At 58.3% G+C, this 68,970-nt stretch overlaps 2 protein-coding genes across 2 annotated transcripts; one reads left to right on the top strand and one right to left on the bottom strand.

Moving 5' to 3' along the window:
• Positions 1-32,768: 32,768 nt before the first annotated feature.
• Positions 32,769-46,909, top strand: Nubp1 (NUBP iron-sulfur cluster assembly factor 1, cytosolic). The gene is made up of 11 exons (XM_026380019.2): positions 32,769-33,312; positions 33,391-33,495; positions 34,826-34,959; positions 37,944-38,012; positions 39,847-39,879; positions 40,461-40,551; positions 41,283-41,437; positions 42,685-42,795; positions 43,022-43,124; positions 45,775-45,858; positions 46,661-46,909. The coding sequence occupies exons 1-11, from the start codon at positions 33,249-33,251 to the stop codon at positions 46,717-46,719; spliced, it is 1,008 nt and encodes a 335-aa protein (XP_026235804.1). The 5' UTR covers positions 32,769-33,248; the 3' UTR covers positions 46,720-46,909.
• Positions 46,910-49,245: 2,336 nt separating this feature from the next.
• Positions 49,246-64,073, bottom strand: Tvp23a (trans-golgi network vesicle protein 23 homolog A). Its single transcript, XM_026380020.2, has 5 exons — positions 64,041-64,073; positions 63,703-63,782; positions 50,365-50,509; positions 49,802-49,891; positions 49,246-49,658 (listed from the first exon to the last, which is right to left on the bottom strand). The coding sequence occupies exons 1-5, from the start codon at positions 64,047-64,049 to the stop codon at positions 49,431-49,433; spliced, it is 552 nt and encodes a 183-aa protein (XP_026235805.2). The 5' UTR covers positions 64,050-64,073; the 3' UTR covers positions 49,246-49,430.
• Positions 64,074-68,970: the final 4,897 nt, after the last annotated feature.

The raw sequence follows: 68,970 nt of genomic DNA, 5'->3' as shown, positions 1-68,970 counted from the left end.
CACTCAGTCAGCATTCACTTAGAACCCACCAGAACACGCCCCAGGCAGCGTGCCGGGCGCTGGGGTCGCAGAGGTGAGGGCCGTGGAGGGACTCTCCTGAGAGCCTGGCAAGTGCTGGTGTGGCCAAGGTCCAGCGAGGCCTGCAGGACTGGTAGGTATTACCCAAAGAGCCTGTCCTCTGCTCTCCTGATCCCGAAGAGTCAGAAGCGACTGAACTGTTTCCTATCACTCTATCGCCTCTCAAGGATGGAATGTTCTAAACTAGCAGCCAGTTCACCAGTCGACCCCCAGATGGAAAAGCTCAGAGATGGGCCGTCTCAGAAGCGGACAGAGACCACCGCTATCATCCAGAGACCGGGAGGCTCTGGGCGAGGCTGAGGTGGGTAGAGCCAGAGGCTCACCAGGTTGGCTGATGGAGCGGGGGTGGCTGGGACAGAGAGGGGCATCCAGGGGACCCTGAAGTTCCGGGATGAGCCCCGAGGAGCCCCTGGAAGCCCTGGCAGCATCTGGAACTTGGAGCTGCCGAGTGGGACAGGGGAGGAGGAGTCCACTCGGAGCAGCTGGGACGGTGGAGTCCTGGGCTGGGCTCCAGCCTGGGGTTCAGATGCCTCCTGAGAGCCCACGGGAGGCCCATCAGGGGCTAGTAACTACCTGCTGACCGCTGTGGCCAGAAGCGCCCACATAGACTAACTATCCAGTCCCTTCCCGGGCTGCCACACGCTTCTCCTCAGTGGCTGTCACCACCCCATCCCGCCTCCCAGCTCCATTCTGCTGCCTCTGACTACAGGAAACCCAACAGCATGTGCCGGGCCGCAGCCATCAAGAGGCATCAGGGAAATGGACGTATGATCCTAGGACCTCAAGACGGGTTCCTGTGTGTCTGGCTCAGCATGGCCCCAGCTCCTCAGGTCCTGGCTGTGACCCGTGTAACAGGAAAATGAGGTTTTGACTTAAGGGCTGTGCTGTCCACCCAGGGGTGACAGTGCACAAATTGGATGATGACGGGACGGGATGACCTGACCTGACCCCTCCCGGGAGGAGGGACTGCGCCTGGTTTGTGAGCCTGGAACAAAGTGCAATCAAAGAAAATCTGATTAGGATTAAAACAGCCGAGGCCAGCCTTTGGGGAAGACTTGGTTCCTCCAAGATTCTGAGTCTGGGAAAGAGGAGAAGAGAGGGAGGGAGGGGGGGGGGAACTGGGGAGGGAGGGGGAGGGGAGGAGGGAGAGAGGGGGAAAGGGGAGGGAGGGAGGGAGGGAGGGGGAGGGGGAAGGGGGGAAGGAGGGGGAGGGGGAAGGGAGGGAGGGGAGGGGGAAAGGGGGAGGGAGGGGGAGGGGAGGAGGAGAGGGGAAAGGGGAGGGAGGGAGGGAGGGAGAGGGGGAAGGGGGGAAGGGAGGGGGAGGGGAAGGGAGGGAGGGGAGGGGGAAAGGGGAGGGAGGGGGAGGGAGGAAGGAGGGAGGGGGAGGGAAAGGGAAGGAGGGAGGGGAGGGGGAAAGGTGGAGGGAAGGGAGGGGGAAAGGGGAGGGGGAAGGGGAGGGAGGGGGAGGGAGGAGGGAGGGGAGGGAAGGGAAGGAGGAGGGGGAGGGGAAGGGGGAGGGGAAAGGGGGAAGGGGGAGGGAGGAAGGGAAAGGGGAAAGGGGGCGGGAGGGGGAGGGAGGGGGAGGGAGGGGGAGGGGAAGGGAAGGAGGGAGGGGGAGGGAACGGCTGCTGACCCAGATGCTGTCAAAGCCAACACTTCTCACCACCTACGCTCTTGATGCTGCCTACGGGAGCTTTGGTGTCCCCAGGGAACGTGCTCAGAATGCAGATTCTCAGGCCGGCTGTGACCCGCTCAGCCAGACTGCCTTTAACAAAGTCCCCAGGTGACCTGAGGATCACCGCACTCGCAGTGACAGTGGAAGCAGAGGGGCCACTCACTCTCTGGCCCGAGTCCTGCTTTGCCTACGGTTCCCACCCTCTCTGCCATATCCCCACGCCACAGTGGCTCAAACCAATTCATTTTAAAAAGAAAAGAAAAACAGATCTTAACCATGTGTATTTTGAAATGAAACTTTATATCACTATTATCCATGGAAAAAAATCAAGCATCATTTGCTATAAGTGGAAAAAAATCATTAAAAAATGCATGAAATAAGACATAAGTAAAAACATGTTATTTAAGCCCTGGCTGGATACTGACTCCGCCCCAAGTTCTCAGCTCAAGGCTGCCCGATGTGCAAGGGGGACGGGATGTTCCAGAGGTGAGAAGCCATCCTAGACCTGGAGGGCCTCAAAAGGACTGGAGGAGGAGGACTTTGTCACTGTACGACTCGGTGCCATTAGTCTCCACGTGTGTGATGCATTCCATGTCATTTTACCTGCCAGGACGAGGTGTCCGCGCGCGCGCGTGTGTGTGTGTGTGTGTGTGTGTGTGTGTGTGTGCACTAGGGATTGAACCCAAGGGCGCTTTACCACGGAACTTTACAGCCCATTCATGTATATTTTATTTTTTATTTTTTGCTAAGTTGCTGAGGGTCTCCCTAAGCTGCCAAGTCTGGCCTCCAATTTGCAATCCTCTTTCCTCAGCCTCCCGAGTCACTGGGGTGACAAGCATATGCACCGTGACAGGTGTGCACCACTGTGCCCAGCCGGTCCCCACACCTATGGGCACTTTCTACAGCATTGTCCCCCAAACAGCCTCCCTGCAAGAGGCACTTTCCCCCACATGACGAGTTCCCCCCAAACACACTCAACCGGTAACTGGACGTAAGCGGGGCTTGCTTATCTCAGGGTTCCAATGGCCCTGGCTGGCCGAGGACTCAGTCCCCCAAGGCAGCAGCCTGCTCCCACTCTGGCCAGCAGCCACTTCAGTCCAGAGCCATCTCCAGCCCCTCTTTGAGTGGGAGCCAGATGACCAGGAGCTGCCCCAGAGCCTTGCTGTGCTCCTGCAAGGGTGAGACCCCAGGGCAAGTGGCAGAGTTTGGGGTGTGACCTCAGGGATGGAATTCCAGGATCCCAGTGAACAAATGAGCCTGTCTACACTGCCCCAGACCACTGTCTGCATGGGGAGCTGTGTAGACCTTAACAAAGTGCATTCCAATGATCCCTGGGAAAATAATTACTTTGCATCGTACACGAGGCTGGAATTTTCCATAGGAGCCTCTTGCCAAGGGGAACCAGGCTGAGCTCAATCAATAACAGTCAATTTTATTTTATTTTTTTGGTGGTGCTGGGGATTGAGCCCAGGGCCTTGTGCCTCGGAGGGAGGCACTCCACCAACGGAGCCATATCCCCCGCCCAAGAGTTAAAGCTTCAAAGGAGCATTTCGAATCCTCTAGCTGAGCAGACTATTGAAAGTTGAAATGGTTGCTATATATTTTTCTTCATCGCATCAATCTCTTCTTTTATCGTCTTAGAAAACCACCCCATGAACTAGTCACCCACCGGAAGACAGATCTTTGCTCAGGCAAATGTCACCAGTGTCATACTGCAGTCTGGGATGTTCCATATGGTGCTGGCTGGTGACTAAATAATGACTGTTAATAAAAATCTACGAGGTTGCAAAATCTCTCTGATCCGCAGTGGTGGAGTTGTTAGCTGTAAAGCTTCCCCGCACCCAAAGGTTCTTCTCCTCTCCGTCAGTACTACTAGTAATACAGTCCCCTCCGACGGATCACTCACCGCGAACCAAGGGCTGTCCTAAGAGGGCCACAGAAACCACTCATCCATTCCCCAGAAACAGAAGGCTGTAACCAGGTAGGGACCCTTACTCTGGACCCTTCCCAAGCCCTCCTCAGACTGCCAAGTCCAGGAGGTGAACCGTGACAGGGAGCAGGGTTTGTCCCACCCTGAAGAATGCCTCAGCAGAAAAGCACTTGCTTGGGAGCCGCAAGACAGAAGAATCTAGGTGTCCACAGAAGGACGAATGGATAAACAAAATGTGGTCTCCAAAGAGAGGGGAAGGTCACTGTGCCTTAAAAAGGAAGAAAGTCTGGCACTTGTGCATGAACCTTGAAACCATGAAGCTAAGTGAAATAAGCCAGTCGCAGAAAGATAAATACCCGTGATCCCACTAAGCGAGGGACCTAGAGTCGACTGATTCACTGACAAAGGGAAGAGAGGAATCACTGTGAGATGGGTACGGAATTTCAGTTTGAGAAGAGGAAAATTTCCCGAGGCGGACGGTGGCCACGGCTGTACAACAGGTATGTACCTCTGACCGCTGAACGGCACGCTTAAAAATGGTTAGAAGGGTACATTTTAGGCTGTACATATTTTGTCAAATAAAGGTTCTTTTTGCACAAAAGAAACTTGATATTAAAAGCATGCCGTCATGCAAGCACTATTCAAGTACACACACACACACACACACAACCTAATGTCGCGGTCCCTCTTCATTCATTGCACAAAGACCTCAGGAGACCCAGGCAGACACTAGCAGGGAGGGACAAGGCTGAAGCAGGACGCCTGAATGAGATCACCTGAGCTCATGACCATGCCCAGCCCCAGGTGCACCAGGTGTAGGGCAAGCAGTTACCTGCTTGAACTCAAACCCCCCAAGGTTGGCATCAACCTTACCCCATGGTACAGGTAAGGGACTGAGGCACAGAAAGGCTCGGGAAGTCGTCCAAGGTTGCAGAGGACTGACACCCAAGCGGCAGGGCTCAGAGGGCTCACTTCTAACCACGTGGAACAGGGTGAAGCGATGATCGACAGGGTCCCAGGACACAGAGACGGTGAGTACAAAATCTGAGGGGATGTGGTGGATTCCCAAAAAGGAAGTGACTTGAAACTAAGGTCCGGAGCAGGGCTTGACTACGTTACAACCGTGGCCTGGCTGTGTTTTATCAGAACGCGGACACACTTGTCTGTGCACATATGGTACGTGGCTACTTTTCGGTTCGTCAGCAGAACTGAGGGGTCGTGACGGCCACCAGGTGGCCTGCGGAGCTGAAAAGGGTCACCACGGTGGCCAGTCTCTCCAGATGAACTCCCCACCCTCCAGCAGGACCTACCAGCCCCTGCCCCGGCTTCGTCCCCGACGCCTGGCCCTGGGTCTCTCCCTCCAGAGCTCTCTGCCCCCCACCCCGGGCTCTGGATCTGTTCTCCAGGTGAACATCACTTGCCCTTCTGCGCCCCTCCTTGCACAGCCCCCAGCCTCTCTGACTCACCCCTCGCTGCTTCCTCCTCACACAGCTCGCACCTTAATCAGCAGCTTCTGTTTTGCCTGCCTCCTGCACCCGGCCCAGCGGTGGCAGATGTGGGTGGGCGAACACTGCCCCAGCATTTCCATGGAACCCGCCGGCGCCCACAGAACCTCCCCCAACAATCAATCAAAAGGACGAGGCCAGCCCCTGGGCTCCCACCCCTCCAGACACACTGCTGTCCCCAAGTCCCTCCTGTGTAAATTTCACAGCCACCACCGCTCTCCAACCAGGACGGAGGTCGCCCGCGGACAGGGACCAGGCTGGCGAGGTCCTCCTTCATGGCCACTGTCCACGGTGGCCTCTGTCAGCCGGAGGCTCTCTGCCCTGAGGCTGAGTAGGGTGGCTGAAGGCCCTGCCGTGAGACTCCCTGGGTGACCCCAGAGGTGCAAAGGGCATGACACAGACCCATAAGAGAGTGGCGGGGGTGCGTGTTGACAGGGGGACAGAAGGAGGGGGAGGGCAGAACTTGGCAGTCCCCAGCCAGGATCGTCACGCTGTCGCGGACGCTTAAAGGCAAAGCCGACATTTCCAAGATGCTGAGGTGGGCAGAGACGGGCTGGGACCAGCCAGGATGACGAGTTCCAGGCCCCTGGTCACGCTGAGTCCCGTGGTCCTCCCGTGGAGGGGGAAGGGCACTGGGAGCCATCAGCAGCCTCTGGGGGCGTGGTGACAGCCAGGCCCAGCTCCGTGACCCGTGACCAAGGGGTGCTCACGCTCCCCAGGAAGCTCACAGCCCCTGCCCCCGTTTGGGGCGGACGAGACTACAGGCCGTGGGGGACCATTTCAAACTAGGGTGGGCTCAGCTCCCAGGGCAGCCCAGACCCAGTGGAGGACGGCAGAGGCCCAGCAGGGGACCGAGCTCCGGACGCACCAGCCCACCTTGGCCAGCTGTGTCTGCAGCTTGTTCTTGGCCTCTGTCTCCTCGGCGATGCGGGCGCTGAAGGCCAGGTTGGTGTCCGTGAACTGCTTCCACAGCTGGTCCGACAGGCTCTCCAGGAGGTGCTCCGCCTCCTCCCGCAGCCGGATGGAGTTGGCCCGCATGTTCTGAGAGTGCCTGATGTTGTCGTTGCTGAACTTGGCCCAGGTGTCAGGCACGGAGATCCTGCAAAAGGCACAGGGCAAGTTTGGCACAGGGGTGACAGGGTGACCCTGGACCCTGGGTTCTCAACCTTGTCCTTGAGGTCAAGAGTCTGTTGTAGAAGGTCCGGCAGCACCCCTGGCCCCACCAACGGGACGCCAGCAGCCCCTCCACACACCAGTTATGAGAACCACAGACGTCCCCTAGGGGAGAGGACACGATCGCCCCCTTGAGGACCAGTGTCCTGATCCAATCCCTCCTTTAACAAAGGCTGCAACGGCAGCCGGCAGGAGGGCGCTCAGCCCACTGGTAGGAGGAGAGAGGCCCCTTACAGAGGCCTCCTTGTCCCCTCAGTACCATCCCAAACAGAGCCAGGCCCAGAAGGTGACTCTGTCCCTCCGGCTGCGACCGTGCTACTCTCCATGGCTTCCCCCCCCCCCCATGGGTGTTTTGATGGGGGGGGGTGGCCTGGTTCTGGAGTCCTGGGGTCACACCTCGGGCCTCCAGCGTGCTAAGGCGTCTCCGCCACCCTCCCGCCCCGCCCCGCTGAGGGTCTGGAACGCCCGCCATGTCCCAACACTGCCGAGGCACTAGAGATGGAGCCGTGAGCAAGAAGAGCTGAGCAAGAAGAGCGGCGTCCGCGTCCTCAGAGGACAGCATGACACACAGGGGAGGTCCTTCCACAGAGTCGCGGGGAGGCCGGGACCAGGAGCAGGAAGGGGAAGCCATGGCGTGTCCTCGCGTGTCGGTGGTGAAGGGTGCAGGGCACAGCAGCCTCCCACCCCTAGCCACCGATTGCTCTCTGCTGGGGTAGCTACCTGACAACCGAGGTCTCAGAGTATCCCATGGAACACTCCAGAAATGAATGATCTGGAACTTTCAAATGCCTTTGGTCACACGATACGATTGTCCTATGATGCTATTGGCTACTGTGGTCAATAGCTTCCGGGGCCTGATTTATACACTAACTCGTCCCAGGGATGGGTGTCTAGGAAGAGACTAATCCACACGGGGCCCGGTGCTATCCATGGCTTCAGGCATCCACCGGGGGTCTCAGAATGTACCCCTGAGGACGGGGGCCACCACCATACTCAGCCAGAAGTTGAGGTGCCATGGATTCCCAAATGCACCCCAGCTGTGAGGGGCGAGAGGGGAGCAGTAGGTGTCCAAGAACCAGGGAGAGGAGCGGCCCTGGAGGTGCACAGTCCCTGGGGACGAGGGAGGATCACAGCCCCTCTCCTCTGGGGGGGGGTGTCTTCCACTCCAGAGGTGCCCCTCCTCCTGGATGAGCCCAGCAGAAAGTGAAGGGCCGAGAGCCCAGGAAAGGTGACCGCAGAGGGCAGCCCAGCAGGGCAACTGGGGAACGGATCTAGGGAGCGAGTGGGGACCGTCACAGAGAGGGCAGGCTTCACGGAGGTGGTGCCGCCCGCCCGAGGACGCACGTGGTTTAGTCAAAGTTCTTCTGCAACAAGCAACCCCAGGACCATTTGGGGTTCCCTGCTCTGGGGGGCCCCCAGGGGGGACATGCACTTTTTGAGCTGGCTTCACGGTGGCTACACCAGACCAGATAACGTTCTCAAGTCCTGTCTGGCCTGGGAGGACGCCAGTTCTTGCAGGAAGCAGACTTTTATTCTCAGGGAGCAGGAGAAAAGGAGTCTACTTCTCTGAAATGGGCACGCTGAGGTGTGGGGAACAGAGTTCCTAGAAGTCCCACGTGTGTGCGATGGCTCTGCGGCTCTCCTTTCCTTTCTTTTTTCTGGGGTGGTGGGGGTGTGGTCACAGGGATTGAACCAGGGCCCTGCACCTGGCACGCTCTCACCTCTGAGCTACATCTCCAGCCCATTCTATTTCTAATTCTGAGACAAGGCCTCACTTAAGTTGCTGAGGCTGGCCTTGAACTTGCAACCCTCCAGCCTCTCCCTCCCAGGTCTCTGGGGTCACAGGTGAGTGCCACCACACGGGGTTCCTCTGCCTGGCCCAGAGCCCAGCCACAAGCAGAGGCTCAGAGAGGAGTGTCTTCTCCAAGGTCATCTGTAATCACCATCCCCAAGACACCACCCAAGGAGAGGAGGCTGCGGACAGCAGATGAGACCTGAGTGGCCCCACCACTGCTGAGTGGGACTGTCAGTGACACCAACAGCAACCTCTAAGCCCTGCCCTCCCCTGGAGCAGACGGCTGAGCTCCCCAGAGAAAATAGCCGCTGAATCACAATCTCCCCAGGGGCATCCACCAAAGGCAGCCTGCATCCTTGGCAAGCCGTGAGCCTTGGTGGGGAGGATGCACTCTCCCAGAGCCCGTGCCCTCTGGAGACTGGAGGACAGCAACCTTGCTGCAGAGGCAGGAAGATCCATTGATCAAACACCCACGCGATGTGCAGTGTGGGCTGAGGTCAACAGCTCTGCCACTAGCTGTGCAAGCTTATGACAGTCACTTCACCTCTCTGAGCCTTTGTTTACCCATTGTGAAATGGGGATAATAACGGTACCTATCCCCCCAGGGTTGTTGAGTGACTAAATGTGAAAAACTTATCAGGGCACCGTACACAAAATAAGTGACTCTTCATGACTCACAAGAGCTGCAAGTAAACTCTGTGCACCATCTACACATGGCTGACATCAGAAAGAGGCCATCACCACCATATTCATGAGTTAACCCACGGCAATGAACAGGGACACTGTGATCCAGACAGTCACCACACCTCCTCAGTCTGCCCAGATGTGGCCCTGCTTAAGAAAACTCCAATGCAAAGCCCCGAGCCAGCACATCTGGGAAGCAATTAGTCATCCAAACAGCAGCCCCCGCTTTCCAGCTGGATGAGGGATTTCAACAGCGGCCCCTCCTGGGCTTGGAGGCCAGACGCCCCTCCAGCCAGCTGCCGCCAGGTTTGGGGGGAGGCATCAGTTTGCAAAGAGGGACCCTTTGGACTCCCTGTGCAGATGGGCAGCTGTGGCCAAGGGTGGCCGAGCCCCCAAGTCCTGCTCAGCCTTCCAGTGCCTGGGGGACCCCCCCTTGTCGGGAAGAGGAGGCGGCTTCAGCGGGAGCTGCAGCTGCTATGAATCCAGAGTCACCTCCACACCGCCATGTTTGCAAAGATCCAGAAAGCCAGCCCAGACCTGGGCCAGAGATGGTTTACAATTCTTCTCCCCTTTCCTGCTCTCCCCTCCCCCTTCCTCCTTGCATTCAACACATGCTTACCACGTACCTGCACCCTGCATGTGCCAAGAGCAAGCCTGTGCGCTAGAGGTGAAGAGAAGGAGTGCGGGCGAGACCAAGAGAGCGCCCGCCCTCCGCCAGAGCATCTCTGCCAGCCCTCATGGCCCCGGCGCTCAGACAGAGCGGGGAAATTCTACAGGACCCTCCACCAGGCGGTGACCTGCCCCCGATAGTGCCAGGCATACGAAAGGCACCACCTCATGGCTGCCAGGACAAGAAAATGAGGATACAAAGCAAGCTCTGATAACGGTCGCCATTATTATCCACCCCAGTCTCTGTGCGTACGAGGTCCCATGCCCCCCTTTCAGAACACACAGCAGCCCTGGGGAGCGGGTACCCTGGGTGATAGAGGGGCAGAAATGGAGTCCAAAGACACTGAGTGGCTCGTCCAAAGTGTCAGCCTGGAAGCTGGGACTTAAAGCCGGCAGCCTTGTCCTAGAATCCACCCTCCAGGCGTCATTGACCCTCCCCACCAAGCGGGGATGCCTGCTCCTGCCGGTGACAGCCCTTTTGTTTTGGAATTTGTCTGGTGGGATGGCCAGGAGAGGCACCCCAGGGTGCCCTGGCAGAGCATCAGAGGCTGTGTGACCCTCACTAAGTCAACCACATGTTCTTTCTTTCTGAAATTTGGATCTTGGACAAGGTGGGCCAGGGGTGGAAAGATGGCCGCCCTCTGACCATCCAACCGAATAGCTCCCCCACTTCTGTCAAACGGCCAGAAACCTCCCCTTGTCTCTGTGGCCCTGCTGCAGGTTCCAGTTAACTCTATTTCATCCTAAGTTGATTCTGCTGCTTGCAACAGAGGGTTCCCATTCAATCTTACTGTCCCTCCTTGGCTGGCACACGATACCCCTCTATGGTGCCATGGCAGAAGCCCAGGCCCTTGGTCCCACAGACGGCCCAGAATGGCGGCAGAGAGTCCAGTACTTACGTGCCGTCACACTTCTCCACGCCGTGGAAGAAGGAGATGCAGTCCGACGTGTTCCTCAGGTTAAAGCACTGCTCGTCGATACACTCGGCAGAGTTTTTATCCTCTATGTCTCTCTCCAGGGCGTGCTGAGCATCTCGGTTATCCCTGCAGGGAGGAAGGATGTGTCCCTGGGCCAGGCACTTACCCAGAGTCCCCACCCAAGGTCACACAGCAGGGGAAGACAGAGAACAGGCAGCAAGCCAAGTCCCTGGACTCCTGGGAAGGGTCTGTGCACACTCAGTGGCTTCTCAGCCTTCTTCCCACCTTGAGGTTCCCACCATGTACCCAAAGCCACCCCTACTTGCAAGCCCCCTGAATCCAATCAGAGCTGCTGTCCTTTAGAATGGAAAGGGAAGGCATGAACTATAAGAGGTTAGACCGCCAACATTTTAGGCTTAGGGTGTCATATGGTCCCTGTGACAACCATGCCCAAAGCAGTCACAGGTTATATGTCAATGAACGGGCATGGATTCCTTTCAATAAAACTTTATTTATAAGAACAGATGGTGGGTTGGATTTGTCCCTCCAGCTGTAGTTTGTGGAACTAATTTAGAAGATACTAATTTATACTTTGGACAAAACCTGAATCAAGTCAAACTACTTGTAGATTATTGTGAATGACGGCTGAGCACAAAGGGATAGGACATAAGTAAGACTTGGTCACTGCCTTCAAGTGGCTGAGATTTGTATAAACAAATAGAGCAAAAAATACACTACAGATTGGTCAGAGCAATGGTGAGAGTTTTAAAAGGATACAAAGTAACCCAAAGGAGGAAACCATTAATTCTAGGATAAGGGAAGGGCTGCCTGAGAAGGGTCTGAATAGGGTTTCCATAACAAATAGAAGACATCATGAACAAAGTGACACAGGGGAACGAGGACTCGCTGCCGAGGAGACCACATGGGGGAAAGCAGGGACGCTAGAAATGCCCAGGTTTGAGGGACTAGTGAGGCTCATTAAGTCAGTGCCAGTTAGGAGTGGGAGGAGTTAGGGAACGGGGTGGAGTCAAGGACTGGTAGCTGTCAGGAATTGGATGAGGTCATGGACTGGGTGGAGCCAGGAACTGGGAGGAGTCAGGGTACAGTCAGGACTCGGTGAGGCAATGTGCTGGGCAGAGTCAGAGGTGCAGTCTGGGAATGGGTGAGGTAATGGCTTGGGTGGAGTTAGGAATGGGGCGGAGTTAGGAACTGGGTGGAGTCAGGAACAGGGCAGAGTTGGGAACTGGGTGGAGTCAGGAACTGGGCGGAGTCAGGAACTGGGTGGAGTCGGGAACTGGGCGGAGTCGGGAACTGGGCGGAGTCGGGAACTGGGCGGAGTCGGGATCTGGGCGGAGTCGGGAACTGGGCGGAGTCGGGATCTGGGCGGAGTCGGGAACTGGGCGGAGTCGGGAACTGGGCGGAGTCGGGAGCTGGGTGGAGTCAGGAACTGGGTGGAGTCAGGAACTGGGTGGAGTCAGAAACTGGGGAGTTTGGGGAACTGGGCGGAGTCGGGAACTGGGCGGAGTCGGGAACTGGGCGGAGTTGGGAGCTGGGTGGAGTTAGGAACTGGGTGGAGTCAGGAACTGGGGGGAGTTTGGGGAACTGGGCGGAGTCGGGAACTGGGCGGAGTCGGGAGCTGGGTGGAGTCAGAAACTGGGGGGAGTTTGGGGAACTGGGCGGAGTCGGGAACTGGGCGGAGTCGGGAACTGGGTGGAGTTAGGAACTGGGTGGAGTCGGGAACTGGGTGGAGTCGGGAACTGGGTGGAGTCGGGAACTGGGTGGAGTTAGGAACTGGGTGGAGTCGGGAACTGGGTGGAGTCGGGAACTGGGTGGAGTCGGGAACTGGGTGGAGTTAGGAACTGGGTGGAGTCGGGAACTGGGCGGAGTCGGGAACTGGGCGGAGTCGGGAACTGGGCGGAGTCGGGAACTGGGCGGAGTCGGGAGCTGGGTGGAGTTAGGAACTGGGGGGAGTTTGGGGAACTGGGCGGAGTCGGGAACGGGGCGGAGTCGGGAACTGGGCGGAGTCGGGAACTGGGCGGAGTCGGGAACTGGGCGGAGTCGGGAACTGGGCGGAGTCGGGAGCTGGGTGGAGTTAGGAACTGGGTGGAGTTAGGAACTGGGGGGAGTTTGGGGAACTGGGCGGAGTCGGGAACGGGGCGGAGTCGGGAACTGGGCGGAGTCGGGAACTGGGCGGAGTTGGGAGCTGGGTGGAGTTAGGAACTGGGTGGAGTTAGGAACTGGGTGGAGTCAGAAACTGGGGGGAGTTTGGGGAACGGGGCGGAGTCGGGAACTGGGCGGAGTCGGGAACTGGGCAGAGTTAGGAACTGGGTGGAGTTAGGAACTGGGTGGAGTCAGAAACTGGGGGGAGTTTGGGGAACTGGGCGGAGTCGGGAACTGGGCGGAGTCGGGAACTGGGTGGGTGGGTTTAAAAACCGTGCGCTCCGGGATTGGCCAAGGTGAGCAGGGGTCAGCACTGGATTCCGGAGAGCTGGTGTCTCAGCTAGGCCTAGACAAGGCCGCTGTTGACCAAACTCCAGACCTTGACTACCACATTCATGACTCTTACCAAACAGCAAGCACCTGTACTGTTATTTACTTAGTATTCTCCTCCTTTTGAAATCGTTTAAAAAATATAAATGAATGTATTTTAAAAGGGAAGTTTACGTTCCTGTCTTTAAAGGAAAAACAATAATGGAATCTGCTAACAGAAGGCCCCCTCTGCCCTGAAGACTAAGTAAACACTCACTACATCCCAGCTAGAATCTTTTGTCTCCAGAAGCTTCTAGGCTCAACCCTTTTTGTGTCTCTGTTGACTGAAAAAGAATCAGTCTTCTTTAAAGACACCAGAACATGGAGCGGAGCCTTGGTCCTGAAGCACTTGGAGGACTTCGACAATGGACAGAAACCACCTTCCCGGAGACAGGCTGTCAGACCCCGCTGGGTGGTCTCCCTGGGGCCTCTCTCCCACCTTTGGTGTGAGCCCCTCCCCAGGACTTGTCTCTCTCGGCCTCTGTCCACCTCTACAATGTCTCTTCCCCCTGGGCTTCTCTGTCTCGGCCTCCGTGGGCCCTGTCTCCCATCCTCTCCTCTGTCTGCCTCTCGTCACAGACACTGGTTTCAGGCAACCCAGGAGCAAGGAAGCTAAATCCCGATGGTGAGTCCCCACCTGTCAGGATACAGAGGTCTTGTCAGGCGGGAGGAACCATCCCGGGACCTTTGGGCCTTGCGAATTGGCAGAGTCAGGAGAACTGGGCCCTGCCACCCCACCCAGTGAACAGGAACCTAATGTGAAAGTGCACCTCAGAGCGTGACCGGGAGGCTGGGGCCTCCGACTCCAGCTGCTCCAGCTGCTCCAGCTGCTCCAGCTGCCTGGCCCTGCCAGTGAGGTCCAGGAAAGGAGGGGCAGACCCGTCCAGCCTTCTGGCACAGGGCCCAGGGCCAGGCTGGTGCCAGAGCTCAGGAGAGGCCAAGTCTGGCCCTTCCCCAACAGGAAGAGACTTCTCTGCTCCTGGTGGGGCGAGGTGCCGGGCAGCTGTGGGCCACAGGCCTTCCTTGCCCAGAAACCACCAGTCAACAGCGGGCGCAGGAAGCCATCCCATCAGGTCAGCAGCGGGGCCTCCCCCAGGGAGTGAGGATGTACCCCATGGCCTCAGCCCTGAGCCTCTGAGGTTCCAAGTGAATTAGGACAATTCCAGTCCCTCCAGGTGCTAAGCTGCTTCCCCTAGGTGACAGGCCTCCCTCAATCAATAAGCCGCTGCCCAAAGCAAACTGCCTGTGTTGAGTTCCCTGGTCATTTCCATCTCTCTCTCCCAGCGTCCCCTCCCTCTCCCTCTCCTCCTCCATGTCTGTCCCTCTCCAGCTCTTGGGTTTTCTCTGTCCTTGTCCACCTCTTGGTGTCTCTGTCTGGCACATCTGTCTGTCTCTGTCCCTCTGTCTCCCTACTCCCTTCCTCTGTGTCTCTCTCTCTTTATGTCCCTCTCCTCCTCGCTCTCATTTTCCAGTACTGGGATGGAACCCAGCCGCACTTTATCAATGAGCTACATCCCTAGCCCTTTATATTTTTGGAAAGAGTCTGGCTAAGTTGCCCCGGCTGGCCTTGAACTTGTGACCCTCCTGCCTCAGCTCCCGAGTTGCTGGGATCACAGGTGTGCCTGACTGCACCAGCTTCTCTGTCTCTTGTAGTGGTGCCGGTCCTGGCTCTCCTTGTCTGTTTCCGCCTGTGTGTCTGTCTCAACCTCTCTGGTCTCCAGCCCCCCACTTCTGGTTTCACCGTCGGGGGTGGTGCCTGACCCTCCCCACCCATCGCAGCAGTGCTCTTTGGAGTTCCGCTCCCCAAATTCCTGTCTGGGCTTTCATCCACTCCGCCAGCTCTAACTGTCCCCTGTTCTGAACCTCAGCCTCCTGCCACCCTGGGCCCTGTTTTGCCACGTCCCTATGCCAACCATGAGTGGAAAATCGGTCTCTTAACATAAGTTGGAGATCACAGAAATACGTGCAGAAAAAGAACAGAAGAGGGCCCAGAAGGAAAAAATGGTCTACGGTCGGTTGATTCTCAACAAAGGTACCAAGAACACACAATAGGGAGGGACGGTCTCTTCAATAACTGATTAGGGGACAACTGGGTATCCACATTTAAAAGAATGAAGTCAGACCCTTACCTCACACGTGTACAAAAATCAACTCAAAACGGTCTGAGATGTAAGATCAGAGGCTGTAGAACTACTGGGAGAAAACCGGCAAAGCCCGCAACTTGGGTCTGGGACTGCAACAGCTCAGGTAACAAAACCCAACACAGACAGACAGATGGGATCGTATCTAACTGTAAAGTCTCTGCCCAGCAAAGAAACCGATCAACTGAGCAAAGAGAAAAGTGTTTGTAAACCACACGCCTGATAAATGGTTAATATCCAAAAATACATAAGGAACTCAACAAGGGAACAGCAAGAAAGCACACTGATTTAAAAATTGGCAAAGGATTTGAGGAAGCTTTTCTCCAAAGAAGGCATGTAAATAAGCAATAGGGTCTTAAAAGATATCCAACATCACAAGTCATCAGAGAAATGCGTATTAGAACCTCTCGAGGTCTCACCTCCTCCCTGTTAGAGTAGCTGTTCTCATAAAGAGAGGACCCGGGCTGGGAGGCTGGGGGAAAGGGAACCCTCACACACCGCGGCTGGGAGTGGAAACTAGAACGGCCAGTGCTGTCATCCCAGCAGCTCGGGAGGCTGAGGCAGGAGGACTGTGAGTGCAAAGCCAGCCTCAGCAAAAGCAAGGCACTGAGCAACCCAGGGAGACCCTGTCTCTAAGTTAAATCGGCTGGGGACGTGGCTCAGTGGTCAGTGCCCCTGAGTTCAGGCCCCAGTACCGCCACCCCCCAAAAACAAAGTCAGTGAAGAGGGAAAGCCAGCTGACCAGCAGTCCTGGGAGGGTCAGAGGTGAGCGCCCACCCAGGGCCAGGTGGGGAGCAGAGGCCTTGGCTCTGGGCCCCAAGCCCCGTAAATCTCAGTCTCCCTTTAATCAGGAGAGGGGCCCTGGCCTTTCATGACACTGGTTACGTCATCTTCCAAGAACAAAAAGCTGACTCCTTTTGAAGGCCTCCAGAGGGCCCGTCCCTCACCTAGCTGCCCATGCCACCCACACTGCTGGCTCCCCGCGTGGCTTGGGAGGTGACAGGACGGGCCTCGGGGAGGCTGCTGCCCTCCACCAGGGCCTCACTGCAAACAGGCCACTCACGAGATGGTCTGAGCCTGCGCACCTCAGGACCATCACGCCCAGATCTTAAAACCAGCCTGTGCACCACGGGAATTGGTGACCTGGAAGTCACAGAGCCCACGGGGCGCGGCGGCGGGCAGAGTGGGGCCTACCGCATCTGGATGTCGATCCGTTGAGCTAATTGTCTCATCCGTTCTTGGCAACATTTTAGCAAATCTACTTCCTGAAATAAAAAAGGTCAGAAAGAGTGGACCCAGGTCAGAAACTCCCCCGGTCAGAGCGCCCCTCCGGTACCCCGCCCTCCCCGCCCCCAGGTGAGAGCCAGGGGAGGCGCCCACAGCCAGGGGCCAGCTGCAGAACACCACCTGCCCTGCCCTACTTTCATGTCTCTCTATTTGCTTCTGGATTAAAGTAAAATCCAGCACGTACTGTGTGACAGCAGCTCACATATATATGATCATTCAATAATGCCGAAGAAGAAGGCTGAAGTCTGATGTGCACATGCAGCAGGTGTTCCAGAAACACTAGCTTTGGTTTTTGCTCTTGGTGGAATTATTATTGTACCCAACTTGGAAATGCCGAGACTGGGGGCCAAGGAGCTCCACGTTGTGGTTTGGATACGGAATATCACCCCAAAGCTCTGGTGCAGAGGGCTTGGTCCCCAGGGCAGCGGTGTTCAGAGGCGGGAGGTGACGGGTCATGAGGGCTCCTGCCTCTTCCATGACTGCTCACCGAGGGGCTCATAACTTAACGAGATGGTGGGAACTTGGGGGACGGGCCTTGCGGGGGAAGGAGGTCAGTGGGGGCGAGTCGCTGGAAGGTGGACCCCCCACATCTCGTCCCCAGTACCTTTCTGCCTCGCCCCCTTCCCCCTCCTCCTCCTGCTGGCCACCATAGCTGGGGGCCAAGCCCTGCTGGGCCCCTCCGCATGATGTCTGCTCTCCACAGGCCTGGCAGCTAGGGAGCAGGCAGGTGGACAGCAGCCTCTGAGACCACAGTCTTTCCTCCTAGAAGTGGACCGACCGGCTGCCCTGCCCACTCCCGGGGGGTGGTGGTAGCCCGGGAGACACCTCACCCGGATAAGGTTCTTCTCCACGCCGTCATGGACCAAATCAATCCCGATCCTTTTCTCTCGATGGTAGAGACACTCCAGGGCCACCTGTAGGGAGATCAGGACAGAGTGTCTTCTTCCCGGGGCTGGACATTGACCCTGAGCTCGGGTGACTCACAGGACTTTGCTGGAATCCCATCGTTCCTCTGAGAGACCTGGTATTTCATAGGGCCTCAGAGGGGCCTCTGGAGGGCTCCGCCTCCCTCAGTGGGCACCGTGGGATGCCGAGGCCAGCGAGGGGCGCCGTGGGATGCCGAGGCCAGCGCGTGAGGAGATGCAGGCCCATGTAGAGAAAGCAGGATAAGGCAGTGTCCCAGGAACCAGTGGTGACTGAGATATAATCTCCACAAGCTGTCCCCAGCCTTCCCAACTACAATGATAGATATGGCAGCTGTCACTATGATCTCAGATAAGATGGTATCAGCTGCTGTCCTCCACGTGTGCTCTCTCATAAGTTTAAATCCAGGCTTAGTCCCTTCCTGTCATGTGCACTTGGGCAAGTCACTCAGCCTCTCTGACCCTCGGTCTCCTCATCTGCCGATAAGCGTGAGATGGGTGCATCTTTCCCAGGCTGGTTGTGCATTTCAACCCAGCTGAAAGGACACAGCTGAAGGAATGTGATCATCTCCACCTGGGATAAGGGCGGTGATGCGGACGGGCAGGGCTCTGGGAGGACTTCTCTAGAGATGAGTGGAGACATGGGGCAAGAAACAGGAGCTGCAGGTGCAAGAGGCCAGAGAATGCACAGACAGGAAGCCGTGGGAACTGGAGTGGAGAAAGTGAGGCTGGAGCAGGAGCAGGGCAAGGTCACGGGGGAGGGGAAGAGGAATTCAGGAATTGGGTGTTAGACCCTGGGACTCCATCCAGGGAGCCAGTGGAGGAATGTTAAGACTCGTCACCCCCTGCTGCTGGGGGGAGGGAAGGACAGGTTGGACGGGAGCAGGAGGTGGAAGGCCAGGAAGGAAGCAGTTATGTCCATGTCCAGTGAGAGGCTGCCCGGCTGAAGGCAGCCAGGGGACGGAGAGAAGTGGAGAGACCGAGACGCTTCCCATCCCTGGGCCTCCCTATGGCTGATCAAAGGTGGCACATGGGACCAGGCAGAGCTGGGCTTTGCAGACATGCTGGGGAGTGGGAGCAGGAGAGGGGGGCAGTAGGCCATGGACGCTGCTGTGGGGCTCTGAGGAGAGCCCTACCCACCCCTCTCCTGAGGGGCCAGCTAGCGGATGAAGGCAACGTTGGACGCCTTCCCCTAATGGGGTTGGGAGTCCCAGAGACATGCTGCCGTGTCTCTTCGGGCATCTCAAGGCAGGACCTCTCCTACCACGTTCCCGCACAGAACAGGGCAGGAACGGCGGTAGGAGGCTTCCAGGCAGGAGGCCCTGGGTCTCTGGAATGTCCAGGGAAAGCAGATCCTCGTCCAGTGTAGCCAAGATGGTTTCCACAGCATGAGGCAGAGCTACGGTTCCCCACCCAATGTCCACTCCACCCCTTCCATGCCTTTCTCCAGGAGCAGAGAAAAGCAGTCATTTCCCCAGACTCTTCTGCAGCCAGGGAGCCCCTGCAAATGGGCTGAGGAGGCAAACCCACGAGGGCCTCCTGGGAACCTCCTCCTGATGTCAAGGGACACAGCTGCACGGTCGCCTTCTCCCTACCCCGTTTCCGGCCTCCAGGAGAGGACCAGAGGGCTCCTCTCAGGCGGGAGCCTGCAATAGGAAGTGGTAGAGCTCCATTTGCCATTGACGGCAGAGTGTTAAGATAGGAGCCGGGTCCCACCCGCACCAGGTGGAGGGCTGCAGGCTGATCTGTCTCCCTCTGCAGTCCCTGCGGGGCTGGGCCACGCCCCGGAGCACCTGCTGCTGCAGCCCAGAGCAACCGGAACCCGCCCAGGATGGGACCTAGGCCAAGGAGGAGTCGGGCATGCCCACCATGGGTCACCTCGTCACTTATTCAACCGATGTCTACCGAGTGCCTAGTGGGTGCCACTCTCCGCCCTCGGCTGGGCGTGCGTTCAGAATGTTGACCAGGACCACAGCTGGCAGGGACCCGGGTCACTGAGGCCTGCAGGACACACGGGGGCTGCACAGATGGTGGGTCTGGGGTAGGTGCGCACGGGGGACCCACCCTGCCTGGTGGAGCCTATGCGCCCTGCAGGCAGAAAACCACCCACGAGAAGTGTAGGGCGTGGCACGAGCCGTCTGCAGGGAGGAAGCGCAAGCACGATTTCAGGCGTGTCCTCGGAAGCCCTTCGCCAGGTGGAACCACCTACGCACCTGCGCAGGGGCGCGCCGGCGCGCACGGGTCTCCACGGAACCCCGCCACCCGGATGGAACCCCGTTCGGCCGGAGGAGTCTTCCCTAGGCTTATCCTGAACCGACGATTTCACCTTGAAGGTGCGGTCATCAGCAGCGCACACCCCCTGGCGGTGCCTGTCACCTGGACCCGCGGTCCAGGGGGAGGAGGGTGCGGTGCCCGACGGGGCGGGCCCTGGCGCTCGCACTCACCTGCAGCGGACAGTTGAGCTCCTCGGCGCCGCACTCCAGCCGCCTCTTGAGGGTGTCCAGGCTGCGGTTCTCCGTCAGAAGCCTGTCCAGCTCGTAGCACAGCTCCGACTTCCAGAAGCCGATGTCCGTCAGTCTCTGGCCCAGGTTCCGGGACGTCCCCTCCTGCATCTGGCGCGTCAGCTGGTCCTTGTCCTGCATGAGCCTCATGGTGTCGCCGGTCAGCCGGCCAGCCCACAGCCGCGAGGCCTCGGCGCCCCGCAGCTGCAGCTGGGTGGCCTGGTCCCAGTCCTGGGCACTGTAGCGACAGAAGAGCGCGGAGCGGAGCGCGGGCAGGATGGTGGGCGGGCGCAGGGGGCTGCGGCGACACTCATCCGGGCAGGCCTGGCCGTCGGAGACCTTGTAGAAGAGGCTGGGTCTCCACGAGTTGAGGTAGCGGTACCCCGGCAGGTGGTAGGGCTGGTAGCACTCGTGGACGCCCGGGCTCTGCACCGCCTCGGGCGGCGCCATCAGGACGCAGGGCTTCTTGGGGCCACAGTAGCTGGCCGTCTGGGAGGTTCCGAGAAACTCCATCCTCCCCCATGGGCACCAGGCGGCCAAACTGCCCAAGGGGCTCCAGCATCAGCGGAACCGCGAGAGGGCTTCTCTGGGCTGGCAGGGCCTCTATGACCCAGCAGTGGTGTCATAAAGCCCGGGGACAGGGGCTGTGAGCCAGGCCCGTGCTCGCTTTCAGGTCAGCGGGGTCCGTATTGTCCAAATCTAAACGCATCCATCAGTCACCAAAGCGATTGCGAGTCTCACCATCCACAGATTGGGGCATGCAAGAGGGGGCACGTCTCTCCTTCTGTCACCACTACATCTGTCTCTCCAGACCTAACTGCGCCCAGGGAGAGAATTTAATGTCCTTCGCTCCAGTCAGGGACCCACTCAAGGTCAGTTTGGTCAAAGTTCTTTTCTTTCTTTCTTTGTCCCCAAGATGACATCAAAATGGTCCACCCAGATGTAGGATACCACTTAGCAACAGTACTCACAACAAAAATCGACCCTAACCAGTTCTGCTAAGTAGCTAGTTTGAACACGACAGCCCGTGTGGTTTCGTTGGTGATACTCTGCAAAAGACAGATCCATATGGACAGGAGACCAGTCAGTCATTGCTGGGGGCAAGGTGGCAGGAGGGTGGGTCACCAGGGGAATGAGAAAATTGGGGGCAGGACTGATAAAGTGTTCTATATCCTGATGACGGAGGAGATGATATAACCCTATAAGTCAAAACTCATAGAACCCATAGAGCTTCCCACTAGTAAGTTTTGTTGTTCATGAACTATATGATGGGGCATCGGCTTGAGCACCATGAGGCAGAAACTATGCCCATCACTAAATCCCTGGCATCCAGCACACTATTGAATGAATGGATGGGAAACTGAGAAGCTTTAATGTTCCAGAAAAAGTACTCAATTCCTCACTTTATAACAGCATTTTCCCCCAACCAAGAATCTCTCTCCACTCTTGACTCTGGGTACAGCAACACAATGTGCAGGTATGGGACAGGAGGACTGCTGACTTGTGGGGCTTTTCCACCTTGGGAAATGCAGCAGAGGGGACTCTGACCCTCAAATGCTCCTTCTTAGTAGATGAATTTAGTCAGTTTTCCTTTGCTATAACAAAATACCTGAGATCATGAACTTCTAAGAGAGAAGGTTTATTTGGGCTCATGGTCTGGGGAATTCCAGTCCATGACTGGATGCCCATTTTTTGGGTCTCTATGAGCAGTGGGCCACTGAGGAGGCAGAGCACCGTGGCAGGAACACGGGGTGGCGCAATTCCACTGACACCATGAGCCAGGAATAGAGAGGAAGAGAAAGGACTCGGCCCCCCAGTGACCTAGGTACCTCCCACGAGGCCCCAACTCCTAATGGTTTCTCCACCTCCCAACAGTGACCTGCTAGGGACCAAGCTCTTGGCCCGTGGGCTTGGGGGACATTCAGCATGGAGTGGGTATGACAGAAGGTGAGAGGGTGAGGAGAAAAAGCATCTATTAAGCACCTGCTGGGTACTGATGCTTTACACATGCCAATCTGTTTTCTTTCCTCAGTGAACCTACAACACTGCTAACATATAGGGTGGGTTAAGGAAAGCCAGCAGACTCCGGAGTCCCCAATGCCTACAGCACTTATTTGCAGGATATTTTAAGGCAGGACATCCCACAGAGGGAGCCAAGAAGTGGGCCAAAAGGTTTGGGGGTATTTTGTAAGTGTGAAACTGTTACAGTAAAAATTTCTGTGTGCAACATCAAGTGTAAAGTTGGGCTGGGGTTGTGACTCAGTGGTAGAGCGCTTGCCTAGCATGTGTGAGGCACCGGATTCAATTTTCAGCACCTCATATAAATAAACAAAATAAAGATCCATTGACAACAACAACAACAAAATTTTAAGAGTCTAAAGTGAAATTTAGGTTTTCTTATCATCCTTGACTACTCGCAGTCTCCCCAGATGTGAGTACAGATTTTTTTAGAAATAGTCTATACATGTATAAGTGTGTGTACACATAGCACCACCACTACCACACATGCTTTTCCCATATAACAGTAGCTCCTGGGGGGGCTGGGGATGTGGCTCAAGCGGTAGCGCGATCGCCTGGCATGCATGCGGCCCGGGTTCGATTCTCAGCACCACATACAAACAAAGATGTTGTGTCCGCCGAGAACTAAAAAATAAATATTAAAATTCTCTCTTTCTCTCTCTCACTCTCTGTTTAAAAAAAAAAAAAAACAGTAGCTCCTGGGGATGGACTATGCAATTTCAGGATATAAATATCCACCTCTTCCTTTTTAGTGGCCGTGTAGTGCTCCATTGTACAGATTATTTGTACTGTTATTTATTTGGCCATTCCCCACAGCTAGGCATCCCAGATGTTTCCTGACTTTTGTTCTCACCAACATTGCACTAATAAATTCCAAGTGCAATCTCTCTAAGCCAGATTCGTGGAGGTATAATTTGCACACTGTGAAATCCACCCTCCTCCTGCCACAACCACAACCAAGATTAGAACATTCCTGTCACCCAAGGAAGTCCCCTGTGCCCTTCCCTCGCCACCAGGGGGCCCCTGCCCCACGAATGCCATATACACAGTCAGATGGTGTGCAGTCCTGGGGCCCAGACCCTTTCCCTGAGTGCAGGGTTACATGCCACCAAGGCCCTTCCCTGCACTCTGTGGGCAGGCGTGACCTCGGCAGCCGGAAGACCAACCCTGGGAAGGCACAAGTTGTTCGTCCTTGGAGGTGGGATGTCATGCAGGGCTGCCCTCCGAGGACCTTCCTACCTGCCCCAGGGCTTTCCCAGGTCCCAGGGTCTCTGTGGGGAGCAGCTAAGCCCTGGCAGAGGGTCCTGCTCAGGTGGGGCTGATGGGCCAGTGGGACTTGGCCTGAGCCCATGGTCACATGGAGAGAAGGTCAGTGAACAGCAGGGCCAGGAGGGGCGTCCTGAGACCTCCCCACCAGGTGCCAGGTCAAGGCTGCCGGGGGAGGGGAGGAGAGTCGGCACAGCCTGAGCAGGGGACAGAGAACGTCCCTTTGTGCCTTCCAGGGGGGACAACTTTCTGCAGGCCAGAAGCATCTTGCTCACCTGGGCTCCGGGTCACTTACTCGAACAAGTTGGGGAGTTGTGTGGGAACAGACCCCTTTGAACCTGTCCCCCATGAATGGAAGCTAAGTCACCAGAGAACTGAGCCCTCTGCCTGCTGGGCCACCGGAAGTCCTGGCTCCATCTTCCTGAGCGGGTGGGGTTCCTGGAAGGACAGACTGAAGCTGGAGGCTGAGGTCTGACTCTGCCTGTGTCATATGTGTGTTTGACAAGCTATAGTATTCGTACCTGTGTGCTGTGTGTTGACCTGTGTGCACTTTCTTTCCTGCTCTAAAGAAAAGAATCTATGTCCAGGGTCAAACAGGGAAGCGAGAAAAACCTGTGAGGTGTGCTATTTTTGTTTGGAAACTGAAAATCTTGGTTCTTATCATGGAATTTTGTACTGAGAACAATATCTTTAAAATTGAAATGCATTCTTCTTTTTACTTGTTAATTGTATTAAAACTAACTGAAAACACAATAATTACTGAAAATACTATTGTGTAAAGCAGGAGGGGTTAAAAAAAAACATATGGCCCCTGGGTGTCAAGTACCCCAGGCACACTGCTGCGTGCAGACCCCGCCCCCGCGTCCACCACACAAGATGATCTCCAATCTCTCTTAAACCTCGTTGCCGGAAAACTCATTCTTTCTGAAATGCCGGGTGGCAGCAGAACCCAAGTCTCAGTGGGAGATGGGAGAGGTGATGGCACTGGAGAGGGGCCTCTCTGTCTCCAGGAGCGGGGTTCCCAATCCTCCACTCCTACTTGGCCCCCACCCCTGGCCAGGGAGACTCCAGGCCAGGGTGGCCTGGGCAGTATTTCACTTCAGCCCCTGCCTGGGACCTGCCCAGGTGTCTGGAGCTCCCTGGGCCACACAGGGATTGCTCCCTGTCTGTGAACTTGATGCACAACCATCTGTCCGCAGGAGTGTTTGGGAACAGTTGAGGTGAGGGCCGGAGCAGCGGTAGCCAGGAGAACTTGCTGCAGACATGGAAGTGGGTGGCTTGTGGTACCAGTGTGGTGGACACAAGCCACGTGTGGTACCAGTATGGTGGACACAAGCCACATGTGGCTGCTGAGCACTTGAAACATGACTGGACCTCAGAGAAGCAGAATTTATGGCCATTTGGGACCAGTGACTGTCATACAGGACGCTGCAGGGCCAGCAAAACAGGCGATTTTGTGGAATCACCTTGAGTTCAGTGGACAGGTGGGGCGGCCAGGCTCAAACCCGTGCAGGGAGAGTCAGTGTCCTCCTACTCGTCCTTGGGTGAAACGGTGGAGGATGGCGCAGGTCTGAGGAGCCCTGGAAGGACTGGGGTGGGTGGGGCACTGCTGGCCCCCAGGGCAGGAAGAGGACCTGCCAGTGCTCTTGTACACTTCTGTTTGAATCCTGACGATGTCCTAGGAGTCCCCAACGCTGGTCAGCTTGGGGATGTGGCTCCAGCGGTAGCGCGCTCGCCTGGCATGCGTGCGGCCCGGGTTCGATCCTCAGCACCACATACCAACAAAGATGTTGTGTCCGCCGAGAACTAAATAAATTAAATATATAAAAAAAAAAAAAAAGAAGTTGTAGAAGGCTGCAGTGGGGAGGGGAAGGGGGAGAAGGGTGGGGAGAGGGGAGAGGGGTGGGGAGAGGGGAGAGGGGTGGGGAGAGGGGAGAGGGGTGGGGAGAGGGGAGAGGGGAGGGGAGGGGAGAGGGGTGGGGAGAGGGGAGAGGGGAGGGGAGGGGAGAGGGGTGGGGAGAGGGGAGAGGGGAGGGGAGGGGAGAGGGGTGGGGAGAGGGGAGGGGAGAGGGGTGGGGAGGAGAAGGGGGAGAAGAGTAGGGAGAGGGGTGGGGAGGAGAGAAGGGTGGGGAGAGGGGAGAGGGGTGGGGAGGGGAGAAGGGTGGGGAGAGGGGAGAGGGGAGGGGAGGGGAGAGGGGTGGGGAGGAGAAGGGGGAGAAGAGTGGGGAGAGGGGTGGGGAGGGGAGAGGGGTGGGGAGAGGAGAGTTAGGAGAGGGGAGAGGGGAGGGGAGAGGGGAGAGGGGAGAGGGTGGAGGGGGAGGGGTGGTGGGGGGAGTGGGGTGAGGAGAGGGCAGGGGCAGGCCAGGGTCAGACTCTTCTCATCCTCACATTCACTGTGGCCTGAATGGGGCCAGGGGACACACCAGCGGTGTGTGTGTGTGACAGATGGGAGTGTGCACTGCATGAGCGTGTAAGGAACATGTGGAGGAGAGAATGGGTGGGTGTGGGTTTATAAGCGGGTGTGAGTGGGGGGGTGTGAGTGGGGGTGAGCAGTGAGGTCCAGGTTGGTGGAGAGGGCAGTGTGTGCGGGTGTGTGCGGGTGCCATGGTGTGTTGCCAGGCGTGTGAGGGGGCAGGGGTGAGCGAGTCAAGATGAGTGTGCCCACGCGTGTGGCTGGGGTATGAGTGTGAGTGTGAACCGAGATGGTGGCCAGTGGGAACGCAGGGGGGGGCGTGCGGGTGTGTCGGGCTGGGGGACCCAGGACACGGAGTCCGGGCGCCCCCTGGAGAGGGGCGAGGCCGAGTGCATGGGGACAGCGCCTCCCGGGAGGCCCTGGACACCGCGCTGACCACGGGCCAGGCTGGGCTGGGTACAGGACGGAGCCCTTTCCGGGGCGCGGGGAGCCCCCGCAGACGACCGCGGGCCTCCCTGGACGTGCGCTCAGCCCCTCCGGGCACCGGCCACAGCCTCCTGCCCCTGCAGGGCGAGCGCGGACACTGCCATCTGTCGGCGAGCGGACGGTGGGAGCGAGGGGCCGAGCAGAGTCTCCCGGGCCACCCACCTCCGCGTGGGCGCCCCCTGCAGCAGGCGGGGACCTCCCGAGGCGCTGTCCTGCAGGCATCCAAGCGGTGAGCTAGGAACACACACACTCACACTCACACTCACACTCACCTCGCTCAAACAGGAAAGCCGGGAAATCCAGAAGGAAGCTGCTGGCCTTCAATTCGGCATCCCTGTCACTTCGTGTCACCCAGAAACTACATTGCACCCCACCCACGGCAGAGCTCTGGTTCTGCTCAGGCTCAGGTGTGTTTTTGGTGCTTCGAGCCCAGGCCTTGGCTGGCGTCCAGCGATGCAGCCATCTCAGGAATCTACCTGCAGATCCATGAGCACATGCGTGCTCACACAGACGCGAGCACACAGGCACACTCGCCTGCTCACACACACATACATGCACACCTGTGCCCCTCGCTGCTTTGATCGCAACAGTGAAGACAAATGGAACTGACCAGCTGTCCCTGGCATCTAAGGACACAGTGCAGCATAAAAAGACGGAGGCCAGGCCTGGATCTGATGATAGGCAAAGCTTTGCGGGATGTGAGAAGTGCATGAGCGCCCGGGAGAGCCGTGGGGTTGCAGGCACAAACACTACTGGGGGGACTCCCGGGTGACAGGACTTGGGACCCAGCAGGAGTGGAGGGGGTGGGTGGGGCACCAAGAAAGATTTTTTTCCATCAAAGCCTTCCATACAATTTCATACACGCTCTTATAATATGAACACATAATATCCGTGTGTTATTTATTTTTAAAGTTTAGAATTTTATTCCTCAAACAACATAAAAGCCAAAATGTATAAATCTTTGTTATAATGCTGCCTGTATAACCCACAGACATCAGTGTGTGTGTGAGTGTGAGTGTGTGTGTGTGTGACTAAGGGCCTTCCACTGCTGGTCAGGATTGAGTGAGCAAGGATAAACTTTACCCTCCTGTATGACACAACTCCAAAAATGTTCCATGTACATAAAACAATGATTTGTGAGGTTCTGGACATCGAGCCACAAGGGAAAGTGACCTGGGAGGTGAGTCCTGTGACTGCCCCAGTGGATGGCCTGGAGAAGGCGTCCAGGCTGAGGCACGGGAAGACCCAGCAGCATCCACTGATGTTCTTGAGCTCAGGAGACGGAGCTGGGAAGGTGGTGCTTCCACATGGCCAGAGTGTGGACGGAGCATGCACCTGGAGCTCTGCCCAGGGTGCCCTCAGGCTTCGGCTGAGCACTGAGCAGAGCATAGGAGTGAGCAAACACTCACCTGAAAGGACTCAAGGGAGAGAATCATCTGAAAGGACTCCTGGTGCGATCCCCAGAGCTCACACAGGTTCCAAGTAGTGCCCGATCCCACAGTAGTTTGGATCTACCACAGTAGAAAACTCAGTTTATTTTGCATCAAGTCAAATACCTAGATGGATTTTGCCTCAATATTAGGGCCAAATTAGCTCTAGTCTTATGCCACTCTGATCCCATATAACACAGCTTAAAAGTCAATCCCAAGACAGGGGCCGTGGGACTTGCCTGTAATCTCAGCAGCATGGGAGGCTGAGACAGGAGGATCACTGAGTTCAAAGCCAGCCTCAGCAACAGTGAGGCACTAAGCAGCTCAGTGAGACCCCGTCTCTAAATAAAATACAAAATAGGGCTGGGGATGTGGCTCAGTGGTCAAGAGTCCCTGAATTCAATCCCTACCCCCAACCCCCTCAAAACTCAGTTCCAAAAAGTTTTTTTTTTTTTTTTTTTTAATAATAAAGTTTTGGGGATGGGGCTCAGTGGCAGAGCGCTTGCTTCCCTTGTGTGAGGCACTGGGTTCGATCCTCAGCACCATAAAAATAAATAAAACAAAGATATTGTGTCCATTTACAACTTCAAAAAATATTTTTTAAATAATAAAGTTTCCAAGTAAATTATCTGAGTCTTAGAAAATGATCAAAATATTTGTTAAAGTACAAAATTTTTCAGTACTCAAAAAGGTCAAATTCACAATGTCTGGCGTCCAATAAAAAAAAATTCAGCAAGTATGCAGAGAAGCAGGAAAAAAATAACCCATAATGAGGGCTCAATCGAAACCAAAGCAGAATAACACCGATAGTGGAAATAGTAGGCAAGGGCACTTTAAAAGTTGTCATAACTCAAGAAGTTAGAGGAAAGAGTGACACACTAAGGCAAGACATGGAGGATATTTTTGCTGGGTCCTAAGGAAGTTCTCCTAAACTTAAATTTTGTTTCCACTGCCAAATTTCCTTATCATAGATAGGGGAACATCTCCACCTACTGGTCAAATTGGGGAACTTCCGGCACCTTCTGCAAGTCTCTAATGACTAGTTGACCACTTGCACCTGTTTAAAATGCCCCTGTCCTGCTGAATGGGCAGCTATTATTTATTTATTTAAACCAAGCTGACCTCGGTCCTTGTCTTGTTCCTTCCAATAATCTACTGTGTGATTGGCACAACTTTCTTCGCCTTGGCCTCAATTTCTGGTCTCTACCTTTCTAACCTAGAACCCTAAATTTATTTAGACACAATGTGTGTTAGGTCCGTACTCTGGGGATGCTGTGCAGGTGTTAATTAACCCCTGGAAACCACCTGAAACAAATGCTGCTGTTATCCCTGTTTTACAGCGGAGCAGAATGAGAGCAAGACGAAGTAGCTTGCCCCATGCCTCTCAGCTCATGAGAAGTGAGGTCAAATTTGCACACCTTTGTGTCTCGGTAAACCCCTGTGTAGTCTACCCTATTCTGTGGTCCCATTGCTGCCCAGACCCCACTTCCTGTCTGAGGTGTGCAGGGTGGGGCCACAGGCATATGTATTCTGAGAACTCCCAAGGTGATAGTAATGAGCAGCTGGGCTGAGACGGTGTACACAGGTGTTCTAAAAGTGCACATTGAAGCTTTAATAATTTCAGAAGTATAAACGTATCTAACAATTAAGAGTTTGCTTTTTGAGTACTTTTAGGTGTGTGGAAACCATTTCCCTGTCACTGGCTCATTTGCCCCCCTGGGTGAACCCACGTGGGCACACTCTTACCTACTGATGTGCATGGTTTACACTGGGGGCTGCTCTTGGTGTTGTAGTCTGTGGGAGCTGACAAATGTAGAAGACGTGTCCCCCACGGGGTCAAGCACAGTGATTTCACTGTCCTAAAAATCCCCCGGGCTCCCCCACTCACCCCACCCCACCCCGACTCCTAGCAACCACATTTTACTCTCCATCATTTTCTAACTTATTTAAAATCATTTTTCAATTTAAGTCCTTTACATGTTGTTTGTAAACTTAGAACAAAGAAGACACATCTATTGTTTCAGTCTTATTCACCATCTTACAGTGACTGGGAGAGATGAGGCTGCACACCTGAGAAAGTTTTCAGGAAAGAGGTGTACTTAAGCTGTGAGGTTCCTGAGGGGCTCATCCAAGAACCCTGAGTCTGGAAATTCTTTCAGACGTGTGCTCAGTGGGTGGGTGAACGGCAGTGGTTGGGCACAGAACAGTGACTCTTTGTCCCATATTTTAGGTCTGACAGAGGTTTCATAAGTTTTTACCATGAAAAAGAGACCTGGCTTTTGCACAGCAAACTCCCCTGAGACAGTCTACCATGACTTTTGTCTGCAAATCTGGCATTTACCAAAAAAGAAAAGAAAAGAAACAAACTTCAAATCACAATGCTCTCTGCAGAAATCCTGCTGACATTCTTTGTAAAGATCTTGCTGACAAGAAGTTTGATTATGGTTCCTGGAGAAGCTTGATTATGGTCAAGGTCTTTGGGGGACTACTTCAAAACCAAAGGGACTGAAATTCATAAAATAATTTAAATTTAGTGTTTCAAATTCATGAACCTAAGTAAGTGTAAAGGAAATTTGCACGAAATTCCAGTGCTGGTTTTTGTTTTGTTCCTAGCAGTCATACTTTGGAAGTTATCAGGATAGAAAAGTATGCCCAGGCTTTTGGAACACACTATATTCAGGAAAAGGGAAAGCAGTCGATTGCACAGGCCAGGAACGGCGTCCGTGAGGAGAGGCTGCTGAGACTGGACAATGCTGGATGAGCAACACCCGCCCGGGTTGGACACTCCTGGCAAACAGGCCCGCATGAGCAACAGAGGAATGACTAGAGGGCCTGGGAAGGCCGGCTGTCCAGCGGCAGGGCTTAGTGTTCACTGTTGGGCCTGTGCAAGACATGAAGCTGGAACGACTCATGAGGACCACTGAACGTCATGAGGGAAAGCAGACTCTTTCCTGGGGCCACAGGAGCCATCCAAGGTTAGTGGGCACGAGAATGGGGCTGGTTTGTGTGGGACAGGATGGAAGATGGGTGGCCAAGACAAGACGTGGGGAACCCTGGGAGATTCACATGTCTGGGGCTCCTCTGACCCGGCTTGTGAAACTGCACTTCCTGTGCCTCTGGGGTGTGCTCGTGGGGCTGACTCTGGCTGATACACGGTGAGCGAGTGTCTAGGCACTGTTTCTGGGTGGCGCGTGGAAGAACCAGTCAGACCTTCCAGACAACTCCCTGCTCAAGGGAGCCACACGAGCAAGCCCTGAAACCAGAAGATCCATGAGAAGTAAGGAGCAATTTGGTTTAAACCACTCACGTCACGTTGACTTGTTATCAAATAGTTGGTAGCTGATACAGGGGAAATGGAGAAATTAAGGCCAATGGATACTCAGGTCTGTGGCTTGAGCTCTTAGCGCAGGGAGTGCCATTTGCGCAGATAAGAAACCAGAAGCAGGAACTGACTGAGCAGTTGAGGACACAGGATATGCTTGTGGGAAAACCATAACAAAACCCAACAGTGTGGGTCAGGACAGTTGGTTTGAACTGAGGAGCAGCAGAGGCGGGAGGTAGAGACGAGGAAGGATCACATTGGACGACAGATGATGTGGTGGACATGCAAGAGTAACCAGGAACGACCCACAGCAGGGCCTCGGGGGCACTGCTTTGAGTGGCCCTTGAACTTGAGTAAATATGATCACTCTCCAGTGAGAGTCACGCGCCGATCCCTGGGCCAGCCCTTCTCACTCGCGAGGTGGGGGATTCTGTTTACCTCGCTTCTGCCCTTCTGCTCCCGTCAACAAGGGTGGAAAATTCCATCCCAAGTGGGAAAGGGGTTTGGCTGGGGAGAGGGGAGACCTGGAGCGAGGCTGGGGTGCATTTCCTCTTGTACTTTTCGGGGTGGAATACTCAACCATTTTTCCAGCCTGGGGTGGGGGAGGAGTGAGGAGCAAGGGACAGACTGAAAAACCTCAGGCGTTTCTTCCCTGTCACTGTGCACAGTCCCACTGAGTGGGAGGGCCCCTGCCATCAAAGCACAAAGAGAGATGGAAGGTGGTGTCTCTGCTGGAAACAGCTGGAGGAACCTGTGGGGAAATGTCTGAGGCATCAGGAAGAACCTAAATAGGCCATCTCTGGCAGGAGGAAAAAGACCCTGTGGTCAGAATTCCAGAGGGCGGTGTGACCCTCGGTAGGCCTCTCAGCCCCTCCAAGCCTTTCTTTGGTAAGCACGTGGCCTGCCCGCGGGGCCTGTGTTAAGTGCCCAGGCCCTGTATGAAGCTTCCTGGAATCCAGGCTCTGCAAGCCCAGGAGCAGTTCTGTGTCACCAGCAAAATGGAGCTAACAGTCCCCACCCGCCAGGAGAATCACCCCTGCCCTCCAGGCTCAGACACTGTTGGCTCCACTGGAAACACACCTGCCACCCTCCCCCAACCTGTCCCTGCTGGTGTCTTCAGGCTCTTAGATGATGTGGCTCCACCCCGTCACCCTAGTCCTCTTCTGCATACCCCTAATCATACGGTAATGACGCGATTAATTATCTGTTGTCCCAAAGAGAATACAGGGGCCGAGTCCTCTGGAAGCACAGACCAACCATGCAGGCTCTGGAGGCAGACAGCGGGGGCTCTTCTCCCTGAGCCCCTCTCTCCCACTACCACTCATGGGACATCAGGAAAGTAGCTCTGTCTTAAACCTCAGTTTCCTCTTCCCAAAATGGAGTCGGGGACCCTGCAGATAGGATTATTGAAATGAATGCATTAGGTAATTCACATTCAAAACATACCCACAATAGCTGGCAAATACTGTGTTCAAAAAAAAGGCGGGCTACAACTTTGGTGGTGATGGGTGACATTGCTATTTGACAAATGAGTATCTCTATTCTTAGTGCCCAGGGCTGGTGAAGTTTGTGCATTCATTAACATTTGTGCCAAACCTGCAAGTAATGATCCTCCAACAGCCACAGGCACACAAAGGTCTGTTTCCAAACACTGCCTTCCACTGAGAGCAACCAGGCGCCCTGGGAAAGTAACTGCAGTGAGAGCCGCGGGAGCGCCTGGGACACCTGCCTGTCAGAAAGCAAGAACAGACTCCCTGAGGTTGGGTCAGCGACGGAAGGACATGGGGGTGGGCTCGAAAAGGCTTCACTGGACAAATATGCTGTATTGGGGGAAGGGTTGGTGATCGTCCATAGTTAAGTCTTTAGGAACAGAAAGTTCTTCTTTTAAAGGAATGCCAGTTAATAACCATCCAGATAATAATAGGACTGGGGAAAATCACAAAGTTATGTTGGTTGCAAAGACCAACATAACTGAGCAGGTGATGATGCTAAATGCAGGGAGAGGAAAAAAAAAGTCGATAGAAAAACGGATAATCAGACCATCTCAGGGCACACCCCCGAGTCCTTTATTACATTCGGTTCCACTTACTGCAGAAATTGGGCAGAACCTCCTTTTACCACGTGACCACGCTCCACGTTACCAACGAAGGAACAAAGTATATGCACCAAGTGTACAACTGCAAGCACACAACGTGCGGTGGTTGACTGAATCCAGGATGCGGGCGTCAAAGGAGCTTCTTTGGAACAATCGAGGAAACCTGCCTGCAGACTGCGTATTAACCACATCGACCTCTTGGGTATGAAAACAGTGCTGAGGTCAGGTTACGGCAAAGCCTGGGTTCTCAGGACACCTGTCGAAGTGACCACGCCAGGCTCCGTAGCGGTCCTAGACCGCGCAGAAAAAAGAGCCCCGCCCGGCACAGAGTTCGCGCATGCGCAGAGTCCTCTCATTTCGGAGACTTATTTAGCGGGGCTGGAGGGTCAGATGGGGCCCGCGAGGCGGAAATGCCTGTCGCGGGTTCCGGTGAGCGCGTCGACACCAGCGGCAGAATGGAGGAGGTGCCTCACGGTCAGCTCGCGGAGGGGGCGTGGGTGGTGGGGCTGAAGGGTCGCGAGCAGCTCTAACTGTAATCTTGTCTCCGCTCAGACTGTCCCGGGGCTGACAGTACCCAGGCGGGCCGGGGGGCCTCCTGTCAGGGATGTCCCAACCAGCGGCTGTGTGCTTCTGGAGCCGGCGCCGCTCCGGACCCGGGTGAGCGGGGCCTGGGCCTGAACGGGAAGTGAAAGGCGCAGGCCCGGAAGAGGCGGGGCTTGGGAGAGGAATGGGGCGGTGCTAGGGGCGGGACCTGAGGCCGGAACGTCAGGCGCGGGGTAGGCCGTACTGTGTACGTATCGAGAGGGCGGGGCTTAGGATCTACGCAGCGGGGAGCGTCCTCGTGCGAGGGGCGGGCTTTAGGAATGAGGGCGGGGGAGAAGGGGCGGAGATGGGGAGGAGCCTGCGAGATCAGTGACCGGCGCGGAATCCAAAAGGACACTGGGAAGGGGCGGAGTCCGAGGGCGGTGGAGCGTGGTAAAAACCAGGAGGGGTGGGCCCGAGGCTTGAGTGGCAGTAGGGACCGCGGAGCGGATGGGGACTGAAATCCTCGCTGAACAGCCAGGCAGAAGTTTCTTCCTTTGAAGACTGTCTCCCATTCATTCAGCAGAACCCTATGTAACCACCTCCGAGGCACACTGCTCTGTGCTGGGGGACAGCTGTGATGGTCGCTGCCCTAAGTGGAGCTTAGCTTAATGAGGGGGAGCAGCAGGAGAGCGAGCCATCACATCACCAAGCACCTGAAGGTCAGATCCCCAGGTGGGGAGAGCGCTTGGAAAGCAGGAGGCTGGGGAAAGAATCTTGAAGGAGTTCAGAGACACTGGGCGAATTCTGGGGTCCACTGCAAACACCTTGAGCAAAAGCCTCAGCCTCGTCAAAAATGGAGAAACAGTGGTCTCGCAGTGTCACTTTAAGAATGTGAAACAAGATGAAGCCTTGAAAGCACAACAGGTGACAGTTGTCCATTACAGGAGCTCATTACAGGCCCACTGCCTGTCACGGTTTCTGGGCCCCAGCACTAGTGACGTTTGGAGCCTGATTGCTCTGTTTGGGGAAGCTGTTCTGTGCTATAGGCATTTAGGAGTGCCCCTGGCTTCTACCCACTAGATGCCAGTCGCACCCCCTCCTCGTAACATCCAAAAATGTCTCCAGACATTGCCAAGTGTCCCCTGGGAATTTCATCCAGGTTGTGAACCTTTGTGATCTGCAAAGTTCTATCCCGGGATACAGCAGTGAAGACTTCAATCACCCCACCCTCATGGCGCTCCCTTTCTTGGGGGGGCAGACATGTAAACCAAGAAGACAGTTTCAGGTGTGACAATAGCCTCATTTTCTCTGTAGCTCTTCCTACTACCATTGGTGAAGTGGAGTCTCACACAGGATCTTTGAAACAGCCCCAAGGACTTAGTTCCCTCTAGCCCTTTGGAAGGATGACACTCAGGACTGAGGCAGGGACTCTGTCACCTGAACGGCTTTTTTTCCCCTCTAGCCATAGAGGAAATCAAAGAGAAAATGAAGACCGTGAAACACAAGATCTTGATATTGTCTGGAAAAGGCGGCGTTGGGAAGAGCACTTTCAGTGCCCACCTTGCCCACGGCCTGGCGGAGGACGAAAACACACAGGTAGGACCTGGGAAAACCCGGAGAAGGCTCCTTCTGTCTGAGGGCTCCTGATGGAGTCCTTAGACAAAGCGGGACTTGGCACCATCCCTGCAGAGAGAAAGGGAACTGCCCAGTCGTTAGCTGAAGCATGATGCTGGGTTCTGTGACCAAGAAAGGGAAAAGGGGTGGCAGGTGGACGTTTTGCTGTGTGCTGAGCATCTGTTCCGTTACGTCAGACCTCTTTTTCTTCCTTATTAACCTCTTTTGGGCTTTCTTTAAGCCAAGAACCTGCAAACAGTAATCAGCTAAATCTAGACCATCTCCTGGGAGCTGAGGGTGGCGTTACGTTTTTAAATGGTTCCTTTTAAACCATGACTAAGTACCTCCACATGATCCCTGGTTGCCCATAAAGCATAAAATGTTTTCTTCTTGGCCCTTGAGAAGACATTTGCTGACCCTCGTCCTAGGTCATTCATTTTTTCTTGAGTAGTGTGCTCGCATGAGCTTGAAAGCCCAGATCACCCAGGCTGCTGTCCATGTGTCCACTCTACTGAAGTGTCGTGGGTGGCCAGCCCCACATCCGAGCTCCGTCCACACCCCTGCTGTGCCTCCGGCGGGTTACCAGGCTCTCCGTGCCTCCGTTTTCTCATCCATCAAGTGGGACCTGGAGGACTGAGTGGGCTGGGGCGGGTGAAGCGCTAGCACAGGGCCAGCAGCAGGCTGTCGGGACTCTCCACCATCAGCCGTCCCTGCACACCATGACTGGCGTGTGGAGCACGGTGGCACGTTCTGCTTCAGCTGTGCTGCAGCTCACCTCACGCACAGTGCAGAGGGCAAAATGTCCTTGTGGATTTCTTTGTTGGAGTAGGCAGCAGTCTCTGGCCGCCTGAGGGTCAGATTTGCCCCGTGGGGTGGTCAAGAAATCTGCTTTCTCAGATCAATCATATTATCCAGAGTAATCCTGGCTTTCAGAAGCTTTTAGGAATATTCTTAAACAGCCTCCCCAGGCGCACTTTGCCCTGGCCCAGTAGTCAGCCAGTTACGTCACCCCCCCACACACACATGGTTCTGCTGAAGTGTTTGTGGCGCACACACCTAGACTCTGCAGTGCTCTGAGGGAAACGCCACCCGGTGTGGAAAGCCCTGGGTAGCGGGTTTCTTTATGCACAGGTGGTTTAAAAGAAGCACGTGGAAAGTGCTGTTCCTGCACAGACCCGCTCCCACAGCGCCGTCTGCAGAGTGGGCAGTGTTGGCTCGTGGCACACGCTGGAGAGGCCTTGTTGAGTGTGGATGGGAGCAGAGACTTCTCCCGGCCCTCAGTCCTTCTGTCCACCAGGAGGGTGGCACACCCTGTCCCTCGTCACCCGCCACCTGGTAGGAGCTCAGCACTCACTGTGCCAGGCCATCCTGTTGTCTGACCTGGAAAGGGGCTGGCACCAGGAGACAGCAGTGGGGGAGACACCCTGACCAGGAGACACCAGCAGCCCAGGGCGTGTGTGAGTCGTGGAGGCAGGAGGAGTAGGGCCTCAGCTGGCCTCACACAGAGGACCTCATCCAGAAGGCGGGCTGTGTCGTTGAGGTCAGTGCTGGGTGCTTGGGGCCTGGAGTATCTGCCCACCGCCCCAAGCCGCGTAGGCTCAGAGCCCGCGGGGCCTAGTGGCCCTGGGCACTCACTTCACAGCGCAGAGGTCCAGGCAGAGGAGCAGCAACAGTGTGAGGGGACACTGCCCTGCAAGGCCCAGCGTCTGCCCTTCTCAGGGGGAGTTCAGGGAGCTGGGCAAAGGGAAGCCCTGGATCCCTGCAGCCCCGTGGAACTGCAGCCAGTGCCCTCCCTGACCCTCCACTCCCGAGGCTGGCCGCGGGGTCCTGGCGAGGACTAGTGCGGGCGTCCTCCCTTACCAGGGCTCCCAGGCTAATCTCAGCAGAACACTGTGGTTACTGGACAGCGACATCTTCCACAACTCACCTGGGGGCTTCACCTGGGATCTGGGCACAGGAACTTGTCCACAGCCTTCGGGTGCCCTCGAGGTGACTTGCATCCACGCATTGTTTCACTCCGTCCCCACCCTTGGTTGTGGGGATCCATCAGGTTGCTCCTGGGGGAATGGCGTGGAGCTGGGTTGTCCAGCGGACCCTAGGCACCAGGTGAAGGGGCAGAGCAGCCCGGCTCCTGCAGCGAGCCCGTTGCACTGTCCGCTGGCCCAGCAGGGGGCGCCAGAGGCGTGGCGAGCTCCAGGTGGGGCTTCCCGGCTGGGTTGCCCTGGTGGCACGGGTTGGGATGTTGAGAGAACGAAGGAGGGGAGCCACACAGTCACCCAGAGATGCCGCACTTTGGATCCGAGACACTCAGCCTTCAAGATGAATCTCAGCCCTGCCTTATTTATAGACAGGGGAGACGGGTGTTGGGGGTGGAGGGTGTCCTCAGAGACTGCGCTGAGTCACCTGCAGAGCTTTTCCAGTTTCTTTCTTACAGTAAATCTCTTTTTTGAAAGCTTGCTAACCGTCAGGTTACCAGGGCAAGTGTCTTGGTCAGAGGTCAGCTGGAAGCTTTGCACTGGCCCTCCATTCCAGACCCCTGGGTTAAGGGAAAGAACTGAGGACTTTGACTGTGTCCCAGCTGTATTCCTGGCACACTGAACAAGTCACTGGGCCTCTCTGAACCTTAGTTTCGTCTTCTGTAAGGCAGAGGTCATGTTACCCACGTCCTAGGGCTGAATAAGCAGTGACTGAACCTGGTTCTCCAACGGACCTGCTGCTCTGTCCAGAAGATCACCCCAAAGGAAGTTGGCCAGGCTGAGGTGGGGGCGGGTGGGGACAGCCTTGGTGAACTTTGTTCCGGCAGTTTTGAACTCTGCCTTGGTGGCCTGGAAGGTCAGCCTTACACTTTCCCTCGCGGGAGTCTGCCTGCTCCAAGTCTGACCCCGTCCCTCTCTGTCTGCTGTCCCCTGCCCCAGGCCTGGAGGGGTGTGCTCCCAGGTGGTGCCCACTGCTCTCTTGTTCCCCAGGTTGCTCTTCTGGACATCGATATCTGTGGGCCGTCGATTCCCAAGATAATGGGCCTGGAAGGAGAACAGGTAACACTACATTTTGCAGCTGTGCAGCCCAGACAGTCGGCCCCCAAGGCGTAAGACGCGGCTAACTCAGGTCGCTGTGCAGTCGTCCACTCGCCTGCTTACCAGAAGCGTGGACTTGGGGGTGGGATCGTCTCTGGAGCCCACCCCACTGCTCAAGAAGTGCCGCTTAGAGAGAAGGGAAGCAGCCCGCACAGGGCAGACGGGAGGTGCAGGAGCTCCCCACCCGGACTCCAGGCCAGCTCGCCTGTCTGCCGGGGAAGCCAGGGAGTCTTCCTCCCTTGTGGTCTGCCCTGGGAACTGAGGCAGGGGAGTGACAGGGGTGGGGCAGGGCCATGTCTCTGCAGGGGCCAGCCCTCCCTGGAGGATGCCCCCAGGGCGGTGCACGGAAGTGGGGCTGGGCACTGTGCCCAGAGTCCGTGGTGAAGGAGGCTGGTAAAGCCTCGTGGGGGGGGGGGGGGAGATGGCAGAGGCAGAGCAAGAGGCTGTCCTGAGAGGGTCGGGCCAGGTGCTCAGTGAGGCTGGCCTTGAGCAGCCAGCTGGTGGGCGGGAGCTGAGAAGAGCGCCCTGGGCCCATGGAGCCAGTGTCCTCCATGTCCCTGGGGCTGGAGGGTCGCCTGAGGCAGGGGGCGCCAGCCCTGGAGGCTCCCCTGAGGCTGCAGGCTTGCGTCTGGGGCTGGGGGAGGGAGGCAGAGGCTGCCTGTGGTTGAGAAGCAGCAGGATCCCAAGGCCCTCCACCAGCGGCCTCGGAGCCAGTGCGCAGGCCACACCTGGGCAGGAGCGGCGCGCCGCCCGAGCTCACCCGGGGTTGAGAGACCAGAATTCAACCAGGCGCAGCAGCCGCGCCGTGTCCCCGCTAACCCAGAAGGCAGAATTCAGGAGGAGCCCTGACCCCGGGATTCAGGGCCAGCCTGGGCAACAGGGCGAGAGGCCATCTCAATAAAAAGAAAGAAGTGGAAAATTTTAAACGATGAGGTCGACGTACGGTAGTAGGTGACTGTTTCTTCTCTCTTGGTCACGCTTATCCCTCTTTTAAGACCAACAACTTGGCAAATGGCTGTAGCTAGTAGTAAACGGGGTTTTAAGTAGGACTTCAGTCAGTCGCACAGGAGCACTTATTGTATGATTCTGTTTGTGAGAAAAAAACGGAGCAGGTGAATCTGCCCACAGAAAGTAGACGAGGGGTCTCACAGGCTGGGGACATCATGGGGACTGCGAGTGACAGTTAAGGAGTGCAAGTTTCTTTGAGTCTTGCAAGTGTCCTAAATGGCACTGTGGCTAGTCATACCGCTCTACAGATATTCAGAAAGCCACCGACTGCGCACGCTCAGTGGTGGATTGTGTGTGCATCACGTCTCAGTAAAGCCGTTCAGTCAAGAAAAACAGACCTTGCACTGAGCGCTGGCCGCGGGAGCAGCGGGCTGGGTACAAACCTCAAGCCCCTGACAGGACAGGTTTGGAACCCACCATACCGCAGCCCCCTTACCGCTGGGCTGTGGCGGAAGCAGCCTGCTGCTCCACGGTCAGCTGCATTTCCCACCCCTCCCCATCTCACTCTTTAAAAAAAGTTCAGACGCAAAGTTAAATTTGAACCCAAGTAATTTTGGTTCTGACTAAAGACTGAGGCAGTTTCAAAACAACCCAGCTCAGAGCAGAGGGCGTTGACTGGCTGTACCTCCACCCCGCCCCGCCCGGCTGTGCACCCCATCACGAAATTAGTGCCGCTCCTCACGGCGGTGGCTTGTGTGTCGGGAGACTGTCTTTGCTTGGTTTGTCTGAGCGCGCAGTGTGACCAGCGAACGTGACTTCCCACACTCACCGCCCCGTGTTCACACAGGTCCACCAGAGCGGCTCGGGCTGGTCTCCCGTGGTGAGTTTCCCTTGTCTCCCTGGGAAGGTGCTGCGCAGGGCAGGTGTGCACGTGGATGGGCGGTGGGTTGGCCACCATTTTCTCAGCCACCTGTCCGTCATGGATGCCTCCAGAGGCGCTCTCCCAGGCATGGGAGGGGCGCGGAGACCGGGAGGGGCAGACCTGTCTGTACAGGGTGGGTAAAGGTGTCCTCTGTGGACCTCGTTCCACGTGCCATGGCCCAGAGTGCTAAGGTGACGGGGTGACCCTGGCCGTGTTCCAGTAACACTTTATTCTCAGACACAGATGGTGGGCTGCGTCTGGCCCCAGGGGCCACCGTGGCTGATCCTGATCAGGACAGCTGAGGTGACCACAGGTGTTTGCTTGAGCTCGATTGACGGTCCCCCAGCCAGGCCACACGGTGCCCCTCTCAGGTCCCCTTGGTGTGTCCACCTTGTATGAAAGCGTGGTTTTAGGACTCAGAGCGAATGTGCTCCTAGGGCAGGGCGGCCTCTTGCCCAGGCCCAGACGGGACCCAGGGAGGTGGCCAGCCTGTGGCTTTGGTAAAGCGTGTCTTGCCCTCGTCCCCCCCCCCCCCGCAGTATGTGGAAGACAACCTGGGGGTGATGTCGGTGGGCTTCCTGCTCAGCAGCCCTGACGACGCCGTCATCTGGAGGGGACCAAAGAAAAACGGTTTGCACCCTGCTGTCCCTGTCCTCGCGTTCTTGGCCTCACATCCCACCCTGTGCAGAGCAGCAGTCACCTGTGGGGCTTTGGAGGGGCTGGCTTGGGCCCGGGGCTGGGAGGAGCTCACCCGAGCTGCCTGCGCCCGCGGCTCCCCTGTCAGCTCTGGTGCCTCGCGTGTTCCCTGGTTGAAGAGAGCAGGAAACGCCAGCTTCCGTTATGTCACTTTTAATAGCTGGTGTGAGTTTCTCTCTCCTCCATCTAGAATGTCCTGGATTCTTTTTTTGGGGTGCTGGGGGTTGAACCCGGGCCTTGTGCAGGCGAGGCGAGGGCTGAGCTTCACCCAGCCTAACTTTTGTTGTGGTTTTGTAGTGGTTTGTTTGTGTCAGAGAGAGAGGTGTGTGAGGGGGGAGTCCCACCAGGTTGATCGGTCCCGAGACAGGAGGTTGTGGCACGACACTGCGATCAGGGTGGGCACCTCGGCGGGCACTGCGGGCACTGGCCAGATGAGTTCCTCGGGGCAGGGCGGACAGGGTTCTAGCTGTGCCCCGGCCTCTAGCCATGGTGTAGACCTGGCAACCAAACATGTTTCCAGACCTCCGCTCGTGCCCCCTGGGGACAGTGCCGCCCCGGGTGGGAACCGTGCGTGGAGCACACGCCAAGCTCGCGTGCAGACCCCAGCTGCTCTGCAGGGCCTTGCGGCCGCCAAGGGAGGGAGGCCGAGCTTGGCTCCTTTGCAGGCATGATCAAGCAGTTCCTCCGTGACGTGGACTGGGGAGACGTGGACTACCTCTTGGTGGACACCCCGCCGGGGACCTCTGATGAGCACCTGTCCGTCGTCCAGTATCTGGCCGCCACGCACATCGACGGGGCCGTGATCGTCACCACTCCTCAGGTGGGTGGCTGCTGGTGGAGCCCGAGGGCGTTCCTCCTGCCCGTGGTCCTCGGCCCACCCCGCCTGGCAGGACCTGCAGAAGCCTCGCGCTCAGACTCCCGGGGCTGCGGGTCCCAGCGGCTGGGCTGAGCTCCCAGAAGCCCTGGGTTCATCCCAGCACCCAGAAAAGCAGTGACAGAGGCAGCTGAGCCCACTGCGCCGATCATCCCAGGAGAGCGGCAGCCAGCAGGTGCCAGCCCTTCCCCAGTCCCCCACCCAGCACTGCTGTGGGAAACGGCTGTTTAGGTGGCACTCTTGACAAAGGAACAGGTGTGTCTATAGGACACCAAGCCACAGAGGTACGAGGAGATGGGGAGCTGGGGAACAGAAGCCACGGAGCGGCCATTGTAGACAGGGAGGCGCGGAGAGCTCGTGGGTGGCCCTAGAATGACGTCGGATGGGACACACAAGGAGGGGCTGGATGATGTTTGTGCCCAATGAAGTGGCACCAGGACGAGCAGTGTCTGAGGTGACCCAGGAGGCCACAGTCTGCCTGTCCTTGTTGTCCATGGTGATGGGGACAGCACACTACTCCAGACCCCGGCCCCATCTGGGCCACAGGGCTGGGATTGCCATGGTGGAGGGAAGGTGGCCAGGTGGCACGAGGAGGGGGCACGGAGGAGAGAGGCGTGGAGGAGAGGGGCGCGGAGGAGGGGGGCGCGGAGGAGGGGGGCACGGAGAGGGGGACACGGAGGAGAGGGACACAGAGGAGGGGGGCACAGAGGAGAGGGGCGCCGAGGAGGGGCCGTGGAGGAGAGGGACACGGAGGAGAGGGGCGCCGAGGAGGGGCTGTGGAGGAGAGGGGCGCGGAGGAGGGGGGCACAGAGGAGAGGGGCGCCGAGGAGGGGCCGTGGAGGAGAGGGACACGGAGGAGAGGGGGGCACGTAGGAGGGGGGCACGAGGAGAGGGGCGTGGCCAGTCCCGCAGAGCCCCACCCTCAGGGGCAGGCTTCCAGCCTGACGGCCCAGGGCGCTGGCCCCTGCCTGGGAAGTCGTCGTCGCCCCCGCCCCTCCTCGGCATGCTCCATCGCTCCCTTTGCTTCCTGGCTTTTGGTCTACCCTCTTGGGGTTTCTGGAAAGTCGGGGCAGCTGGAACAGGACTTGTCACATACGGGCACCCAAGAGGTGCCACCGTGTGGCAGCCCCCTGGGCCACACAGGCCTCGGCCCCTGTGCGCTGACCGGACACCTGTGGGTCTGACCTTGACAGGAGGTGTCGCTCCAGGACGTGCGGAAGGAGATCAACTTCTGCCACAAGGTGAAGCTGCCGGTGGTCGGGGTGGTGGAGAACATGAGCGGCTTCGTCTGCCCCAAGTGCAAGGTGAGGGGTGCAAGGGGAGGGGCGGCCTGGCTCCTGGAGGCTGGTTTGCTGCTGCCGTTGTTTTGGGAAATGGCTCTGGATTAAGAGCCTCTGTCTCTGCGAAGGGGACGACGTTTTGGTGGCGGGCGTTCTGCATGCAGCGAGCTCTTTTAAATGTCCAGCGGTTTCAGAACTGTCTCTGCAGACACTGAAGCCGAACCCTGCTCCCCTCTGCTTCTCCTCACAGAAAGAATCTCAGATATTCCCCCCCACGACGGGCGGCGCAGAGGCCATGTGCCAGGACCTCAAGGTCCCCCTCCTCGGCAAAGTGCCTCTGGACCCGCACATAGGTGGGTACTGGAGCGGCCTGCCTCCCGCTGTCACGGAGTGGGCCTTCACTGCCGCTCACCCCTGGTGGTGCCACGCAGGCCAGCACAGAAAGGGACCCTGGAGTCAGCCAGACCCCGCGGAGCTCCCGCCCCAGCCACCTTGAGGCCAGTCAGGGAGAAGCAGTGACACCCTGTGAGGGGGGTGGAGCGGTCACTCAGGAAGGCGTGGCAGGGGACTGAAGAGGCATCAGGCAGAGGGGACAGGAGGAGTGGGGCTGCGGGGGAGGGGGGCCCTTCAGGGAGGAAATCCGCAGCCACCTGCCTCCGTGGAAGCCCCACAGGGACCCCTTGGTCCCCACTCCTGGCAGCCCGCCACTCCCCATGAGCAGTTGGCATTGACCTGCAGTGTGGGGACCATGGTCCACAAGTGTCTGACACGTGGTCCCCGAGGCCTGGGAGACACGCGGGTGACGGAGCCCCGTCGCCACCCTGGGCTCCTGCGGCTTGCTGAGGGGTTGGGCAGGCCCTGCTCCTGACCCCGTTATCTGAGCCTGTGGTGGGACTCGCTGATGGGGTCAGGTGGTCCCGTCCAGCAGAGGCACCTGGGGCTGAGAGCGGAAGCAGGGGTGGGCGCCCGTGGGCAGAGGGCTCTGCACCAGGCCTCACGCTCGGCCCCCTGTCGGGCAGGAGAAGCCGTGGTGCTGGATCGTGCGCCCTGCGTGCCGGGGCGGGCACATGGGGAGGTGGCCCACCTCAGGGAGGTCAGGGCCGGCCTGGCTCAGGGCGTTGGCCCGGAAAAGAAGGGGCAGAGTTGAGGGAGAGGAGGAAGGCACCAGTGGCCCCCGATGCCCGCTCAGCCTGCTGGAGGAGGCGCTGCGGTCAGGGCGGCAAAGCAGCAGCTGCACTGCGGGGCCCCAGGACCAGCGCTGTGCACAGGGGCGGTGGCCAGGGTCCGAGTGGCCCGTGGGCCTTCGTGTGCCAGCACGCTGGGAGGGAGGGCCGGGAGGGCAAGGGTCATGCCCTTCAGCACTGAGGTTGCAGGGATGAGTGAGGTGGCCCGGAGGAGGCCCAGGAAGACAGCTTGGGGACCTTCCTTGAGGAAAGGGACTCAGGGACAGCTGTGAGGGTGGGAATCCCCCCAGGCCCAGAAATCCCCCTGGGCCATGGGACGCGCACCACCCGGCAGTGGCCACCGACAGGGTGGTGCTCAGTGACAGGAGCCTCCCTTCGGAGCCCAGAGCCAGGGCCAGAACAAGCACAAGTGACATGGAGCTCATGTCACGTCCCACCAGCCTGTGCCTCTGTCCTCCCAGGTCCTGGGCCTGGTGGACAGGGGACGCCTGTGCCGTGAGGAGGGGGTGGGTGTCAGCCCCTGCAGGTGCCCTGTGGCTCCAGGGACACGGCTCAGCCACCAGCACGTCCTTGAGCCCGTCCCCCTTGGGGTCAGGTCTCCCCTGGGTCATGCGTGGCCCTCCAGATACCTGGGTGTGGCCTGCAGGGGCCTGGAGCCCAGAGCCACACAGCTGGCGAGGACCAGCCGTCGCTCCCCTGAGGTGACCTTGAAGATGAAGTTAGGGGTGGAAGGCAGCAGGCCTGGGTGTGCGTGGGACACGCCCACTGCGCTGTGAGTGTGAGAGGCTGCGTGTGCGTTTCTGGAAGGGTGCCAAGAATACTAGGACCTTTTTGGATTTGCTTCTCACTGTATTTTCCCTCTGTGTCCGTACTTTTTCCTTTGTAACAATACGCACTCGTTGCCTTTTTACTCAAAGAACCAGCTGATCGCTTACCATGCAGCCACCCAGGCCCTCCGAGGCCCACCCAGGCCCTCCCAGGCCCACCAGACCCTCTCAGGCCCTCCCAGGCCCACCCAGGTCCACCAGGCCCACCAGGCCCACCAGGCCCTCCCAGGCCCACCCAGGCTTCCCAGGCCCTCTCAGCCCTACCAGACCAACCAGGCCCACCCAGGTCCACCAGGCCCACCAGGCCCTCCCAGGCCCACCCAGGCTTCCCAGGCCCTCTCAGCCCTCCCAGACCCACCAAGCCCACCCAGGCCGTCGTCCCAGGCCCTCCCAGGCCCACCAGGCCCTCCCAGGCCCACCCAGGCTTCCCAGGCCCTCTCAGCCCTACCAGACCCACCAAGCCCACCCAGGCCGTCGTCCCAGGCCCACCAGGCCCTCCCAGGCCCTCCCAGGCCCACCAGGCCCTCCCAGGCCCACCCAGGCTTCCCAGGCCCACCCAGGCTTCCCAGGCCCTCTCAGCCCTACCAGACCAACCAGGCCCACCCAGGCCCACCCAGGCTTCCCAGGCCCTCTCAGCCCTCCCAGACCCACCAAGCCCACCCAGGCCGTCGTCCCAGGCCCTCCCAGGCCCACCAGGCCCTCCCAGGCCCACCCAGGCTTCCCAGGCCCTTTCAGCCCTCCCAGGCCCACCAGGCCCTCCCAGGCCCACCAGGCCCTCCCTGGGCCCTGGAACCTGCCTTTCCCGTGCATCCCCTCCTGATTTAGAGCAGAGTGGAAATGCTGGCCAGGGCCTCTGAGGGCACAGGGACACAGCGGAGGTCGCAGGTCCCCACGTTGCTGGCAGCTCCAGACCACATTGCCACGGCACAGAAAGCCCCGGGCCTCGCCGAGCCATGTCCTCCCTGGCCCTCATTGTCTCTCTCCTCTGTAAGGTAAGAGCTGTGACAAAGGCCAGTCCTTCTTTATTGAAGCCCCAGATTCACCAGCCACCTTAGCCTACAGAAGCATAATTCAGAGTAAGTGTGTGTCTGTCACCGCAGACGCCTGCTGACCGGGAGCGGCGGGAGGCGCTGGGCGGGAGGACGGAGTACTCGCCTGCGGCCCGGGTGGTGGGGAGCGGGACGACAGAGTGGCCCTGGGCGCCGTGAGAAAGCTGCCCGGTGTCCGTGGGGAGAACCGGTTGGTACCTTAACAGACACGGGGAGGTGAGGCGCGTGGCAGAGGAAGTGCGTTTCAGGAAGACAGTGAGAAACCGACTTGAAACAGGCCCAAAGCCAGACGCAGTGGCGCAGCCCGTCCTCCCAGCAGCTCGGGCGGCTGAGGCAGGCGGATCGCGGGTTCAAGGCCAGCCTCAGCAAAGGGAGGTGCTGAGCAGCTCAGTGGGACTCTTCCCTAAATAACATACAAAATAGGGCTGGGGTGTGGCTCAGTGATCGAGGCCCGAGTTCAATGCCCGGTACCAGAAAAACCACCAACCCGGGGTGCAAAGCAAAGACGTCACCTACAGGCAGTCTTGGTGGCCTTGGGTTTAAGGTAGCAGTCCCAGAAGTTAGAGTTCCCACCTCTCAGCTGAGGCCAGGTGTTACTTGTCCCCTCATGCAGTCCCCAGGGGCCAGCTGCAGAATGGGCCCACATAAGGCCTCCAGCCCCTGGTTACAACCGCAGTGGGCAGTGGGAGGCACTGGGGTCACATTCTAGGATTCAGGGCATCTTAGGGACAGGCTTTTGCAGGGAATCAGCCGCCGGGGTTCTGCTGTGGCGTGGCGGCTCCCTGCAGGGCTGGTCAGGTCAGCGCTCTGCCCATTCGCTGTTTTCCAGAAATCCAGGAGTTCTGTAGTCCCCATCAATCAAAAGAGGAGAGCCCCAGCAGTTCCTGAAGCAGGGGACAGAGCCGGGGACCGGGCAGCACTCGGGTCAGGTGGGGTTGCAGACAGAGGGACCAGACGCTGGCGCCGCACGAAGTCATGTCCTGAAGACACTGTGACCAGCTGTCTGCCACCTTCTTCAGAAGCCAGCCAAGGGCACTCCTTACACACGTGCCATTTTAAAATAAAAGTGTCTCCTTGATCCTGTCCCACGAGGCTTGCTTCCTGGACACCCAGGGCTGGGGGCCGGGACGTGCTCTTCGGGGAGCCCCCTTGACCACGGAACCCCGTCTAAGCCATCTCTGCCTCTGGTGACAGGTACGCCTGCAGGGAACCGAGGGTGAGCGTGGCCCACTGCAGAGCAGTGGCACCTCTGGCCACATCGCCCAGCAGTGGACGGCGTCAGAGCCACCTGAGCGTCCTCTGGGCTGGGCAAATGTGCTGCGGCTGGGAGCCCTTGCGGGTCCCTGGAAGAGCCCCCCCAGGCACGCGGTCTGGCACCGTTAGCAAGTGGGCAGCATGTCCAGTGACCTCCAGGGTCACCTACAAACGACTCAGGGTTTTTGAGAGATGTGGACTCCAGGTGTTTCCAGTGACTTGAGGGTGAGACACACAGGCACCGAGGCCCATGAGGGAAGAGCAGACCCCGTCCTCCACACCACTCTGGGCGTAACGCAGAGGGCGGGCAAGTCCCCCGCTCTCCTCCGCCCGCTCTCCTCCGCCCTCTACTCCCTGCCCACATGGGGCGGCTGGGGGGGCTGGATTTGCATCTGTTCTGTGTGACGGAGGTGAGACCCTCCAAAGAGTGACGGCTGCAGAGCCCAGGGCATCTGGCTCGCGCCTGGCTGTGCCCCCAGCCACCTCAGGGCATCAGCAGGAGCCCACCCAGACCACAGGCTCAGCGGGGCAGGGGCTGCCCCTTCCGCCAGCTCCTGGGCCACCAGCCCAGATCCGTTTCTCACCGAGTGCTGGTGAGTCTCGAGCCCTGAAGGCCAGGCTTCTGAGCGTCACCCGGGAGGAGAGTCGGCTCGGCTCTCCGTCCTGCCCGGGAAGCCTGCTGACTGCCCACCGAAGTCCTGGCACACAGCACGGCATTCGGGTTGGGATGGTCCCAGCCATTTCAGCTTGAGTCCCATAGATTTAAAAGATCTATTTCTCACTTCTGGAAGTTTCTGCTCACTTTAAAAATGTGAGAAATCTTCCTGATTCTGTCCTTACTTCTGGAGGTTCTAGAAGTCACTCTTCAGTGACTGAATGACGGTGTGGGACAGGTTCCGTAAGATCACACCTAGAGTTGGCCCTTGAGCCTCAGAGCCAGAGGCAGAGCAGAGTGGTGGGTGCCGGTCGGGGGGACGGGACCCGGTTAGTGTTTCACGGGTACAGAGTTCAGTCGGGGCAATGGGACAGGGACAGTGTGATGGTCACACAGCATCGTGCACACACTTAATGCCAAGAACTGGGCACTTGAAAATAGTTCACGTGCTCCATTTTGTGTATTTTGCCCCAATAGAAAGTGCCAGCAGCAGCCTGCTGTCAGGTGACTCGCACAGGCCGCTTCCCGCAGGTCAGGAAGGGGGGTCCTGGGCACGAGCTCAGTGACTCACCGTCTGGAACACGGTCTGGGACAGGAGACTGGCCGTGACTCTGCTGATGTCACTCTCACCTCCCATCTTGCAGAGGATGTAGCCGTAGAGGTTGGCGGCTTGGAGCGAGATCCCGGCGATCACCAGGGCCTGGCTCGGCAGAGCAGAGGGGGCTGTGAGGGCCACCCAGCCTGGCCCGACCCCGGGAAAGGACCCTGCCAGCAGTGACCAGCAGCACTGCCGGACGGACACCGCCCCGCCCCCACCCGAGGGTCGTGCCATTGCCATCCCATTTCACAGCAGGGAGCAGAAGCACAGAGCGACTAAAGCCCGGAGGCCCCGTGTTCAACTCCACGGGGGCAGGCGCTACATCTGGACGTGTCCCCAGGTGGACTAGACCACGGCAGTGGACACGCACCTCCAGAATGGAACTCCGACCTCGCAGGCCTCTCCCTACCTAGAGGGCCCCCGTCCAGGCAGGGTGTGTGGGTTTGGCTTTAACAGACCCCTCCCTCGGCCGGACACGGTGCTGCACTCCTGCACCCAGTCACCAGGGCCCGGGCAGGAGGAGGCCAGTGCAGGGCCAGCCTGGGCGGCCTAGCGAGGCCGGAGCTGTGGCTCGGTGGAGCAGGCCCGGGCTCCGTCCCTAGCACTGGGGGAGCTTTCCTGAGCCTGAGGACTGGGGATGAAGCTCGGCCTGCACAGGCTCTGTGCCATTCCTAGCACTGCAAGACAGACATCTGATAAGACAAAGCTTCTTTGTCACCCACATCACCCATGAGAGCCAAGGCCATCATCAACCAAGTGACCGTCCTCTGATGAATGGATAAAGAGAAGCGTCTACCATACTGTGGAATACTGTTCAGCCACAAAAAGGAATGACCTGTGGATACCCGCTACAGCTTGGGCAGACCTGGGAAAGGTGCTAGGCCACAGAAGCCACCACAGACACCACGCACTATGTGAAATGTCCCAGAATGGGCAGGTGCCCGGGGCTGGGGGAAAGGGACAGAGACTAAAGGTACAGAGTCTGTTTGTGGAGGAAGAAGATGTCCTGAAATGAAGGTGGCGATGCTTGTACAGCTCCAAGCTATTGAACTCCAAACTTCCCGTGGCCAAAATGTGCTGGGTGTGACGGTCTCAATAGTGCCACCACCACCTATCAACCAATGACAATAGTGACAAAACCGCGCTCCCACGGCCGGGCTCTGGAGAGCCAGAGGTCCCGGTGTCCTTTACCAGCCACTTGAGCTTCAGGGAGAACAAGGTGCTGAAGAAAAACAGGATCCAGATCACGGGGCAGATGATGAGGCCGAGCCAGAAGATCCGCGCCTCGGCCTCCGTGGCTGCCGTGCTGCTCGGAGAGGCCTGTGGGGCGAGGGGTGCAGCTTTCAAACCTGGCAGAAGGTGGGCCAAGGCCCCCTGTGGCTCTGGCCACGCGCTCATGTCGCCAGAACTGCTGCCCCCCACCCCGGGGCACCAGGGAGCGCCCCCGCCCCCCCCCAGCACACCTTTCTGGCCTCGAAGATCCAGTGGCTCCTCCCGTCCTCATCGATCTGGTTCCACCACCGGAGGCCCACCATGAGCCTCCCCGTCACGTTCTAGGAGGACGGCAAGAGGACCGTCAGCGGGCCGCGGCCAGGACAGCGAAAGTCCCAGTCCACGTCCAGCTTGTGCTGGGGCCAGGAGGAACACGGCAGCTGACCCTGGGGGCTTTCCAAATGGGCGCCCAAGGTCTCTGAACTCTAAGCGTTCTCTAAAAAGTGACAGACCCCCGACTGCTACGTGCAGGTGACACTCGTGTTGTAGAAGCTTAGAATGTGCTACGTGGATGCCACGTGGGAACCTCAGCAGAGCCCAAAGCCACGCGGGCGTCTCCTCATGGTGGAGCCTACGCACACCCAGAGCCACTCACAGAACTCTAAAAGCCCTTTTCCTCCAATTAATTGTGACAGGCCTCAGAACTCGGCGGCTTAAACCCGAGCACCCGGGGTCCCGTGTGCCTAGGGGACGTCACCGCGGGGAGCAGAGCTCACACGTCTGGAGAGAGCGCCTCACTGGCGAGGGGCCTCACCTTCACGGACCAGAAGTCGAAGGACAGGAGGAGCAGCACGGTGACAAAGCAGCCCACAAAGCTCTTGCTGAACCAGTCACAGCACACGTAGGTGACGATGGCACTCACTCGGAAAAACAGGTGGAAGAAGGTGGCCAGGGGGTGCCTAGGAGACAAGGGAGGCCGCATCAGAGTCGGCCACGCCAGGCCGCGGAGTGGCAGCGCCTGGGGAATGCCCTCCCGCCGCCTCCTCCTCAGCCCCCAGCGCGTCACTGTGGCCTGGCTGCGTTTCTCTCCCTCCAAGAGCCCAGTGTTTTCCCTAGTGCCTCCAGGTACCACTGGCCTCTCCCACACAAGGTCGCCTTGAAGTGAAACGTGACCGAGGCCATTGCCTCCCACCTCGCAGCCACAGGACCAGTTCCCTAAAGATGAAGGTCAGGTTATTCCACCAGGAACCCAGCGGACACGCGGCCCGCAGCGGAGGCCCCAGGTCAGGGGACGCCTGTTCCTGGAGAGCAGACCGGTCACCACAGGACGGCCGCTGTGACAGTTTGCCCAGCCGAGAGTGGCCTGAGCGGCGCTTGAAGGCGGACACTCACCTGGGGCAGGTGGCTCTTGTGCCTCGACGCCAACCCACCCAGAGGCAGAGAGCTGGGAAGCGATGGCCCACGCCGCACCCGCACCAGCACCCGCGCTGCACCTGCACGGGCACCCCCACCCGTGCCCACACCCGCACCCACACCCACACCAGCACCTGCACAGACATCCCCACCAGTGCCCATGCCCACACCCACACCCGCTCCCACGCCCGCACCCCAACCGGCACCCGCACCCGCACCGGTTGCTTCTGTTTTTCATCCTGAAGTCAACTGGGGCGACTTAAATAGGTCACTACTGTCCAGAGCGGACGAAGGCCTGCGGGGGTCAGGCAGGCGATGGGAGCGGCTCCGAGAAGAGACCCTCACGGCGCCCTTTCTGTGTGACCCAGTTTCCCAGGGCACAGTTAGAGGACAAAACTAGGATCAGGAAAGCTGCAGCAGGTCTGATGGCGCGGGGCAGTCAGAGCGCCATGTCTGTGATGGGCGGGGCCAGGAGGTGACTTCAGCACCAGGCCACCAAGCAGCCCAGAGCAGAGCTGCCAGGCCTGACTTGTGCCCAGGAGCCAGAAATGCAGGCCTGCACGGGACGAGAAGGAAATGACAGCATTATCTCAATAAAACATAGCCGGCCGCGTCACCGGCCTGCACACTGTCACAGGCCACCTCTGGATCAGTCCCCAGCACAAGCGGAAGGCGGTGAGCAGAGGCCATGGCAGAGCCACAGAGGGAAAGAGGCTGCTTGTGTCCCCAAGAAGAAGCGTGGCCAGAGGAAGCCGAGCCCAGGCCCCTGTGAGATTGGGGGTGTCTGGCTCCCCGGCAGCGTTAGCCGGGCTCAGAAGCCGAGGTCACACCGACTTGTGCATCAGCTACTCTGACCTCCCAGGGGGGCTGAGGGGCCACGGCACAGCACCAGCAACACGCCAGAACATTCTCTCTGTGCCTGTCAGATTCCGGGCCGCCCGTGGCCTGGAGGAGGGTCAGCCAGGAGGTGACCCCGCAGGACTTCCAAACTCCGGGGGCCGCTCCCTGCTCTGGAGATGGCCCACGTCCTCTCTTGAATGTGCCTAATAAACCTCTGGGTCTCTGGGGAAAACAGAACTTCCTGGAACTTTCCAGAAGATAAGGCTCAGAGTCTCTTGTGCACTTTTTGCCTTAAACCTTCCTGAAAATTTTTCAACGGTCTTCATACAATGAAGTTCTAACTGCCTCGCCCCTTGGCCCCAAAGATGAACGGACCTCTCCCCTGCCCGGAAGCTCCCGGGGGGACCGGGTTCAGAGAGTCTTGCAGGTCACAACTCGGGCCCAGAGCCTCCGCAGGTGCATCTGTCATGCTGAATCCTGGGGGGACATGCAGACCACCGGGAACAGCCGTCTCCTCTGGATGTTAAAGAGGAAAAACTACATAATGAGAGAGAAACATGTTTCCTGTAAAAGGTGTCGGAGGCAGATCCACGTGTGCACCCATCGGGAGAAACCTGGGAAGTTGGGGCATTTGAACAAACCCCCGTCCACCCACGTTTTCCCACCTTTTTCTTTTTTTGGCTGTGGTTTTCCCAAAATAAAACGCAAAAAGAATTGCAGCCGTGGGAAGGCTCTGGTCTGTTGCTGACCGCCGTGGCCTTACCTCCTACTGGCAGGGGTGTGTTACTCCAAAGAAGCCCCTGCCGTGGTCCTCGGCCTTCCCGCCACCTGTGCGGTCCAGGTGCCCACATGCTGATCCCCACTGCCCAGTGCCCCTGCTTCCACGTCACACCTGGGAGGGCACCCTGGGAGGCAGATGGCCCTCCACCCTGAGACGCAGGGCCTAGACTGGCAGGGTTCCCGTCCTGAGCAGTTCCGCGGCCTCCCTGCACCGCCCCTCGGTCTCCCCTGCTGCCCCACGGGGTGCCACAGAGCCGCGTCCCAGGATGGAGGAGCTGGTGTGGAGGTGGCACCCGTGAGGTGCTCTGAAACGGCTGCTCCCCGCGGCTGTCACCCCAGCCCACAGCTCACCGAAACGGCTCCACCGCCAAGTCAGACTGCAGAATTCCCCTCTGACCACAGCGCTCTCTCACGCCTGGGGGCCCACTTTTCATCTCTGCGGGGATCCCCCAAGACTCCTGCCCTCCATGGTCCCCAGACGAGCCTCCTTTCTGCTCCCTTTAACAGGGGCACCTTCCGCCCAGCATCTGAAACCCACCCTGCACAGGAGGCCAGCAGGACCTGTCACTGCCCGAGAGGGATGGCACCCGGGGAACGGGAACGTCATGAACTGACTCGCGCTGCCCTGGGGCGGGGGGACCCTGCTGGGCTTTGTGTCCTCTACTGTAGATGCACTTCACAGCCCAGGGCCCTGGACACGGCCGCCTTCCTCCTGGGAGACGGGGCTGAGGTCTGAAGTCACGGGATCTCCCCGCCCAGGACAGGGGACCTAGCCCAGGGCCGCTCTGCCACTGAGCTACATCCCAGCCCTTTTTAGTTTTTTCTTGGAAACAGGTTCTCACTAAGTTGTGCAGACTGGCCTCCAACTTGCCATCCTCCTGCCTCGGGCTCCCGAGTTGTGGGATCACTGCTGAGCACCACCACGCCCAGCCTCAACATCAGTTTCACAAGGGAAAAGCCCAGCTCTCCCCCAGGCTCAACACACTGCACCCCGGGGCCCACATCGGCCTGTTTTTTGTAAATAAAGTTTTATGGGAACACTGGTTCACTGGCCAGCAAAGCGGAAAATATTCACCCATAAAATCCAAGTCAACCCAAATGAAGTAACTACCCCCCACTCCCTCCAGACCCAAAATCCCACCTTTAAAAGCTTAGTGTGGGAGCTGCCTGAGGGGCAAACCCAGGGGTTGTGCTAGAACTCAGGACACCTCATCTCTGAGGACAGAGGAGGTGGGTGGTGACCAGGAAGGGGCCTGGGGACCTCTGGAGATGCATGGGTGACGACTCGGGGACCAGTGCCCTTAGTATGCCACCCTTGGATTTTTTAAAAAGTTTCCTGTTTAAAGCCACTCACCAAAGACAGATCTTTGCACGTCACTCTAGAAATCATCCATGTGCTAGAAACCAGCAGCTCCTCCGCGTTTATTCAAATACGACCAAAACTATGTCCACACCAAGAGCAACGTCCGCAGTTTACAGTGGCTTTATCCATAACTGCCCAAACTCCGGGCCGCTGAGAAGCCCTTGGACAGAGAAACGGACAGACGGACGGATGTGGGATGTGGGACCATGGAGTTGTCAACTCGAGGCCCCCAGGAACTGTGCGCTCACGGCTGAGCAAGAGAAGCCAATCTGAAGGCTGTGTGCGGCGGGATCCCAACTCTCCCCACGTCTTGGGGGCAGTGAAGAGGCCAGTGGTCACCAAGGATTCTGAGGGGTGGGGAGAGGGAAGGGGTGGAACCCGGGGGTTTTTAGGAGGCCGATGTGCCCGCCTGTCGGATCCCAAGTGACGCACAACCCAAGGAGGGACCCTCACGTGAACCGTGGACTCCGGCTCATCGATGGCCGTAGCCCATCAGTTGGAGCGCGTGTCCCCAGCTCATGCAAGACGCGACGAGCAGGGGCAGCAGTGGGGTGGGAGGGCCTCAGGGAACCGTGCTTTCCGCTCCGTTTTTCTGTAAACTGCTCTTAAAAATAGGACTCATGATCACAGTAAGGTGACGGGCACAGGTGGGGTGGACGCCGTGTCTACGCAGAGTGGACCGGGTCGGGGCGCGTCAGCATTTATTCCAATGAACCGGAACCTTGGGGAAAGCCCCAGGCACGTTCCCGCGGAGGCTCGGACACCGCCTTCCAGCAGCTTCTACAGCAGATTTGATCTGGGGCTGGGTCATCCTGATTTCAGTAGCGATGACCTCACAAACAGCGTTTAGAGTCGTCCTTTATTTTCTAATCACTTTGAAATCCGCACTCTGGGTGTTCTCCATCTTGAACTCCTCACTCTGTTTTCAGTTCCGTCCCCTCGAGGCCCCCGGGAGCACTCTGCCGTTCAGTGTGGCACGAGTGTCAGGGACACATGCGTCATCGTCCCTTCCAGGCTACTCTGCTGGTAAGAGAGGCGGGTAGGATCTGGAATGATGGAGAAGCAGGGGCGGGGGCGGGATGGGGTGAGAAGTGTCCACCCCCCCCCCGATAATGACCCAACCTGGGCAGTGGACACCAGGCTCTTTGTTCTCTGAACTTTGATGTAAATTTGAACCAAAAAAATAAAAATGGAAAGAAAGAATCAGCAGTGGCCTTGGCTTTGCCTTGAGGCAAGACTCCTTTCTGAGCAGACCAAGCCCCCGGGGGGCAGGGGCAGGTGTCCTGGTGCTCGGTGGCCCCTAAGGGGTGGGAAACAAGAAATCCAGACCCCAAATCCCCAGCTGAGCAAGTGGTCATTACAACGCGATAAATGAGGAAAATTCCCGAAGGCAGGCCTGACTTCTGGGCTCACAGTTCCTCTGCAGAAAGGAAAGAGACGGGGGGGGGGGAGAAGCCCCCCACGGGGCACCCATACCCACCCTCCCGTCCTGGGCAGCTGGTGCGGTGAGGTTCGTGAGGAGGGTCCAGTGCCCGCTCCACTGCTGCTGGCCTCGGCCCCACACAGGGTAGGAAGCTCTTTACGCCTGGGTCACCCCTCTGTGACATTTGCCACCTATGTCTGTCCGACCCTCTTGGGAGATAAAATGCCCAGGCCGTGCCCAACGCGCGGTCACGTGCGGTCACATGTGGTGTGACGAGGCCACTCGACTCCCGTTGGACTCAGTGGTGAAGGGTTCTGAGAGGGGAGGCAGAGCCGGCAGGTGATGCGCTTCCTGGAAGCCTTTTCTTAGCCCATGTTTCCCCGCTGTTTGTTAAAAACGAGCCCCGCTGCTATTTATTTCTGGGGCCCAGACGCCGCTCACGCTCAGGTGCTCTCTCTGCTGGGGGTGGTGCTGCAAGGAGGGGCCCAGTCACCTGCGGGTCTGCTTCTCCTCCCGCCGCCCAGCCGAGCCCCGCTCCCTGCCTGTGCCCACGGGCGGGTTCCGGGCTGGCAGGACGTCCCGGGTGCTGAGGGCTGTGTGCCCAGTCTCTCTGCAAAGGCCGCACCGCCGAGGTGGTGTGTGGAAGTGACTGGAGGAGCAGACTTCCCTCGGGTGGCCACAGCTTTCCCCTCTTGTTTCTGTTCTTGATTTCTTTTTAAAGAGACATCCCGACTGTCGGGGCAGGTCCGCTGGGCCTCAGAATGCCCAGGGTCAGGTCAGCCCAGGCTGGGCCCGAGGGGGGACCCGCCTCCCAGCGCAGGCTGCAGAAGAGCCGGCACAGCCCAGGTCGGGGCTTTCATGCGCTCCCTGACCCGCTGGACCTCCGAACCTATCTATTAGCCAAAGCTGCAGAGTTCTCCAAAGACAAAGAACCCAAGACGGGCCTTGAGAATGGCTGACAGGAGACTCCAGGAGAGACGTGCAGAGGAGGTGGTCCTCACAGCAGCTTCTTCCTCAGTCTCTCTCTCTGTCCCTTGTGCTCCTGGGTGGAGTCCAGCTGCCATGCTCTGAGCAGCCTCGTGGACAGGCCCCCAGCCAACCGCGGAGGAAGGCGCCATCTTGGAATAGCTCCTCCCAACCCAGCGGGGCCTCTGGATGAGGGCAGGGCCCCTAACTGCAACCTCCTGAGACCTGGGCCACAGCCCCCAGCTGAGCGGATCGCGCTGGTGGCCTGCAGCGGCCAAGGGCAGACCGCCACCCAGCATCAGCTCTGTGGACAGCGTGGGAGGGCTGGGACCCTGTGTGTGGACGCTGCGTTTGTGGGGTGGTTTGGACAGGGCCAGGGGACGAGGCCCTGGGGCAGCTGCCGTCCCTCACCTCTTAAAACAGGACTCAGGAAAGAGAACAGAGCAGAGGGCCCAGGAAGCCTGCGGCGGGGCTCAGCAGCAGCGAGGCCCTAAGGGCAGGCGGCACCCCCGGGAGGCAGAAGCTGGCCCTGCTCCCAGCTCCTCTGAGTGGGGGTGATTGTTTAGTTCTCTGCAAACGGAGCAGAATTCACCCCCTCACGGGCCTTTTCACCTGGAGCATTGTTAGATTCTTCCAGAATCTGGGTAGGTTCTGAAGACACCAAATCGCAACTTGGGTCCGTCTCCGGTCCAGGGAGCTCCCGTTTCCCTGCGGCAAGATGGAGCCATCCTGTCCTTCCTCACACTCCAGTGTCTGGAGTCGGGGTGCACCCGCTCAGGGGCACAAATAGTTAGCATCGAGTCTGTCCCCACGCCCCCACCTCCCAAGAGCCATCACCGAGCCGCACACCAGAGGATGCTCGAGGTCTTGGGCACAGGCCATTGTTGGTGGAAAGCTGAGTGAAGTCATCGGTGCACACTCAGTCCCTGCCACAACCTGTCCTGTGGGAGTCCCCTAAACTGGCTTCTGTGTCCTCCTAGAACAGCCTGTGACATTTTAAAAGTATTCCTGCTTTCTAGAGTAAAAGGACGCTCCAGATCCAGAGGAACAGGTTGAAATGTCCCCTCTGTGTCCCCTTCGCGGTCGGTGCCTGGCACACAAAGGGCATGAAATTTTTGCTGATTTAATGGAAATAAATGAATGAGAAGAGAAGGCAGCAGCGGTTCTGAAGAGGTGTGGCCGGGATGCCCTGCAGCGCCTGGAGATGCTCCTGGTGTCACCTGGGAATTGTCTACTGGCGCTACTGGACACGGGCCAGGATGGTGCTAAATGTCCTACAGTGCGAAGGACTGTCCCCAGTGAGGGGTGATCCAGGCCTAACTGGCAGCTGAACCCTGGAATAAAGGGGTGAGAGGGCGGCTAGTCCAGGTCCACGCAGTCGGGCTGCTATCCAGAGGAGCTCCCAGGAACCAGCCAATTTCCCCTCCTTGTCCCCAAGGGCTTTCCGGATTATGTGGGTCACAATTTAGCAGAAACTGCCCTTCAGTGATTGCCAGCAGCGCTCATGCAATTCAATTCATGTGAACAGGGAATAGAAATAAGAGGAAGTGGGGCTGTGGTCGATGGAAGAGTTAATTTCAGAATTTGTGATGTTGTGCTCGGATCAAAGAGAACTGAAATCTGTCTAGTTCCCTGATTCTGTGGGTTATTTTCCTTGGTAATCATGAACCTTCCTTAAAATCAAACAGCTCTTGGTGGGAACTGCTTATGTGTCATGTTTTTATATTTTAAAATAACTTTGGAGAGCCAGGGACAACATGACTCACCCCCAAAGGCACAGGGGACAGGGGTCTTCAGAGTCCTCCTGAGCAGACAGAGCTCCTGAGTCACAACAGAGGACCAGAGTGGTCATTCTGCTCGGCGTGTTGGAGCATGCCGCGTGTGCTCACTGGAGGGCGCTGGGCCGCGTGTGCTCACTGGAGGGCACTGGGCCGCGTGTGCTCACTGGAGGGCGCTGGGCCGCGTGTGCTCACTGGAGAGGTGCTTGTGTTGTTTTTTTTTTTGTGGGTGGGTACCAGGGACTGAACTCAGGGGCACTCCACCACTGAGCCCCATCCCAGCCCTATTTTGTATTGTATCTAGAGACAGGGTCTCCCTGAGTAGCTTAGCCCTCACCATTGTTGAGGCTGGCTTTGAACTCGAGATCCTCCTGCCTCAGCCGCATGAGCCACTGGGATCACAGGCGTGTGCCACCGCGCCCGGCCTCTTATGTTGATTTCTGAGAATGACCAGCCACCAAGACGTCATCCGCCCCGTCTCCTTCCTTGCCCTCCCGCCAGCCTCTCTAGACTCAGTGTCACACATAGAGGTGTTAAGGACACTCGAGCTTCCTCAAAGACGAACCTCACTTATCCACATCCAGATCCCAGACACAGACAGGACCATTCCCACCAGGGTCGATTTTGTCGTCAGAGACGTTAACCGCACCTGGAGATGCGCGGATTCCCATCACTGGGGATGGGTACTTCTGAAACCGGTGGGCAGAGGCCAAGGACGCTGTAAACATGCTGCCCGGTCTGCGCCCATGATGAAGAGGCACCTGCCCCCGCCCCCCGTCAACCGTGACAAGGCTGGGAAGCTGCTCGAGAGCAGGGGCACTTGTACCCTCCTCATCTGCCAGGAGAATCGGGAGTCCTCCCCAGAGGACGCGAAAGATGGAAGCCCCGTGTCTCCTGTCCCCAGAGCAAAGCTCATCCCCCAAAAGCAGAAGCGACCCAGCTCATCTAGTGTGAGTGGACAGACAGGGCCTGCAACCACAGGGAGGCCACCTCACCAGAAGAGGAACCCGATCCTGGGGTGCAGTGTGCCAGGTGACACATGTCCTACAACTCCGCCTGTTAGTGTCACTGGGCGAGGGGCGACCCAGGAGCTGGGCCTCTGAGGATGTTTCCAGAAGAGACTGGAATCTGGATCACAGACTGAGAGAACCACATCCTGTGTCCCTGCAGGGGTCCTGGGACTCGCCCTGGGGCTCAGGCCTTCAGGCTTGGGGGGACCAGCAGCGGCTCCCGGCCTCCGGCTGGTGAGAGACCGTGGCCTCCTCAGCCCCATAAGCTCATAAGCACACCTCTGAGGACCAGGCTCTTTATGTACATGAACATGCATCACAGGTAGCACAGGCCAGTGTGATGATCTAAGTACATGACCACTGTGTAGGAGTAGGTGATGACCAAAGGGTACATCATAGCACGTGATCTACGGTAGATCGGTGATGATCAATATAGGATTATGGTCATAGGTGACACATCGTGGGTGTGCACTGTGCTGGGAGACTGACTGCACTAACGTCCTGTTTGCAGATTATTCTCATCATAATGTATGACTGGAGTACACAGAATTTTCTGGTTGGTTCTCTTTCCCTGGAAAACCCTAACTAGTACAGAGTCCGTTTGTACAGAATATCCAAAACAGGCAACTTCACGGGGACAGAAAGTGCCGTGGTGGTTTCCAGGGCGTAGGGGAGGGAAAATGGGAAGTCTCTGCTCCATGGGTAAAGGATCTCCACCTGGAGTGATCCAGAGCCAGGTTGTGGTGACGTTGCCCAATCATGAGGGTGACAAATGGCACGCTGATCTGCAGACTAACGAGCGTGGATCTGTGATGTGAGGATGTGTTTCAGGCAGACACACACACGGACAGGTCACCAAAACAGACAGCGAGGGAGAGCCCACCTGAACCTCAGGCCATCGAAGGCTGCCCCCCAGAGTGGCCCCTGGAACGTGGGAAGTGGCCGCATCACTGATCTGATGAGCGTTGATGACTGCACGGTACCAAGAACTCCAGAGCCAGGAATGTAACACCTCAGTCAGAGACGGGCCACACAGGGCCACCAGCTGCACGTCCCCAGCCACGGGGAAATGCCATCTCCACCACACCCACCAGGACGGCGACCCCCCAAACCCAGAAGATAGGTGTCAGCAGGATGTGGGGGCCCGGGGGGCTGTTCACTGCTGAGACAACTGCCCTGGGTCCCCCCCGCCCCGCAGTCTCACCGCTGGGTCTCTGAGCCACTAGCAAAGCGCCGCCTGCGTACCAAGGGACCTTAGTCAGCCCTCAGAGGAAGGAAACTCCCACAGGAGCTGCAACAGGGCACTTCCCTGAGGTGACTGCGTGGTCAGAGTCACAGAGGCAGCCGGGAACGGCGGCCAGGGTGGGGAGGGACGGGGAGAGTCGTTCAGTTTTACAAGACGACAACATCGCCACGCCACCTAACACCACCAACTGCACAACGCCAAGGAATCCAGACGGCAAATTTGTCATCGTTTTTAAAATCATGATAAAAAGTAAAAACAAAACAAAAGAAATAACATTCCCTCTGAGGGAAACACTCGGAGCACGGCTGGTGTGTCCTCTGCCTGCCCAGCCGTGCTGCCGAGTCACGTCCTCCGCGGACCCAGGGCCCCCAGCACAGCCCGGCACCTGCTCACGCTCAGCAGGTCAACTCCACAGCAACCACGTCAGGCGGGTGCAGACAGGTCGAGGCAAGGCCATGGGACCTGTCCCAGATCACCAAGCCCGCAGCTGGTGAGGGAAGGCGTGGACTGGACTCCTGGGCTCGGCTGTGAGCTTCTTCCACCACCTGCCTCCAGAGTCAACAGGAATCGCAAGTTCAACAGGGATTTGCAACAGCGGTGCTCACTCTGGACTGGGGGCTTAACTTTCTTGTATTTTGCTATTCCAATTAAAGTTGGGTCCTTTTTCTAAAGTGACACACAGGTAAAACTTAGATAATAGTTTTCCAAGGGTTTCAAATGGCTTGCTACTCTCTGGCTGCTTGTTTTCAGGATCTCCTCATCTCAGAACCGACTGCGGAGCTCTTTTTAAATGTATGTCCCCTGGGAGTCTGGTTGTCAGTCCAGGGCCACCCCCAGGGATGCGCTGGGACACAGAGGACTCTGGGTTGGAGGCGCCCACACAAAGAGATTGTGGGCTGCTGCCTCCCAGGTCTCTGACTGAGGACGCCTCCGGCTCCTGTCCCCTCCGCCAGCTGCCCACTGAGCCTGGCCACTGGAGTGTTCCACCACAATCTAACTAAAGGACCACTCTGGGTCCACACCTTGTCTCCTCTGGGTCACCGGAACAGAAGCCCGAGTGTCACCCTGACCAGGGCAGGCTGATTCTCCCTCTGGGCCTCTTCTGTCCACCACCCCCACCGGAGCCCTGGTCCCAGCTCCCAGCCTGTCCTCCATCCTGCGGGCCTGCCCACATCCCTGCCCTGCCCACAGCGCCTTGATGGCGGAGCTGGAGAACCACAGCGTCCGACAGGCAGCCTCGTGTGGCCGTTCACACTTCAGTTCACTAAAGGGAAATCAAGTCAAGTGTTCCGCCCCTTGGTCACACGAGGCCCGTTTTCATGCTCAATGCCACAGGCATGGAGTGGCCCCATACCAGAGAGTGCAAACAGAGCACATGTCCATCCGCCAGAAGTCCTAGTGAACAGAGACGTCCTAGAACTTGTCAGCCCTTGGGGTCTGGACCCGGCCACTAGCCAGCGCCTCTGGTCTTGAGCCACAGGGAACCACCCCAAACTCCAGCCCCGCCTCCAGGCCTCTCACAGACAGCCACCTTCCCTGACCACTTCAGGGCCCCAAGCCTCAGGTCCCAGCTCAGTGTCACCGCCCCCTCCGTCAGGAGAACGGCCCAAGCTTCTGCTCATCACGCGGTAAAGCTGGGAGCTGCGGCAGCCTGGGTGCTCACCCCCCGCCCGCACGGTGGCTTTTAAGTGGAGGCGCTTCCCAGAGGGCACCTGGGGGTCTGCAGAATTCACTGGATGCTCCTGGATCTGCTGAGTAGAGGCCAGGGATGGTACCAAGCCCAGGGACGCCAAAACGTCCTGCAATGCCGGGACGGTTCCCACGACAGAGAAGGATCTGGCCCCAAATGACAGGTATGTTGAGGTCAGGCATCCTGAACTCACGGCTCTGTAAGGCAGGACCCTCGTCTCCAGCCACCACCCAGTCAGGCCCACGGGAGATCCCACCGAAAACTGAACACGTGAGCTTAGCTATCCCGTAGGTTTCCTCACCAGAATTCTAGCTCTCTGACTGGGCTGTTCTCCAAATCACTGGTCGTCAGTCAGATGAGTAACACCCCATACGGAGGTCCTGATCTCTGGAACGTGGCCTAATGGCCAAAGGGACTGTGGGCCCATTTATTTAGGGATCTTGAGAGGATCCTGGATTGTCCTGGTGGCCTTCAATGCCACCAGAGATCTCCTTTTTGGAGAGAGGTAAGGAGAGAGGTAAGGAGAGACGGTAGGCACACACAGAGGAGTAGGTCAGGTAAAGGTGGCCCCACAAAGGCCCACAGCCACCAAGAGCTGGAAAAGGCAAGGAGTGGGTCCCCCACCCCCCAGTGCCTCCGAAGCGGTCGGACGGACCCTGCCACACGTTGGTTTCAGCCCAGAAAACCTGCGCGTGGACGTCTGGCCTCGAGAGCTGCAAGAGGATCAACTTCTGAAGTTTAAGCCAACGTGTTTGGGAGAATTTGTTAGTCACTATAGGAAACTGACGGAGTCTATTCTATTCTGGGGTTATTGGATCTAAATCAGAGAACTGAATGTAAAAAAAAAAAAAAAAAAGGTTTTGAAAGGAACGGTATTGGGCATAGAGGTGTAGCTCAGTGGCAGAGCACCCGCCTGGCATGCGTAGGGCCCTGGGTTCAACGCCCAGTGCTCCCAAAATTAAATGATAATAAAGATGATGATGAAGAATGGCATTTGGATACCAGGGCCCCTGCCTCTAGGCTGTGAATATTTCTAGATGCAGCAGGTGCTTGACTGTGAGCGGCCATGTTCATGGGTCATTTCCCTGGTCCTACTGCCTGGGACAGGCAGGCGTGGGACCTGACCCAGGACAAGTCTGGCCAGAGCTGAGCAGGGATTGGAAGAAAAGTCAAGCCCTCCCCTGGTACAGCCTCCTGCCACGGCTTCCCTCCACTGCCCCCTCCACTGCCTGGTGGCCACAGTGCTGTTTCCCTGACCTGCCACAGCCTCGGGCCTTTGCCCTCTCCTCCCTTCTCTTGCTCCAGAGTCCCCAACACTGACTGCTCCCTTCATCCAGGTCTCAGCTCAGGGGCCACCTCCTCAGAACTTTCCCTGTGGATCTCCTCCCGACCTCTCACATCCTATAATGACCTCCTTAATCTCTTTGTTCAGACTGACCGTTCCATGTCAGCATCACACCCGTCCCAGACTGCAGGCTCTGGGGGTCAGGGATGGTCTCATCTGTCCACGGCATGTCCCCTGGCACACAGTGGGTTCAGGCATATTTGGAATGGATGGAGGGATGGTGGTAGATGCCTGGCCGGGCGGATGGATGAATCTGCGGCTTTGGCGCCTGCTTGCCCAGGGCCCAGTCCCAACATACCTGATCTTGGTTTTCCTAAAGGCCAACTCCTCTTCATTGCCAAAGTCCAGGGACACGTCCTCGGTATCATCTACCAGGGCCTGGGGACATCAGGGGCAGATGGAGGGCAGGCCCCACTAACCACCACGGTTCCGCACTCCTGGGCTGGTTTCTGCGCGCCTCTTTGGTTCCCCAGCGATTCCTTGGAGACCTGAGGCCTCCTGCTGCCTCCTGCTCACGGGCCCAGCGCAGCCTTAGGCGCTGGGGTTGGTGCCTCCCGGCTCCTCCCGGCCTCCGCCTGCGCTCCCGCCGCCTCCCGCTCGCCATCTCCCTGCCCGCGGTGATCTCTGCGGTCCTACCTGCTTCATCCTCCCGGGAGCCCACAGCCCAGGATCCAGGTCCGCCCGTTGCCACCGAAGGTCTCAGGTGCCCCCGGCTCTGAGCCTCGGGAACGCGCAGGGGCTGGAGGCCCGGGAGCTGGCCGGGAGCTGGCGGGAGAGCTGGACGGGGGAGCTGGCCGCGGGAGCTGGCCGGGGGAGCGCAGTGGCCGGCTGGGGAGGGGCTCGTTCAGGGGCTCGGCGGGGAGGGTCCTGCGGGAGGGGAATGAGCCCCAGCCCTGGAGCGCAGAGGCCAGGGCGGCTGCCAGGGGAGGGGACTGGTCAGGGGGACCCAGGACAGGGATCCTGGGAAGATAGTGGGGGTGGGTCAGGAAGCGCTGGGCACGCTGCAGAAGGGAGGGAATGGACGGATGTTAGAGCCTGGCAGCCGCGTTCTGGGGCTCAGAGGATCCGCCTTAGGAAACGCATTCCCAGGCCTGGCCCTGTCCCCACGGATGGCGGCCCCGGAATCTGCCTGTTCCCAGGGACCCGCTGCAGCCTCGCTCCGCAAAGGCTGTGAGAGCACGGAGCACGCGCATGGCGCCTGGAGCACGCGCATGGCGCCTGGAGCACGCGCATGGCGCCTGGAGCACGCGCATGGCGCCTGGAGCACGCGCATGGCGCCTGGAGCACGCGCATGGCGCCTGGAGCACGCGCATGGCGCCTGGAGCACGCGCATGGCGCCTGGAGCACGCGCATGGCGCCTGGAGCGGGAGGGGGCGGGGAGGGGGGTGCTGGTGGGGGGTGTAGGTTGGGGGTGGGGGTGGGGTGAGGGTGGGGGTGGGGGGTGGGAGGTGCGGGTGGGGGTGTAGGTTGGGGGTGGGGTGAGGGGTGGGGTGGTAGGTTAGGGGTGGGGGTGGGGGTGGGGGGTAGGTTAGGGTGGGGGTGGGGTGGGGACCACCAGACACTTTGAGCACCACTGGCTATTATTAACGAGCATTTCCCAGGAAAGGTTTATCATCTGAGGGTCTTTCCTGGCCCAAGACAGGTCACTCCCTCTCCTGCAAGCCCTCTCCCCCTCCTGCCCTCCCACTGCCCAGAGGCACAGCTGAGGGTCCAGGTGCTGAGGCCACAGCCTGTTGCTCCCTCTGCCTTGGTGCGCAAAGGCAGGTGGGCCCCAGCTACCCCCTGTCCGCTGCTGGCCACCGGTGGGTGGAGTCAGGAGATGCTTTATCTCTGATCCCTGGACTGGACCTGGGGTCTTTCTGCCTCACCTCCACCATGGCCATTCCTTTAGCTGACCTTCAACTGGCCTGAGGGGGTATGGAGGGTGAAGAGTCCTCAGAGGAGGACAGGCCAGCCTCAGGCCCTTCTAAAGGTATTTCCCAAACCCTGTGGCAATTCTGGTAGCTTCCAAATGTACCTCCACCCAGGTGGCACAGAGACCCTGAAGTCAGGCTCTGCGGGTGTTTCCGGAGCTCCTAGGTGTGGGTGGCCACATGAAGACCCAGTGCTCCAACCTGATGCTTCCCACACTGGAGGGTGGACTCGACGGCCGGGGGCTGCCTGGAGTGGGTTCTGGCTCAGGGTCAGGGAGGGGCTGAGGCTTCCCCCAGCTGCCAGGTGGGGCCAGGGCTGCAGATTTGGGCAGCACCCCACCCGGGAGCTGTGAGGATCTAAGCCACTAGGGCCTGGATTTCTAGAAAGTCCTACTGACTCCTGCCCAAAGCTGGCTCTGGGCACACAAGGGTCAGACAGAGGAACCCCGTCTTTCCTGCCCCCGTCCCCCGCAGCCCAGGCAGCAGGGGTAGGTGGAGGTGAGAAGCCGTTGTAGAACATTTAGGGGCTTTTCCTCTGACCCTGAAAATCACCAGCTGCTGGTGTCTGTGGAGTTGGGGTGGGGAGGTGGGAAAACCCCCTTGGAAGCCCCATTTGGGGCCAACTGACATTCTCAGCCACGAGGTTGGGGAGACCTCAGAACAGCCACAGACTTGCCATCCAAAATGCCCCTGCAAACACGGGGTCCCACCACTCGCCCTGCGCCCCCCACTCTCACCTGGCCGAGGGCTGAGGATGCAGACTGTGGGTGGGTACAGAGAACCCACCTCTGATCACAAACTGCCGCAGGGACCTTACCTGCTAGAAGGTGGGGTTCAGACCTTCCTGACTCTCTGGGGGGGGGGGGGGCTTGAGCATCTGCTTCTCCTCAGGCCGGGACACGCGGGGCAGAGCCTTCGGGAAACACTGCCTATGTCCATGCTCCTGTCGGCCCTGAGAGCAGGGGTCAGAGCCTCCAGCCGCAGCCCATCTCTGATCCCCGCCACCGGCCTCCTGCCCCTCCAGGTGTGACCGTCGGAAGTGTGCACGTCCAGCCAGACGTGGCGGGGCACCTGGGGCAGGGGACCTCGTCTCAATCCTTGACATCTCCTCCCCTGGATCTGTGACCTCAGGGGCGTGTGCTTTAGCTGGGAGACCGCCCGCCTGGTGTGCTGGGGTGCCACTCCACCCACCCTGGGGCAGCTGGCCGAATGGCAGACTACTTGGCATAAAGTGTCTCTTCAACTTTGGAGCCATGGCAGAGGGAGGGGGCTGGGTGGACAGGAAGGTGGGGCCTCACCTGCAACTGCTCAAGGCCTGGTGGGGCTTGGCCGGAGACCAGGAGCTTCTCCTCAGAGTCCGGCTGAGTTCCACTTTGCTCACACTGAGCAGCCCTCCCCCACTCTGCACCTGCAGCGGTCCTCTGGCCTGTGCGGAGGTGCCAGGAGGACCCAAGACTGTCCTCCTCCATCAGGTGGATGCCTGGTCCCATGTGAGGCCCAGGAGACTGCACAGCAGGATTGTGGCCCGTTCTGGATACTCCTCAGGACACAGTGGCCAGATCCTGCCCACTCTCACAGCCCCAGGCTTGCAGCCTCGGGGCCCTTCCCTTGCTGCTTGCTTGGCACCGATGCTCTCCCACCACCTAGTCAGAGGCTGAAAATGTGGAGGCTTCCAGTGGCCCTCCCCGACCCCTCTCCAAGGTGTCCACCACCATCAGAGCTCTCTCTACCCCAAGTTCTTGAGAGACCTTTCACATCGTTCTTATCTCTTTCATTTTCCTCCTGCACTTAGTCATCCTCATCCTCTTTCCCTCAGATACCAGCTCGGAGACGGAGGAGTTTGTGCAAAGCGTACCAGGTTGACGGAGCTGGGCTCTTTTGCTAAGATGGCAGCCCTAGCTGGGGACAAATGCAGAGCCAGGGCCAGCTGCCAGGCAGATCTGAGGGGCCGGCGGGATCCTAGGGCCTGCCACCTTGGGGACACGGGGCTCAGGCAGGGAGCGGCTGTGGCCCTGGCTGGCAGGGCTGGGGCGCTGCCTGCCTCCTGCCTGGTGCAGCTCAGGGCAGCCGTCCCACCGTGCGCAGGACTTCACCCTCAGTGCCGCCCGCACCTGGGCATAAAACCTCCAAGTGACTTGGAGCCCAGCAGGGTCAGCACACAGTGCATCTGCCCCGTGACTGCTTGGCCTCCCGCCGTGTCCCAGTGGCCCAAGGCCCCCTCAGGGCAGTGTGCGGCCCAACCGTGGATCCTGCAGAGTGGGCGCACGCCCAGTGTCATGGCTGCAGCTGCCCCTTGTCCCTCCCTGCCATCCTCACTGCCCCTGGCCAGTCCTCCCCTCTGGAGCCCCGTGCAGCTTCCTCCGGTGGACGCTCCCCCAGAGAGGGGGACTCCAGCCAGGGACAAACCAGGCAGCCAGCTTTGATGAAGCCTCCTGGCCTCCCAAGCAAACTGCCCTCACCAGGGCGGTGAGGAGGTGGCCAACAGCCCAGAGACGGCCTCTCCTACTCAAGGGCCAGGACAGGGCCAAGGCAGGTCAACAGGGCCAGCCACAGGCAGCGGGAGAGTGGGCAGTGGCGGGGACCCAACAGCAGGGGCGTCTTGGACCTCTGGCAGTCCCTCCAGCAGTCTCTCCAGCAGTCCCTCCACAGTCACATGCTGGGAGGAGCCTAAGCTGGTGGCCCCTCACTCAATAGCTGGAGGTCCAGTCGGGTTGCTCCATCACCACGGCCTGCAGGTCCAGACTCTGGGATCTAGGTCACAGCCTGCAGGTCCAGACTCTGGGATCTAGGTCACAGCCTGCAGGTCCAGACTCTGGGATCTAGGTCACAGTCTGCAGGTCCAGACTCTGGGATCTAGGTCACAGCCTGCAGGTCCAGACTCTGGGACCTGGGTCACAGCCTCCAGGTCCAGACTCTGGGATCTGGGTCACAGCCTGCAGGTCCAGACTCTGGGATCTGGGTCACAGCCTGCAGGTCCAGACTCTGGGACCTGGGTCACAGCCTGCAGGTCCAGACTCTGGGATCTAGGTCACAGCCTCCAGGTCCAGACTCTGGGATCTAGGTCACAGCCTGCAGGTCCAGACTCTGGGATCCACGTCACAGCCTGCAGGTCCAGACTCTGGGATCTAGGTCACAGCCTGTAGGTCCAGACTCTGGGATCTAGGTCACAGCCTGCAGGTCCAGACTCTGGGACCTGGGTCACAGCCTCCAGGTCCAGACTCTGGGATCTAGGTCACAGCCTGCAGGTCCAGACTCTGGGATCTAGGTCACAGCCTGCAGGTCCAGACTCTGGGATCTAGGTCACAGCCTGCAGGTCCAGACTCTGGGACCTGGGTCACAGCCTGCAGGTCCAGACTCTGGGATCTAGGTCACAGCCTGCAGGTCCAGACTCTGGGACCTGGGTCGCGGTCTGGCAGGTCCAGACTCTGGGATCTCTGTCGTGGTCTGGCAGGTCCAGACTCTGGGATCTCTGTCGCGGCCTGCAGGTGTGGGTCCTTTCTAGCTCCTTCCATGGCCTCTGATTCTTGTCTTCCTATGGGTTTGGTGGCCTTTCTCCTCCCCATTTCCCGTTAGAGAAGTGTCCCTAGAGCAGGTGCTCCTTCTGCCCAGCATGCCCTGGGCGTCGCACAAGGGGTGAGGGAATGAAGAGACCG

This window comes from Urocitellus parryii, chromosome 9 (genome assembly GCF_045843805.1).
Source record: "Urocitellus parryii isolate mUroPar1 chromosome 9, mUroPar1.hap1, whole genome shotgun sequence".
NCBI classification, from domain to species: domain Eukaryota; kingdom Metazoa; phylum Chordata; class Mammalia; order Rodentia; family Sciuridae; genus Urocitellus; species Urocitellus parryii.
The sequence above is the reverse complement of the archived record's forward strand: the minus strand, read 5'-3'. Positions and strand labels throughout refer to the sequence as shown.

What these genes read in the sequence shown, in the direction of transcription:
- Nubp1 (XM_026380019.2), top strand. Translation starts at nt 33,249, where the DNA reads ATGCCTGTCGCGGGTTCCGGTGAGCGCGTCGACACCAGCGGCAGAATG. An exon ending in CGGCGCCGCTCCGGACCCGG is followed by an intron (nt 33,496 to 34,825) that starts GTGAGCGGGGCC and finishes TTTCCCCTCTAG; the next exon opens with CCATAGAGGAAATCAAAGAG. An exon ending in GAGGGGACCAAAGAAAAACG is followed by an intron (nt 40,552 to 41,282) that starts GTTTGCACCCTG and finishes GCTCCTTTGCAG; the next exon opens with GCATGATCAAGCAGTTCCTC.
- Tvp23a (XM_026380020.2), bottom strand. An exon ending in TTTAGGAAAACCAAGATCAG is followed by an intron (nt 50,510 to 63,702) that starts GTATGTTGGGAC and finishes CTTGTCTCCTAG; the next exon opens with GCACCCCCTGGCCACCTTCT. An exon ending in TCGACTTCTGGTCCGTGAAG is followed by an intron (nt 49,892 to 50,364) that starts GTGAGGCCCCTC and finishes CCGTCCTCCTAG; the next exon opens with AACGTGACGGGGAGGCTCAT.